At 36.0% G+C, this 72089-nt stretch overlaps 2 protein-coding genes across 5 annotated transcripts; one reads left to right on the top strand and one right to left on the bottom strand.

Moving 5' to 3' along the window:
* Window positions 1–13417: 13417 nt before the first annotated feature.
* On the top strand, window positions 13418–48542 carry LOC134840884 (centrosomal protein of 128 kDa-like). 4 transcript variants are annotated; one of them, XM_063856827.1, is made up of 25 exons: window positions 13418–13708; window positions 14083–14169; window positions 14245–14332; window positions 14544–14596; window positions 14676–14732; window positions 14816–15067; window positions 15431–15562; window positions 15845–16030; window positions 23325–23508; window positions 23687–24110; window positions 24338–24465; window positions 28170–28208; window positions 28453–28619; window positions 28974–29141; window positions 29665–29937; window positions 30372–30565; window positions 35351–35558; window positions 35944–36136; window positions 36327–36412; window positions 36718–37476; window positions 37692–37769; window positions 37943–38253; window positions 43787–44012; window positions 44104–44118; window positions 48341–48542. In XM_063856827.1, the coding sequence occupies exons 1-24, from the start codon at window positions 13556–13558 to the stop codon at window positions 44107–44109; spliced, it is 4452 nt and encodes a 1483-aa protein (XP_063712897.1). In that variant the 5' UTR covers window positions 13418–13555; the 3' UTR covers window positions 44110–44118; window positions 48341–48542. The 4 variants fall into 4 exon arrangements, with proteins under 4 accessions (XP_063712897.1, XP_063712896.1, XP_063712898.1 ...); XM_063856826.1 differs by lacking the exon at window positions 44104–44118; XM_063856828.1 differs by lacking the exons at window positions 14676–14732; window positions 44104–44118.
* Window positions 48475–52999, bottom strand: LOC134840930 (aquaporin AQPAn.G-like). Its single transcript, XM_063856831.1, has 3 exons — window positions 51936–52999; window positions 51249–51442; window positions 48475–50471 (listed from the first exon to the last, which is right to left on the bottom strand). Exons 1-3 carry the CDS (start codon window positions 52282–52284, stop codon window positions 50151–50153), a joined length of 864 nt encoding a protein of 287 aa, XP_063712901.1. The 5' UTR covers window positions 52285–52999; the 3' UTR covers window positions 48475–50150.
* Between the last annotated feature and the right edge of the window lie 19090 nt (window positions 53000–72089).

The raw sequence follows: 72089 nt of genomic DNA, 5'->3' as shown, positions 1-72089 counted from the left end.
CACCATGCCTATCCACCATTCTTCCTAGGTACTTAATCGAGTCCCTAAGGATTTCACATTTCGATGGTTTGCACTTTAATCCTGCTCTTTTCATGCATCCAAAGATCTCATCGAGCCTATCAATGTGGTCTTCCAGGGTCGGTGTCGCTATGACTACGTCATCCACGTAACACATCACGAGGTTCCAGTACTTCTTGGTCACTCCAGTCAAAGCCTGAGCCATCAGTCTTTGAAAAGTGGCCGTTGTATTGCACAAGCCAAAGGGCATCCTCTTCTACTGGTACAATCCCAACTCGCACGCGAATCCGGTCTTCTCTCTGTCCTTCTTTCGCAGAGGGACCTGCCAGAAGGCAGAACCTAAGTCCAATGTGGTGAAGAACTTGGCATCACCAAGCTTAGATAGGCTCTCGTCTATTCGCGGTATCGGGTACGCATCTTTTATCGTTACCGCGTTCAAGTAACGAAAGTCGCAACAAAATCCAAGCTGCCCCCTTTCTTTTTCGCCATTACTACTCCGCAAGCCCATGGCGATTTCGAGGGTTCTATCATGTCTTATTCAAGCAACATTTCTATTTCCGTTCGGCACGCTTCCGATTTGTGAGGCGTCATTCGTCTTGCTCCTTCCCTATGGGGAACGGCGCCTTCTTCTAGTTCGATTTCGTGTTCGACGAAATTACAGCAACCGATATCCGCCTTATGTTTTGAAAATACATCTGCGTTCCGATTTAGGAGGTCCCGTAATTTTTTGAAATCTCCCTAACCTATTTTCCCTTTTAAATGTTCTATCTCTGGCAAAACCGGTTTGTCAGATTCTAGTTCATATGACGAGGGGCGATCCGGAAAATTCGAGCAGCTTGATAAGCCGTCGTCTGTTTCGGATTTCATTGAAAACAATTTATGAATAGATTTTAATTCATTAATCCTCTTTAAAATTTTATCTTTATTGGCATGACAAGGACAGTCTTTCACACTATATTTCTTCAAGTTTTGTGTCTCCTCATAGTCGGTCCTCATCGGCAAAGCGTAGCCAAGCTTCTTTCCACGCTGAATTGAAACCGTGGTGTCCAGTGTGTTCAACAACACACTGACACACAGTCCGTTTCGCGTTACCGAGAAGCTCCGGCCTAAAATCACCGAACTCTGACTATTTGGATTCTGTACTAAGCAAACCTGTTTACTATGACTTAACGAATTCAAATTTCTCATTCTATAAATTGCTACCACAGCCTGTCCTGGTTGTAATTTTACTTTTCTATCCAAAAAAATTGGTACTTTGTTTTCGTCTGTTATTATCCTATTAATTGGTCTCTTAACATACTTCCGGTCCGGGTTTCTAATCCGTATCAGACCGTTGTTCAAGTCAATCATCACGTCAAATTTCCTGACAAAATCTCTGCCCAAGATGAATTGGTCGGCGTCGTCCAGATTCTCTACCACCAGGAAGCTCATCCAAAGATCCCGTCCTCCCATGTGGAGGACCGTTATTGGTGTTCTTCCGGCCACGTAGATAGCTCCTCGATTGGCGGCGGCCAGTCGGAGATTCGTTGGAATTAGATCTTCCCGCGTGAAGCCCATTCTTTCCCAAGTTTTTATCGGCATCACACTCACTACCGCTCCTGTGTCCAGAAGCCCTGTGACTCCGATTTTTGTTCCGTTGGTGTCGAGCAGATGTGCGGTCACATCTGCTTCATACCCAATGTGTACTGCGTCTTGTTCCATCATGGCGTCATGGCCTATCCTGCTGACTTTGAGTTCCTCCTCTCCCAAATAGATCTGCCCCATTTGGTCATCATCTGTTGTTACATAAGTCCTGGTGTAAATACTGATTCCATCCACATTCAGCATTACTTGATACGCCCATAGACCTCTAGGTAGCGTCCATGAAGTTTCTTCATGCGAGGGCCACACGTCGTTAGTAGTGCTCGCACAGCTCTCGACTCGGTGCGTGGCTCCACCTGCCTCAGATAATCTGCATATGTGTCCAAATGCATCAAAGTGAACTCGGATGGTTCATTCAGATTTCTGATCACCTGATGTCCAGCCACTGAGATTATCGACTGTATCTTGCTTCCTTGCGGCACCATGCCGAACCTCTGACCGGAGATCACATTAAGCTTCATGCTCAACCTGCTTGGTGCTTTAGTTTCCTCGAACTCCGTTGCTTGGAAGGTATTCAGTTGCTCCTGAAGTTTTTCATTCTCCAGTTCAAGTTTCACTTTTTGTTCGATCTCTTTCGTCACCAGTTCCTGCTGCACTCTATTTAGAGCATCCCTCGCGGCTGCCTTATAATCGACCTTGAAGTCGTGAGCCGCAGTTGCTGGTTCCGGCTCACGTGTCTCCTCTATTATCGCTTGCATTTTTTTTGCCGCCAGCTCTTGAGGTTTATCCTTTCTGCGTGCCTCTGCTTCACTCAAAAGTCGAGCCTTGCTGGCTTTCACTCCTGACAAAGCTTCTTCATGTCTTGGATGCTTAATGTCTGCCACTGCATCCCAGAATTGCGGACAATCTGATTTAAAATGACCTTCCAAGTTGCAAAAGAAACACCTCGGGCCGAATTTCGCAATTACTCCTCTCATGAAATCCTCGTGGTCCAACTCTGACGCATCTTCGTCCTCGAGGCTAAAGCCTATTGCTTTCATGCCTTGTTTGTAAGCTGGGCATGCTGACACATGATGGTCCGTTGAACTGCAATTAGCACAAGAGCGTCTCTTGTCCATATCATCCCTCGGTTTGTACCAATTGTTCCCTTGGTTTGCTGGTCCGTTGTTAAAATTGCCATAATAGTTCTTGTAATATCCAGATCTCGAAGGAGGTTTCAACAAAAGATACTCTTTTGATTTGAGCCTCAACTCCTCCGGTGTTGGCGCATTGGTTGATAGTGGTGTGTAATGCGTTGCTAGCATCGTACGAAGTTCATCATTCTTCACACCATCGATAAATTTTGAGGCTACAGCCAGGTTCGTACTTCGGTTTGACTCATCCGGTTGGCTGCGTCTTCTCAGCATTTCCAAATCATCGAGAAACTTGTCTATCGTTTCATCTTCTCGTTGCCTCCGTTTCTCGAAGCGCATCATCGCCTGGTGCCCCTGCACCCCTGATCCAAAACGGTTTAACAAGATTTCGAAGATTTTCTCAGCAGTGTCACGTTGATATTGCTTCTTGGCCATGACACAGTTCAGGGCTGTCCCTTCTAAGTTGCTGGTGAGCGCGCTGCATTCCTGTCTCTCCGACAAGTCCTCTTCCTCGAAATGCAGCTACCCTACCTCTATCCAGGTATCAATACAGCCATCAGATTCGTCTTTGTAGCATCTTGGTTTCTTAAAGACTCTTCTGGACTTCTCACTGTGTTCATTGGTTCTTGATAACCTTGTCAGGAATGTCTCCAAAGACCTGTTTAGGGGTTCAAATGCTGTGGCCATTGCCGTATCATCCCTTGAGTGTCCTGCTTGAGTGTCCTCACACCTCGTCGAAGGCTCTGTGTGCGGTGCATCCCTGCAAACCGAATCACCGTGAGTGTTTCCCGCTTGGCCCATATGACTCCTCCTCGGGCTTGCATGCCCCCTGTTGCCGGAATTACTTCTCCCAGTCGCATGTGTGCCTTGCGTTGGTCGTTCGTTAGAGTTCTGTCTGTTCCCCGTTGAACTTGCTCTACTGTTCGGGCCCCATGCTCCATTACCCCTTGTGGCATAGCCTGATGAACTGCCCCTGCCTCTAGTGGATCCATACGTCTTCCTCTTTTGATGTTCATTGAAGTTCACCCTCGGTTCCCTGCTGGGACCTCCCGAGTTCGGTTCTCCTTCTTTTGGTCCACTGCTTAGTAGCCCGTCCAACCTATCCATGATAGCCTGAGTTCGCCGCTCCATCATGGCGTCTATCTTTGTGTCAAGAGTCCCAAGAGACTGCTCTTGCTGAATTCTTAACCTCTCCATGTCGTCTCTTAAGCGTAACTCTCGCTGTTCCGCCTCTCTGGTCATTCGCGACAAGTTCTTCGCCATATGCTCGTCCGTTCTTTCTTTCAAGCGTTTTTCGCTCCTGCCAACTTCCTGTCTATTGCGGTTTATTTCTTCCCGCAGACTTTCTCTTTCAATGTGAACTGCTCTTTCTAGTTCACTCATCCTTATTGACATCTGCTCGTTTTGTTCTCCTAAACTGTCCACTATGTTGTTTAAAGCTTCTTCTAGTGCTGCCCCGTTATCCACGAGTGGCGTCACTAGTGGCGGTGTAACCCTGTCGGTCCCAGGTAGCTTCGTGCTGGTCGAGATCCGGGCCTTGACTCTCTGTCTCGACGTCTTCTCATTATCTATTTCAGGATCCGCTAACGCGTTGCCTAGCCCTCTGGTTCTACTCTCTCCAGTCTGTGGCTCTGAACTTGTCATAATCGCGAAGTCTTTTGACTGGCCCGGTGTGTTTGCCTCTTTGCTTATCGTTGTCACTACACCAAATTTGTCCATGGTTCCAGTCTCTCTTCCGACGTATGCCTCGTTCTCCTGGATCGAACTATTGAGGCTGACTTGAGATCCAAAGTCCCCTTGCTCCTCTTCATCCTCTTCCTCCTGGGATTCACCGTCGTTTCCTGCTCCTCCTCCCATGCTGAATGGAAAGATGTTTCCGAAGGTGTTCTTCATTCTTTCTGAGAATGATGATGACGTTGTTTGTTTCCCAGTTCCGCCTGCCATCATAGTGTTGTCTGTCGGAGATCTTCTAGTTGCCGTTACTTCAGTTGAGATGTCGGACAGTTCCAACATCTCCTCTCGATCCAATGTCCCGGTGGAAGTGGCAAAATCATGGCCTTGTTCTACCGGAGTAGATTCACTCGCCAGCCTTCTGCCTCTCCCTTCCAGTCCATTTACTTCCTGGTTGTCGTTCATGGTATGGTCCGTATTGACCTCCACTTCTAACAGTTCTTTTCGCTCTTCTGAGGTCTTCTGACTTCTCGTTTCAACCATTCTGCCTGAAACCGTCTCCCCTTTATCGGACCGGGATCGCTTGATCCAATCCACAAAAGGATCGGTCATCGTTTTTCTTTGCTTTTCATGTATGAATTTCCTAGAGCTATTACCTCGTTTTGGTATCCTTGACTTGTCTAGACTCATTCTCTATTTGTCACTGATTAATGCCTATACTTAACCCGATTGCTAGATACCTTATAGTTTTATTAACAATAATAATGACACAACACAATAATTTTCACAAGATTCTATTAAATAGTGACCACGAATCCCTGTATGTTATCAGAGTACAGTTTGTATAAAATTTATTCACACTAACCGATTATCGGTGGTAAGATTTGAAAACTAGCACAATATGATGTTATCAGTCAATTTAAAAGATAGTGTACTCACTACCCAATCAAGCACAGTTTATGTTGACTTAAAATCAAAAACAAAAATGTATATATTGACAGAATATGAATGTTTCTAAAAAAACGTATGTGTAATGTACTCTTAGTCGGTCGCAGTACAATAGTCGAACTTGTCTTTTAAAGAAAAAGCTTTCCCTGCTCGATGTTGCACCAAACAGACAAAATTTTGAAGGCAGTAATTTTCTCAAGTGGGCGGCTATTGCACCCACCGAGTACTGTGTTACCTATCTGCCTTCGGACTTCCCGAGCTAGACCTACTAAAATCCTCAGGGCAGTCACTTTTCCCAAAAACGTATTATGTTACAATCCACACCAATGAATCACGCTCTTTTTAATTTAGACTTAGTGTCGCGAATATCCGAGTTCGGATCTGTTTTGTTTTGGTCTGGTTCTTATTGAAAGGCAAGTTACCAGTGCAGTCACTGATAGCTAGCCTGTGTGCTAATAACCTAATACCTCTCACTTTTTAGTCTTTCTTTCGTCTACCTAAGTCCTTTAATAAAATAATACCCCTCCGGATTGGCACAAATAGGACCCTTCCGGACTGGCAGAATCTAGACCCCTCCGAATTGGGACCCCTCTGAGTTAGTTAATATAAGACCCCTCCGGATTTGGACCCCTCCGAATTAGCAACTATAAGACCCCTCCGGATTCGGAACCCTCCTAACTTGAAAGAAATTTTGACCCTTCCGGATTGGGAAAAGTAGCTTTTCGGAGATTTCCTTCTTTCAACCTATACCCCTCCGGATACGTTCTCCGATGCAATTTTGCTCTTTCAATTAACTAGGAAGGGTATGCACTACTTTCCTAGACCCTTCCGGATTGAAGTTAAGCCTCTTATTTGACAATTCACACTAACGGTGAAGGGTCTTATCGCTCGCCTAACTTCGGCTCGCTTAAGCTTTTGCTGTGCCTTTAGCCTTCCCTTTTCGTCTAGAACAGCCTAAAGTTACTTTATTCAACCGCTATTACCTTTTGTTAGGGGTAAAAGGGCTTTTCTAAAAAATTTTTGTAAAACGTGAAGGGTGTACCCTTCCAAATTGAGGAATTTGCTAAAAACAATCTCAAAAAATTTTCACGCTTATTTTTCCGAAAAACTTTTGTCCCTATCAGTAAGCTCAGCTAATTTCTGATCTATTGGTACCAAGATCAACTCGATATGCCCAATAGTTCCAAAGTTATTAACCAAAACGTCTTTTTTCTAAAGTCAAGAAATTTCTCTCTTATAGGTTCCGCCTAACTTTTTCCGCAAATCTGGTCCTTTCGACCTAAAAATTGTTGATCCGAGCTCAGAAGGCTTATACTCTTCTAGTTCAATGCAAAAGACCCGATCTAAAACGCTTTAGTTGAAAAAATTTGCAAAAAAACTATGCTACCTGTACCCCTCCGGATTGATGAATCCACCAAATCAAACACGTTAAGTTCGATTACTCTGCAACCGGGAAGGCTTTCGGGTAGCGGGTTTTAAAACTTGTAGTTTCACTAGTGGACGTTGTCCGAACAACTATTTTTACTGTTCTAACTCAAAAATTTCAAAAAATTTTCTGAATTTTTAGTGTTTCGGTTTCTCAAAAATCACGAAAATTCGGTTTTTTGGTTCCAAAATAGTTCCAACCACTTTCGAACTAAACTTAACCGGTTCTATCTATTATGGTAGTGCAATTACGATGTAACACACTACTTTAGCGCTTTTTTCCGTTTCAAAACTTATCGATATCTCAAAAATCGCGACTTGTGGGGGGATCAAAATATCGCTACTTTGACCCTAAAAACCGCTCTGTTTTCGTTGTTTTTCACTAAAAAACGATATAAGACTATTAATATAGGCTCAATAAGTAATAATAATAGTAATACTATACCCCTCCGGGTTTGTTTAATATCCGAATTAAGGGTCACAGTTCGGTGCAGCACTGTCGAGCCCCCCACAGATTACTATTTTAATTTTTGTACCAAAAGGGATACAAAACTTGTTAACGATACCCAACAGTCAATTGTTGTTGTCGTTGAGCCTCTTCTTGTTGCTCCTTGTACTGCTTGCCGGATCAGTCTTCTCCCAAGACCCTTCCGAATTGAGCGCAAATCAGCTGACCCTTCCGGATTGAGCGCAATTTATCATTAACGTGCTTAAATGCTCAAATAACCCTACAGTACAAGCCTCACAAACGGGCTAAAAAACTGATCGTAACGCTCTTGACTGATATAAATGCCTGTAACAACAATATATCTATCAACAACAAACGGGGGGGTCGGATCACATCTTGTCTGGGGTGATGAATTCTACTGATTTTTTACTTTTTTTTCTGTTTTTGGTTTTTTCGGTTTTTTTTAATGTTTTTTGTTTTTCTTGGGTACTATATTACTTTTTGTTTGGTTTTATATATATCTTTAAGTGTTTTTGGTCACGAACCTCTCAGGGAACGAGGGAATGGCCGATCCCCCACCCTTCCTGGTTCGTGAATTTTCGGTCTTAACTAAGTTAAAAAGCTATTCACGGTAATCCGGAGGGCTTCCGCGCTCCGAACCACCCCTCCGCCCCGGCGGTTTAGGCCTAATAAGGGCGTTAATGTGAGCATCCGCTCGGCGCGGAGTGCTCGTTAACGGTTCTGCCGGTCATGATGTTAAAAAGAATAACACCCAGGAGCGCCATAAAAACATCTATGTAACATTCGCCCGGAAGATACATATCGACGGAAGACAAAACTAAGTCTTAAGACGACTGGTTAACGTCTAAACAGAGCTTTGCATGCTTTTCACCGTCTCTACCAAGCCAGTACTTTTCGGTGGTCTTTCTAACATCGGGTCGACAAAAACGTTACTGCTTTCGGCTTCGGTCAAAACACTCAAATTAACTAGATTACATGCAGAAACAGTGAGCTCATGGCTGGGTCTCAGTATCCCCAGACCACGAGGTCACTCCTAAAAACAGGGCTACTACTTATTATATTACTATTGTTTTTGTTCAGTAGATAAAAATCATCATCTCCATCGAAGATGGATCAACCCTTTCCCCCAACTCCTAGCTTCTCATCCTTATTAAAATGAATCTAGATGTTAATTAAATTCAAGTCAGGACATGACAGGAAGCTAAAAGTTTATGTAACAAGATAAAAGTTTCAGTTCCTTTACCCCTCCGGATTGACAAATCTGCTGGATCAAGCTTGTTAATCCTGATTTCTTCTTAATCCGGAAGGCCGTCTTTCACCCTTCACCGTTGTTCGCAACGGCCTTGCAACTATTGTAGCGGCACAATAGTTGCAACTCGGAGTGTTCTCTGTTACTCTGTAACTCGTTGTCGTTTTCCAATCTCGATTTCGTAGTTGTTGTTAGCGCAGCTAATGTTGTTCTGTTTTTCTTTCTTGTTTTAGCCAAAATGGCCGTTTCTGACGTTTCTCAGAAATATGACGTCATAATTCGAATTTTTGAAATTTTAAAATACCAGAATATTCCAGCCTTCACCGTCTGGCCAATCGTTCCAATAACGTTCTTAGTTCTTAATAATCCCCAATCCGGAAGGCTCGCTGCTAAAAATTCGAATTCTGCAGAGATTGCATTTTTCACATTCTGGTCGAATGTCCCACTTTGATTTTTGTTTAGGATTTTTGACCCGAGAAGTACACTTTTGCTTTTATTGTTCCTATGTAGATAGAATTTTAAAAAAAGGTAAATTATAAAAAGGGGCCCTGCCGTTTAAGCACGGTCGTGCACAAGCTGGATAGGGCCAATACGAGCATTTTATAAATACATCAATAAAGAATCTTGCAGGAATTAACTCTACCAGCATTTAATGCTGTGACATTAAAAGAATTTACTGCAACCGTCCCTAGACTTCCCAACCATCCAAACCGATAGAATTTAACTAGAACTATCCTCAAATGTTGCAATCGCAATTTAAATGTAGAAGAACTCAGGAGCATCTTTGCTTTTTTTCTTAGCATCAATTATCTTTTTTTATCAATTGAGTGTTACGCGCTAATTATACTTGTTCCTGTAGTAGTAGTAGTAGTAGTAGTAGTAGTGTAGGCTTTAGGATTTCTCCATGGGTTTTGAACCCTCGTTTATAAGTTCATAATTTTTCCCGGTGGGTTGCAGTTTCCACACCAGCAAAGAATTCTCCACATACACAAGTTGTTTTCTGCAAAATTTCTGTTGAAGAATTTCCAAAACGTGTTTGTTATAGATATTTTCAGGCTGTCATAATCTTGATTTTCGAAGTCCACAATTTGGCTAAAGTAGTTGTATAGCGTATTAGAACGTATATAATAATTTTCATTTGACTTTTTCAGTCTTGTTGCATGAACAGCAATCTCACCACGTGTTGCTTGTCTCGTTCGTGATTCGTTTTTATGAATAATTGTATTCAAATCAATGTCATGTTTATTTTTTAGTAGTGAAACTAAGTACAATATGTCGTGTAATTCAAAGTACATTGAGAGTGGAAGGAGCTTTAAAAATTTCAGTCTTTCAGTATAACTCATTTTGAAGTTATTTGTAATCCAAGATGTCGCTCGTTTTTGTACTCTTTCTAGTTGTCTTAATTCTGCTTTGTTCGGATACCATGTTTGCGATGCATAGCTTATGATTGGTACGATGTATCCGCAGTATAAGTTTAATTTTGACTTTAATGATGTTTTTTTCGAGATATTTCGTTTGATTTTGTAAAAAGCTCCCATTGCTTTTGATATGCGATTTTCAGCATTTACTGACCACGAAAGGTTGTCACACATTAAAATACCTAAGTCTTTTTGGGTCTTTGCGGTATCAACATTTGTATTAAATAGTGTAACTTCCATTTTCCCTTTGAGGTTTAACAAATTACATTTATCTTCATTCAGCGGCATTTTATTTTCTTTGCACCATTTTTCAACATTTGCCGTGTCTTTTTGCAGATAAATTTCTTCAGTAGACAAGATCTTCATATCGTCACAATAGCCAAAACAATCTGAATTCTCAATGCATTTGGGAAAGTCGTTAATGAATATGATAAAAAGTAGAGGGCCAATAATTGAGCCCTGTGGTACACCGCTAGTTACTTCTTTCAGAGTTGATGAACTTTTATTGATTTTCACAAACTGCATTCTATCTGTTAGATAGTCTTGTATTATGTCTTGTATTTGAATGCTTAGACCTATGTTCCGTAGTTTGGCGACTAGGATACTATGAGGAACTTTATCAAAGGCTTTAGAAAAATCTAGATAAAGGACTGATAGTGTTTGAACATTTTTGTCTTCGTAGAGTTCATATACTTTGCTCAAAAATTGTACCATTTGTAGTACTGCTGACCTTTTTTGCCGGAAGCCGTATTGTGCGTTTTCCAGGAAAGGTTGAACTTTGGGGTATATATTATCAAAGATAATTTTTTCGAAGACCTTCGAGGCGGAGCATAAGAGGCTAATTGGGCGGTAGCACTCGACTGACGCCTTGTTCTTTTCTTTAAAAATTGGGGCCACTTGACTTGTTTTCCAGTAGGTCGGGAAGAGCCGCTGGTTAATGAATAGGCGGAAGAGAAGATAGAGCGATTTTGACAGAGTTTCAGAAAAATTTTTTAGGATTATATTACCTATACCATCAAAACCTGACGCTTTATTTGTTAAAAGATTTTTGAGAATGTATTGGATTTTGGTTTCTTCAATGTGTATTTGTGTACAGATTTCTTCTGTAGGAGAACAGTTTGTATTTCGTGCGAGAGGGTTAGGAATTGATTCCTTTTGATATACACTGATGAAAAATTCGTTAAAAAATGTAGCTTTTTGGGTGTCATCTCTTGTGGATTTTTCCTTGTAGAACATTTTTTGGGGATATTTCCTGGAACTACTTATTTTGTTCAAGTATTTTTGCAGGTCACTGAATCGTCTACTGCTTGTTACTGTTTCTTCGTAAATTGCTTGATCTTCAGTCAATGCTATTTGAAGATTTTTTTCCAGTTTTTTGTGTTTTAGGATAATGCTTAAATTAGGTTTGTTTTGCCGATCGATACGCCGTTTTAAGGTTTGTACTCTTTTTAGCATGTGAGACGTACTTGGCTTCACCCATGGGGGGAGAGTTGATCTGTGTGATGTAACCTTGGGTACATTGTTCTTTATTTTGTCCCATAACCATGCATACCTCTGACGAAGGAGCTCATTTACATTACTGTAACAATACGGTATGAAAGGTTTGTCTTTTATTTCTTGATTTATTATCTTCCAATCGGCTCTGTTAAACGCCAGACTTTCATCTTTGTTTATTTCTTTGATACTGGCTTCCATGTTAATTGTTGCAGAGTAAGCATAATGATCTGAGCAAGAAACTTTGTCGATGCTGTATGCGTTTGTTGCTGAATGGTCCGTGTGCCAGTTGAGTATTACTCCAGGGTTGTTTGTTAATAAAACATCAAGCTGCTTGTTTTTGGAGTCGAATAATTGTTCATAGTCAAGTTTAATGAGCTTTTTTAACACTGCATTTTCATATTTGTCCTTTGAGTGCATCATTTTCCAATGAGTGTATTCAAAATTTATATCTCCCGTAATCGACACTGAGTTACAGTTGTGTTGTATTTGTAATTTTGTTAGGTTTTCGAACAAACTGATGAAGTTTTGTTGTTTCCATTGGTATTTACTGTCTCTGCCATTCAGATTTTGGCAGAATTAGAATGTATTGGCAGAAATACATCAATAAAAATCTTGCAGATTTTGGCAGAATTAGAATGTATTGGCAGAAATACATCAATAAAGAATCTTGCAGTAATTAAATCTACCAGCATTTAATGCTGTGACATTAAAAGAATTTACTTCAACCGTCCCTAGACTTCCCAACCGTCCCAACCGATAGAATTTAAATAGAACTATCCTCAAATGTTGCAATCGCGCGCTAAAATGTCGAAGAACTCAGGAGCGTCTTTGCTTTTTTCTTAGCATCAATTATTTTTTTCATTATCAATTGTTTTTTACGCGCTTATTAGACTTGTTCAAGTCTCTGCCATTCAGATTTCAGCAGAATTAGAATTTGTGAATTCTCAATAAAAATCTCAAGTGCTAATTTAATTGAATCTACTGTGCAAGTTGTCCTGCTATGATTTCTGCCAGAGATGTTTCGGTAGTTCAGTTTTTCTGTGAAACTCAACATTTCTTTGTTACGTGAAGGGTGAAGAAGACTTGTTTTTCGGAGGATCACAACAGTTATTTTATTGTGTTTTGTCTGTTAATTCTGTAGTAGAATTTTACCACAAAACAGTTTTGGTGTTTACATTCTGTTTCGCTACTTAAGATTTTTGGGAGAGCAATATTCAGTTATTGAGTCAGAGGCGTAGTCTGTATGTTTTGTTCGCTCTGGCAATGAAGTTTGAGCAGCTGCAGATAGTCAGTTATATTTGTCAATAAATAAGTCAATAAAAAAAAATTTGTCAAAAAAAACTGATACGGCTTGGCCCAACGGCTTGGATGACACGCTAGTGGTAAAACCTCAATATCAGTAGCGGCATTCTTGAAGAAAGTTCTATCGGAAAAACAGTTTGCGCCATTTTTCAATTACTCAACACTGATCATTATGTCATCGTATTTCGTCATCGGTTTCTGTTTATTCAAGTCTTCTAGAGCCAGAAAGTCCAGAAAGACCGATTTTTATTGTAATGGGACAGAACTAAGCCCAAGGTAGCAGTCACCCACAAATGGAAGTAGTGAAATAATACTGCAAATTGGAAACCTTGAGCTTTGAAGACAAAACGTCCTCCCTCCCCATAAACTGCCCTTCTGACATAGTTTTTAACAATGAACCTATCGCAAACATAATTAAAGCAGCAATAGTTGAACTGCAGTTCAGGCTTCCGCGAAATTTCGTTTCGGGAAAACTGTTTAGATTCACATTTTGTCTATACACTGAAAAAAGTGATTCAAGATTGATTAGTTAAGGTCAGCTGAAGAAAAAAAATTAAACAAAATTTGCCGACGATTGCTGTTAGTTAAGTCTGAAAATAAATATACTTGTATGCAAGCAACTTGAGCATCAAAGTAAATTGAAGTTCTCTTTGTAATATAAATCGATCAAACATCAGACGCGTTAATTCATTTTTGTTTCAGATATAATATTGATTGTCGTGTGCATTAGATAATTCAGAGTTGTTCGTTAATTTTTATCGTTCTATCTTTGCACTGAGGTATATTGGTGACAAAGCCAAGAATATAAGAATATTGTTCATGCAGACTTGAGATTTGTGCCACTATGAGTGTTCGCAGCGGAAGACGCCGTGGTCTGCCTGACACGGATGAAGACACTCCTAGAAGCGCCGATTCGGGCGGCTCCTCGGCAATAGACGACGAAACAGAAGAGTCTCTGATTGCAAAACGCGTGGAAAGATTGGCTAGTTCTTTACAGGTTTGATAGTTTTTGAAGTTTTATTCGATAAGCAACAAATCGGGACATTGACTTGCTATGTCAAATGTAGATTTCAGATAAGTGTTACTTACAATCTATATAATAGCGTTTCTTGAAAAAAGGGGATTCAATTTGGCGAAAATAATTTTTCATTTTATGATATGATGTAGATCTCCAATTTTATCAAAAAGTTACTTCAAAGAATATAATATTTTGTTTAAAAAAGAAGCATAAGAGAACCTAGAAGTATAAACTTTACTTCGATGCAATGTTTTATTTGTACCTTTTGAGTGACTGAAGAAATAAAATTCTTTTTACTGTAAAAATAGAATAAGCGGAAAAATAGCTATAGTGATGTAATATTTTCCATTCAGGATACTGGGAAAAATCTGAGGAATGTGAGTGGCATGCTAGAGGAGTTCAAAGACAGAGACCAAGACAGAGGAGCTGCTATAGACCACGTCAGTTTCATTCAATAAAAACAAACATCAACTTCAAAACTCATTATTTCTAATTATCCTTTTTGGTTTCTGCAGCTAAGAGTTGAGCTTCAGCAGTCTACGGAACTTCTACGCGAGGAGCGGAGAAGATCAATCAAAGAGCGAGAGAGATTGAAAATACCCGGTAGATTAGATATTTTCCCTGTTTTATTTTAACATAACCACTGCGATGAACTGGATGAAAAGCATTTGCAGCTATGTCTCTCATCAGAGCAAATGTATCTAAAATTGCCCTTTTTAGCGTCCAAACCTTTTAGAGATCAATATTACTCATTTTACCGATTATTTGGCGTTATATAGCCACTCACTGTAATTGAATACCAGTCGTTTTCCAGGAGTGGCAAGAGGACGTTCGATGTCTCCTAGATTTGCTAGACGAGTCGAGATGGTAAGTACATCTAGTAATAATAAGAATGATTGTTGCTTGATCTCACAGCATGAAATTAACTGTATTCACGTTTTGCCAGCATGCCACTCACGGAGTAATGCCTGAGTCACATGTTCGCCCGCGCTCAAATAGATCTGTTAGCATAATTAACTGCATTCATACACAATTTTTGAAATCACTGTTTCTTTATGCTTACTGAAGTTTCGGTAATATGAGTAGGTTTCGCCAGGAATACTCGGCTCTCGTCGTTCGACGGGACAGCAGTATCGCCAGTATACGTCAGGTATCCCGCTGCATCTTCCGGGGGATCTGGGAGGCAACGGGAATATCTGGAATGATATGCCTGCTAGTGATAGGTCCGGCGGAGATGAGACCAAACAGTTGCTGCAAGAACTGGTCGAGAATCAGCGGAATCTTTTGCAAGTGCAAGCGCAGCCTCAATTGATGCAGCATCCGCATGGTTACAACAATGTTAGTTTGGTAATCATTAATTTCTTGGGTTCTGTAACGAGGACCGAATACTCGATGTTGACGCCAAAACTGAACTTTAAATTGCTAATGGCTTTTCCACATGACGGATAAAAATGTAGTGGCGGAGATGCTAGCCATGTAAACGTAGTTCAATATTTGGGAGAATATTTTGAATGTAAATAAGTCAGTCATAACACTGTGCTGCTGATTTCAGCTTTTCCGTAAGTCTTTTGATTTTAGTTAAATCTCTGGTGATTTTAGAGGACAGGACTCTGGTTCCCTTTCTTAGTCTGGAAATATCTATTCAGTTTGAACAATTGAGAGCTCAATTTTCCAAAAAAATGATTAGTTTTTTATTTTAAGGAGAACGATAGACTAGCACAGCTGGAAAGTATGTTGACCAAGTTGCAGAACGACATGAAAGTGTCGAAGAGCGGATCAAAGGTATCTGGGAGGCAGTTTGAGAATCCAGACATCTCCGAGGAGCTGAGAAAGGTAAATGCTGACTGTGCCTGATAATTTTAAGTTTTTCAATGTTAATTTTAGTCATGCAAAAAATTTAACTGAAAAAAAATTTATTTGTAGCGACAATCGATGTTATTTGATTACAGTAATAGATATGACAAGAAATGCTTTACTTTTGATTTTGTATTTTATTTGCAACTAGTAGCTACTAGGTAAATAAAAATAAAACCGGCTCCAAAGAGTTTACAAAAGATACATAGCTTTTTTAGCGTCTAATTGTAAATTTTTTAAAAATTTTAATGATTTGCCTAGGAAATGATGAACGGTCATGTCACCCCACAAATTAGGAGTCCCAGGGCTAACACAGGTGGCAGCCAAAGAGCCACCAAGTACTCCTCCTCCACATCAGCGCCCGAAGACGAGAGAGAAGCGAGCAGTGAGCAGAGCGAGAGGAATCTCAAAAGAAAACTCATCAGATCAGAGTCGGCTATTGCAGAGGTAATTTTTGCAATATTTATATTATTTGCTCGTAAGCAGCTTTTATCTATTCCATAACTTTGCTACCTTTTTTAAATCATAAATCTGTTTCAAATCAAAGCATATCGAAATTGGGATATTTTTGTTCCGACTATTGAAAATTGGGAGGAACTTTGAATTCGGGTCTGTTTTAGTTTTTTTTTTCGTTTTCCACGCAAAATCAGGTACCACAAATAATGATCGGACTGGGTTGAGTGATATATCATATTAAAGCCCTTACAGTCGAGATTCGAACCACGAACATTTCAAAAAAAGTTTACCTAGTGTCGAGAAAAACCGTTTCGAAATTTTTGATTTTTCATCTAATTTCGAGCGAATCAAGCGAGCAAGCAGTCTATTTTTAATTGCTTAAAACTTACAATAGCTTATTTTAAAACGTAAAATTTGGTTTTTCTTGGGTAATGTTAGTTCACTTTGGGTGTTTTAGCGCCTTTTTGGAATCAAAATTTTCAAAAAACTGCGAAAAACCTGAAAAAGTTTTCGAAAATTTATTTTTTGATTTTTTGTTCGTATTTCTAGTAATTTGTCTACAAAAATTGTTTTTCATTTTGCTTATTTTCGTATGGCTATCGAATATACCTAATCACCAGTTTCTTGTTCAGCTCCTTTTATCCCACCATGTCGAAAAAAACGTCTATAGTTTGAAAAAAAATGTTGTTTTGTAAGACTATGGTCGGAAATTCTGTGCTACTTGCACAGTAACCGGCTATCCTTGTTCAGTTAACGAATTGAAAATACTTATTATACAAGCTCAGTATAGTGTTACTATAAGGCCATTTTTTCCAACCTAAGTCGCAAATATTAGTGGCATTTTGCAGCAGGTTGCTTTCCAGTTCATTAGCATGTCCTTTGAGATTCGATTAGTAGTATGTTTACGCGTACGATTAGCAAACGTTATCAAATTGGAATAGACTTTTTTCGGGCTAACAACTAGTTAAACAAAATCAGTTGAGTCAATTGCTGCTGTCATGCTCAATTTCATGAACATTTAAATTTAACTACTGGGTGCAATGTTTGTGACTGGGAACTTTTTCAGAATTGAATGGATTTTTTTGGCTTTATGGATTTCGTCCCAGCTTTTGTCGGCTTACTTGCCGGATGTTTTAACTTTTTAATAATTTTAATTAATTGCTTGCATTAGATTAAACTCAAATACAATGTGAGGTTTTGGGTTCTATTGAAACAACAAGCTATGGAAGGCGCCCTGCAATAAAGTGGAAAAAACTTATAGTGCCGTTGTAGCTGCTGAAACCACCACCCGGATAAATCAAGCTCAAACCACTCAACATGCTGCCAGATCTAACTCTGATCACAACATAAATCAAAGTTTTAGGATACAAGGGGTCAAAGAGGACCCTGAGAAAACAAAAGGAGAAAACCTTGTCCCAACAAATGACGAAGTAAACGAAATACTAGACATAATTGGAGTGAAGCCGAAAATAATAGAACTAAAACGACTGGGAAAATTTGATCGTAATCGAATGAAGCCAAGAACACTGCTGGTAACTGTACCTAGCGAACATGAAGCACGACTAGTACTAGCAAAAAGCCGAGAAAAGCGAGAACAATTGGTCGAAAAAGAGGTCTACCTGCTACCAGCATTGACCAAAGAGAGTGCAGTTAAAGAGAACGAAATCCTTAAGAAACGAAGACAACTACTAGATGAAGGCGTTCCTCGCGAAAAGCTGAAAATAAGGAATCTAGAATTGTTCAATGATGGTGTGAAAGTAACTATTGACACTGAAGTTCAGGAACCCCAGCATTGACTAGGATTCCTCAACATTCTGCAACTAAATACTAGAAGCCTAATCAACATAGAGAGAAGAACTAAGCTAGCAAATGCAATTGCAGTTGGAAATTTTAATGTCATATGCTTAAGCGAAACTTGGCTTAACGAGAATATTCAATCATCAGAGCTTTTTCTAAGTGAATATAACATCTATAGATCTGATAGAGCTATTGTGAGTGGTAAAAACTGTCACGGAGGCAGCCTAATAGCTGTCAAGAATAGTCTAATTACCGAGGACTTATCCACCAAACATGACATTCCTGATTCATGTGTGCTATGTAGTATAAAACTTCATCAAACTGAAATGATAATTGGCTCATTCTACAATCCGCCAAAAAACAGTAATTACAGATACAAAGTGCATGAATTTGAACAACTGATCAAAGCCATTCCTAAAAACAAACCGTTTCTCTTATGTGGGGATTTAAATTTCCCAGAAACAAACTGGAACACCCTCACCAGTACTGACGAGGAAGAAAACCAAATACTGCAAATTTTTGAAAATGGACTCTTTAGGCAGGCGATAGATTTCCCAACATGTGTGAAGAACATACTAGACGTAGCCTTCTATCGGAATTGCTATACAAGTGCCGAACAAGATTTTAACGTTTCCAAGATTTATGACTGCTCAGATCACAATGCCATAATGTTGTCTATTGAATGCACGGTATCAGAGCCGAAACCATACTTGGAAAATTTTAGAAGTTTTGGAAATGCCGATTTTGAAGGAATAAACAATTTTATAAACGAGAACCCATTTGAACCAGTATGCCACACAAACATTAACAAAATGCATGAGGAGTACACCCAATATTTGGATGAAATCATTAAGAGTTTTGTGCCTCTCAGAACAAGACATAGGCAATCACTTCCACCTTGGATAACAAGTAGCACTTCAAATTTGATCAAAAAGTTACAAACAAAACGGCAATCATGTATACTCAAACCGACCAACTACAGAAGACAACAAGTTAAACTGTTTGAAAATTTAGTAACTGAATCATCGGAAGTGGACAGGAAAAACTACCAAGAGGAATTGTTTAGAACACGGAACACTAATGTAATTTTTAAACACCTAAAGAACTTGAATAAACATACAAGTCTTCCTAAGTTACTCATAAAAGATGAAGTTGAAAGCACAAATCCAAACGAACAAGTCAACATGCTAAACGACTTCTTTCATTCAGTTTTTAATCCTAAAGAAAGTTTTAGTATTAGAGATATTCAATTTGGAAATCCCTTGTTAACGAATTTTGATATATCGAAAAAGACAGTAAGTGAGATTTTATCAACTCTGGACGTAACAAAGTCACGCGGCCCAAATGGGTTGCCACCTAGCTTTTTTCAGAAAACGAACCGCAATATATGCAAACCGATGAACAAAATTTTGAGAAACGTAAAACGCCTACGAAAAATACCTGATTCATGGAAAACAGCTGCAGTTACTCCTGTTCACAAAAAAGGTGACCGAAAATTGGTGAACAACTATCGACCAGTATCGCTATTAAATATTGACAGCAAAGTCCTTGAAAAATGTATATACAAAGACCTGTACCCTTACTTTGCCTGGTATTTGACGAAACATCAACACGGTTTTACTAAAGGTAGATCAGTTTTGACAAACATGCTCTCCTTCCTGAAAGAAATATATGAAGCGCTTGACAATGACTCAAACGCAGAAATTGTAGCAGTCTACACTGACTTTGCAAAAGCCTTTGATAAAGTTCCGCATTTTGATCTACTCAAGAAAGTTGCACTTATAGGAATAGGAGGCTGCATGTTAGAGGTACTCTATGACTATTTGAAAAACAGGAAACAGTTTGTACGAGTAGACAATATCAGCTCAAAAGTTTTAGAAGTCACTAGTGGTGTTCCCCAAGGATCACTTTTAGGACCACTGCTCTTTTGCATTTTTATTAACGACCTACCTGAAGTACTCAAATTCTCTGAACCATATATTTTTGCGGATGATCTTAAACTACTTTCCATCAAAAAAACATCAATTGAAATTCAAGAAGATCTGGACAAAATTCAGCAGTGGGTAACTGAAAACAAAATGGAATTAGCACTAGATAAATGTGCAAAAGTAAGTTTTAGGGGCGGAGACGCCAACTCTATGCTTTTTGGTGTAGTGCTTGGAACATCGATGGTTGTGAAAGATCTGGGAATTTTTGTGTCGGGCGATTTAAGTTGGAAGGTACACATTGAAACAAGATTAAAGAAGGCAAACCAAGTACTGTACCTCCTGAGAAGAAACCTATCAGCAAAGATAAATACGTTTGTAAAGTTAGGCCTGTATAAGTCACTAATACTCCCAGTGTTATTATACGGACTCTCATGTACACATATATCGAGGGGGGATCAATTGCAGTTGGAGCGATTTCAAAAGAAAGCAATCCGGTGGATCACTGGAAATAAAACGGGAGTGTACATCAACGAACTACGCTTGCTAAACATTTTACCCCTGCCCATGTTCATCCAGCTAAATAACATCTTACTTCTTGCCAGTCTTGATTCTAATGAACGAAATGAAATAGTGTTAAACAGGCGAACCACACGGGCTAGAAATATAGAAATTTTTGAGATGCGAAAAGTGAGAACGGAAAAAGCGAGAAACGAATTTGTTTTCAGAACCAGTAGGATTGTAAATCGATTAGAACCATATATTCATTTTGATAAACGAATCGGCCTCAAGACGAGAATTTTAAACACGATGTGGAAATTTGTAAACGAGAGATTTTCAGAAATGACAACGTGCACGTGGCAATTATTCTGTGATTGTATCACGTGCAGAAACAAGTGGACATTGTTTTAGAGAAGACGCCGGGACCAAGACTCCCAACAGCAGTGCTGTGAATCCCCAACAACAACAACAACAACAACAAAAAATCACTTAAGCCTAATTGTTTTAACACAAAAGTTAGGGCCCTCGGGAAAGACAATAATTTTTGTTCATCGTGTTTGAAACTATTTGACTGTTCTCGAAAAAAACCTCAGTAGTCTGAGTTTTCGCGTTCAATCGAAATAACAGTTTGTGTAAATCTATGATTCTCGGTAAAGTAAGATTCATTGACCGTTTTCTGGATTTATTTTCTCAAAAACCTAGCCAATTCTTAGATGAACTGGGCAATCGAGAAACTCTATTTTGCAAATCTTCTCTGCTAACGCGGCTATGACTTTCTTTTTGCAGAAAAAGTTATTGTTTTCGGAAAATCAATTTTTTGAGCTTTTCACTAGATGTTTTTTGACTTTTCTTATACACTGCCCTGTCAAACCTGAGATGAAAGGTTCAATCGAGTGAACGGGTTGCGAGATTTTTTCATGTAGAAGCGGCGTCCCCTTAATTGTTTGTAAGAAATTTTCACCCTCCTCTTTTATTGTAGTGGAGAAACAACTAAGGTTTTAGCAAAGTTCAGTTTTTGAAATTACCCATGTCATCACACATCATTATAACGAAATTATCAAGACTCCTACTTCCAGCTTCAGCTGGGCTCATAGATATATTTTATCGAGACGTACGAAAATTTTGGTTCTTGTTTTTTTTCAACATTTTTTATTTTCTTGTGTTGTGTAGGGTATCTAAAGTGGTGCAAAGCTCCGCTCCGCCTCTGTGTTACACAGCTAATGCATTTTTATTTCATCAAGTGAACAGAGAACGTCGAGTTTATTTAATACATCAGCACAATTATTACACTTGCGAGCTTATGAGCTTTCTTTTTCCAATCTAACTCGCAAATACATGTGCTCATTTGGTAGCACTTCAGCTATAATGAATCACGATTTGTAGCATTGAAAATTTCATACCATCTATTTTGTTTGTAGCAATGTTTTGTCGATTGTTAAGCGTCCCAGGCTGTGGTTAGTGCGTGAGACTTATACTCTCTAGGTCGCACGATCGAATCCGACTTTTAGCCGAATTTTAACTAATTCGAGGCTTATTTCTACTTTTTCTTAATTCAGCTTAAAGAGATGCTTTTTTGTCAGCTTCGCCTCTGTGTAAAATCTCAATTTCCAATTTTTTTCATTCCCAGTTATAAAATAGTTGATGCTGAGGATCCCAATACAGACTTTTTCCACCAAGATTTTTTGAGGAATTTTTTATTCCAAGTAAAAACGGTGGTTGAGCTCGGAATCAAAAAAATATATCCACTGTGATCTTTTATAGCATTGTTTTTGGGATTTGAAGTTGGCAATTTTGAATAATTAATACGCGCTATTTACCACTTTTCTGTTAACGCGTTACGTAGTCGGCGAGTTAATGCGGCTCAGAAGTCTTTCCAAACTGAATTGAGGCAAGCAGTGGTCTTATCAAGTTGCTAAGTTTTTCCGTTTTGCCTCTGTATACGAAGTGAAACTTCGCCTCTGTGTAATTTATAGATTTCGTGCGGCATAAAAGTTAATGATCTTGATTTCTCAAACTTGGATAGTTTTATCAAAAAAATTCTTTTTAGAAGATTTTTGAAACTCATTAGATGAAGAATATCCAGATATTTTTGGGCGGCGAATTAATGCATTGCGTAGGCGGCGATTTAATGCGGCTCAGAAGTCATTCCAAACTGAATTGAGGCAAGCAGTGGTCTTACCAATTTGCTAAGTTTTTTCGTTTTTCTTCTGTATATGAAGTGCAACTTCGCCTCCTGTGTAAATTATAGAATTCATGCGGCATAAAAGTTTACTTAATGTTTCTCAAATTTGAATATGCATATTTTCGCATAAAGGCAAAGTTTCTCAAATTTGAATATTTTTTATCGAAAAAATTCTTCACAGAATATTTTTGAAACTCATTAGATGAAAATTATCCAAAAAGTTTTTTCGGGTTCCATTACATCATTGCAGGGGCAGATGTAGGATTCTCTCCAGGAGGAGGGGGGCGGCTTTTCAAAAAATTTTGTCGACTTTTCTTTGCAGATCGTTTTGGTCGACCAGATTTTCGAGCTGTCTTACAACACTATAAAGATCCGATTTTGAAATGCAAGTTTTCGAGAAAAAAAACAGGTCAAAATGCCGTTCTGGGGCTTTTTTTGGAACGGCAGAACAGGACAATTTTTTTTGGAAAATTTTGACCAAAAAAATCGGGTTTTATTGGCGCGCGCTCCCCTTCAGAGTTAGTAAATATTGGTGCCCTTAGAAAATTTTGGGGTTGGTTGGCCGAAAATAAAACAGTATCAAAGGGGGACCCTTGGTGAGGGGGTCAAATCTCTGAGGGAAGTTGTCCCACCTTAATAAATCCGCCCGGTTTTATTGAGATATTTCCAACTTTGTGTAGGCTTTGTGCTTTTTTGTGTTCTTGGCAAAGAAGCAATGCAAGAACTCAATTTTTGTCCAGAATGTTTGGTTCTCTTTTCCGGAAACATTCCGTGTTAAGGAAAGAAATTTAAATTAAAACGAATGATATGTAGGTATGAATGTGAAGTGATTGCGTATTTATTGTTTAGTTTCAATGCGCTAAGATATGACTTGTTTCAGTTGGAGAAACAACTGGATGATGCCCACAGGAGACTGGAGAACTCAGAGGTAGGGAGGGGTGAAGGACAGCGACAGGTGGTAGAGTTGAGAGAACAGCTGAACAGAAGTGAACAGGACAGAGAGCAGCTGCGGACCAGAGTGAATGACTACACGCACGACATACAACGGGAGGTGTCCAAGAGAGGTCAGTTCAGAAAAATAGAACTATTCTCTCAACTAAATATCTTGAATTATCTTCCAAAATCTATGGGACTACGAGTTGTAGATTTTTGAGTTGAAGTAAGGAAAGAAAGAAAGAAAGTATTTAGGATCCGTGGTATAATCAATTGAAGTTTAGGTATAACAGTGCTTGCGTATTTCAGAGGAGGCTTTTGCCTCTGAGAAGCGTATTCTGGAAGAGGAAATCAGGCGCCTCAAAGGTCAACTGAACGACCCCAGACGAAATACGGAATTCGAGACGATGAAAGCCGAAGTAGAAAAACTGGATAAGTTGAAAAGCACTTTGGGCAAAAGGGTAGAGGAGGTGCAGAAAAAGAATCAAGAGAAAGACATGGAGGCTACCGAGTTCACGTACAAAATGCGGGAGATGACTAATAAACTCGAGGACTCGGATCGCGTGAAGAAAAAGGCGATTAGCAGAGTAGATGATTTGACTAGGGAGTTGAATGTGCTGAAGATTGAGAGGGAGAAGATTGTGGAACAGCTGAGGAATGCGGAGACCCAATTGAACCAGAAGACTAAAGAGACGGAAGAGATCACTACTAAATCAAAGACCATCATCAATGCGTAAGTTTTGTTTCTGTACTACTGTTTGTTGCTTCGAAAGGTCGCCAAAATGAACATCCAGAATCTTTCGAGGCATGGCTCATTATGCAGTACAATAAATTGCTGTGGTTTGATTTCCTACAATTAATGCCTCATTGAAACGGATAAAAAATATTTATTAAAATTCAATTAATGGAGCCCCTCTGTATTGTATGTGCCTATAAACGACGACGATCGTTTCGTTTTAGGTTGAAGACCAAAACTCAGAAATTGACGAATGACCTTGACAAGGCCACTAATGCGCACCAGTCTCATGTGGACAGGATCAACCAATTGGAAAGAGAGGTTGAGGCAGGCAGATTGCAAGCCACTGCCGGTGAGTCATTTGTAATTAATCTTGGTCATTCTATTGAAAGTTACCTAAGTTTCAGATTTTTATAAATCTCGGCATCAGACATGGCCTTTTTCTATTGTTTGCATTTTTACGATTGCGATAAGGAAGGGTACTTTGCAATCGGCTACCAATATTTTTCCCATAAACAACTAGCCGAATTTTTACTAATTCGAGGCTCATTTCTACTTTTTATTGCACTTTGTAGAGCTGCTTTTGTGTTCTCGCTGGTGTTTGCGAAGCAAGCGCTATCAATTCGGAACATAGACTTATTCTTCTAAACAACTTGCTCAACAAGTTCACTTAATCTTTTTCGCAAATCAGCATTTTCGTCAGCGAGCAGACATATTTTGAACATGTTCGCTTTTCAAATGCCCATTCTATTCAAGACCCTGTTTTTTCAGAATTTATGCAACTCCGGTGGGTAAAAATTGATTTGTCAGACTTTCGTTTATCTGCTCTAGTTTTGTCTGCTCAGTTGGCTATATAAGTTTTGTCGGCTATATATATATATAATGACTCTTATAGATTTGTGACTCTTATATAAGTCTTGCTGATTTTTTTTTGTTTTCACATATATGTATATAAAACAAGAGAATATTTTTTGAAAAAGAAAAAAAATTCCAAAGCGTCAAAAAATGAAATACAAAACACAATCGCATACATTTTCATGATACATGTTTTTAGCAAAAAGGAAATCTAAGCAAACATGCCAAGCAAGACATTTGAATTTAAATTAGCAACGGAACAAAACTTGCCAAGCGGAACTTACGCCGACATTCTTTGAGGAGACACCAGCTGAGCCGAAAACAAAATAGATTTTAAAAAAGACTTTCGAAAGTTTCAAGTCCTCCTGAAACAACAATCAAGAACACTTGCAACTACCTCAATATTTGCTAACAGCACAAGAAAAATCTTTTTTTTTGTGCCAACTAAGCCGACAAAACTTGAGCAGATAAAGGAAAGTCTGATAAATCAATTTTTACCCACCAGAGTTGCATAAATTCTGAAAAAACAGGGTGCCTGCAAACTACTTTTGTCTATTTTTGAGTGTAATGAACTTAGAGAAGACTCTTAAATAGGTCTTGCTGATTTTTTTTTCTTTTTTTTTAGGAAAAAGTCTTAAAATATAGGTGCACTTAGGTATAATGCACTTTTTGAATTCAATTGAAATTCATCTGCTGAAAATGACGTAAATAGAACTTTCCAAATACAAACGTGGAAATCGCGCGAAAAAACGTGAACGGTTTTGTAGTGTCGAAAGTGGAATTAATTATTAAGTTTTCCTAGGGGAATAAAAACTCTGCCTATTGATCCAATTTTTTCAAGTTGGTTTCCAGGTTATCAAAAAAGCGCCAATACTTAATTGTTCTAGAAATTCAAAGAGCCTAAAGGGCATCTTTTTTTTTCTTTGAAATTCCAAAGTTGAGATTTTTTCAAGAAAGTCAGTGTTTTTTATGTTTACTTGCGTTCATTACTCTTTTCCAATCTTCGATTGACTATGCTTACTTTACTCCTCTGTCCCAAATTTGACCCATAGTTTTGATTTTTTTCTCGTTTTCTCAAAAAAAATCCTCCCAAATCTGAGATTTAGTTTCAATGGAAATAACGGTAGTAGGAAGCTAGCCTGAATTAGCGGGCAGTCACATTTTTTACACAAAAATTTTGTGCCCTCGGGCAAAACAATTATTTGATGTTTTGAACGTTTTTTGAAATTTTTCTCAAACTACCCGGTCATATTTTAAATTTTTGGTTCAATCCAAACATTGTGGCAAGCTCCGTTGCATACGCGGATTTTTTTTGGATTTTTGACCGTTTTGGAATTTTTCTCGAACTATTCTCCCAAATCTGTTTTTGGGTTCAACCTAAATTACAGATTGCGCTAATTTCTTCTTCATAATCGGCTACGTCCAAAACATAACAAAAAAACTATGAGAAAACAATTTTTGTTTTTGTCTTTACCGTTTTTTTGAAACTATTTGACCTTTCTCGAAAATTACACTCACAAATCTGAGTTTCTGGGTTCTATAGAAATTACGGTTGCTTGCATCTCGTCTGCATAAGCAATTGCGCCAAAATGTTTCTACAGAAAACGATTTGATTCTCGGAAAACTCAAGTTTTTGAGTTTTTTTTTAACCTTTCTCGATAAATATTCTGCCAAATCTGGTATCAATTGTTTAATTCGAACAACAGGCTGTTTACACAAGCAAAGTTATTACGAAATCACTTTTGTTCCAACCTAAGTCGCAAATATTAGTTCTCTTTATGAAAGTGCTCTTTTTTTGCAGTTTATGCATAAGATCAATAACCAGCGATTAAGTACAGCAAATGCTAAGGATATTAACACACACTATTGTATTACAAATAGCACTTTAGCTTCAAGGTGTTATGGATCTGTAGCGAAGAGGTTGGGAAGGAGACTAGCAGCAAAATAAGAGGATTCGAATTTCAGCAAGGTCGCATGTTTTTAATAAACTTTTTCGTATACCAGTTAAAATATGCGTCCGCTCTATAAATTGAGGCATGTTAGTTGGTAATTTGTTTTCAAATTGACTGGTACTGCTAATGCGTCATAATTGGCTTGCGTCACATAGCAATTATGTAGACTCATAATTGGCGTGCGTCATTTAAGAAATTTTGTAGACTCAAAGTTGTACTCATTCAGTTTTTCCCAGTAGCGTTGTCGGTCATGTTTTTGCTTGTGTATGCGAAGTGGGACTTCGCCTGTGTGAAAGCCCACTTTTATGAACAGCTACGCCAATTTTTTTCGCCCGGTTGGGAATATTTTCTGATTAAACTGCCACGAGCTACATTTCGCAGAAGGTTTATGGATTTCGGAAATTCAAGTTTTTCTTACTTTGACCGTTTGTTTGAAATTTTTTGACGTCTGTTAAAAACAACCCAATCAAACTGAAATGAAAGGTTTAATCGAAAGAAGCAGTTGCGAGAAGTTTCCCTAGAGAAGCGTTGACTCCTTAATTTTTTTATGGATTTGATGGAAGTTTTATGGATATCGGAAATTCCAGTTTTTCTTATTTTTGACCGTTTTTTGGATACTTTTTGACTTCGCTAAAAAACTATCCTATCAAATCTGAAATGAAGGGCTTAATCGAAGGAACCGGTTGCGAGAATTTTCCCTACTGAAGCGGCGACTCCTTAATTTTTTTTTAGCATAAATGTTACGTCCTTAGGAAAATTCCTATCTAAAAAATTTTTTGACTCATGTTTTTGTCATGTTTTGGTGTAAAAAAAACAAAGTGAAGTTTATTCGAGACAGAGGTATGAAATTTTGGCAGATCTAGTTGTTCTCGACTAATTCAAAACTTTTTTTTGACGTAGCTTTTACCGTCTTAGCGGCAATTTCTCTGCTAGTTTTCGACGTAGCGTCTTCCGTCTCAGCGGCAATTTTCGTCTGCTAGTTTTATCATACTATGTTTGTGTTGTATTGCAAGTGGTTGCTCTGCTTCGTCTCGGTGTGGATCCTTAGAGAGAAATCATCCGGTACTTCTGGCGTGTAACCGATTCGAAATGTGGCCCAGTTGATAATTAAAACATTTTTTTAGTAGGGCTGTGTATGTGCGTGTTTTTTTTTAAGCTGTGCTTAAATTTAGTTTTACAGCTAAAGGAATCCGTGAAATTTTTTTTTTGGATTTATGCTCTTGTGATTAATGACTCTGTGATGTTTTAGCTGCGGCATCAAAAGACCGTGGGCTCGTCACTGGTGCAGGTAAGGTTTTTTTATTTAAACCAAATCATTCAATTAGACGTCTCTAGGTCTAGTTAACTTTCTGCAACTAAGTACCAAAGGGAGGACGATTCGGGTCGGCAGGAGGTCGAATACCTGAGGAGGGAGGGGAGGGGAGGGGTAGCATTAGTATTAAATCAGCCCCTGCGCGTAAGCGTTTAAATGGAGTAGAACATCTGTTATGCCAATGCTAAGCATAACTGTTACTCCAGCATTAATATTGTAGACAGTGGTCAACTGGCGGCCATCCACAAGGAGATACACGACGTAATGGTGATGCGAGGGGAGCAGGAGGATTTGATGAGGCGCAAGAACGAAGAGATCCACGATCTGAGAGGAGAACTGGAGTCCCTCCAAAGAGCACACACATCCCTGAAGGACGACATGGACAAGGTGGGTGTAGCTCGACATCAGCTGTGGGACTGAAACGAATCAGAGATTTGTATATTGCCGATTGCGGTTTTCTGAACTAGTTATGTTTTCTCAGCAACACATTTTATTTGGCATGCCTTTGAAGCGTCTCATCTGTCTATTTGTCTTTAACAAACTTGATATGCTTTTGTCGCAATGATGACTTATTTACTCTACAACTAGGATAATTGAAGACATCCAAAGCATGTTTTTAAAGATCAGTAAAAAACCGTTATTGATACGAAACCGCGGTCGCTTTCTCAGTTTACAATGTTTGATGAAAGTAATTGCCAATGGTTGACGTAGAATTAAATTTGAACTGTGTCTGTTTTGCAGGTGGACGAGGAGATCACTCTGAACAGGAAGCGACTGATGGAGGCTGAGAGCACGAGAGATGAGCAGGAGGACGAGCTGATAAAACTAAGGACAGAAGGAGAGGTCACAAGGGATGAACTTAACAGGGCCAGTGCCAAAGCAGAAGAATTGGCTATTCAAGTAGAACAAGTGAGCAGCTATTTAAAAACAATAATGTCTTTAAGTTAATTTAAGGCCATTTATCCTCGAGCGAAAGGACCAAAGTACGAGCTGTACAGCTCATCACGGCGAACCGCGGTTGTGCCCTGTTTAAGAACTACATGCATTTTTTTGGTTATTGTTTTTGGGCCGGGTAATGTTGCCTCACCCTCAAGCAACGAGCACGGGTCATGGTGGCCCTTGAACATCCTACCTTTCAATTGAGAGGCGGAGACGTAACCACTTCACCGCCGCTCCCCACAAAATAGAATATGTGGGATATTTACTCACTAACTGCCCTTCGGTCGTTTGATTTTTCAATATGTTAATCATTTAATCGTGGACTTGATTGAAGTTATTTGTTTTCGTGGATTTCTTGAACGAGATCAAAAGTTATATTTTCGAGTTAGGTTAAAGATCATTGTTTTCAACAGTTTTGATTTTTGAAAATTGTGAACATATAAACCGGTTTAAGGGTAGAAAAAGGAAATTAATAATTATCTATTTTAACTAGCTGCAACGACGTATCAGCGAGGAAGTGAAGGAGAAAGAGGAGAATAAAATGGCCTTGATTCAGACAGAGAAGAAAGAGCGTCTAGCTAGAGAAGAGATATCCTCTCTGCTGATCAAACTGAGTGAGCAGGAGCAGATGCACAACAGGGTGGTGGGGGAACTGAAGAGAGACATCCAGGAGTTGGTGGATGTGGAGCAGAAGAATGTGCAGCAGATGGTGCAGGGCATGAAGGCGGAGAGGAACCAGCTGGAAACGGAGATAGCCAATCTGAGGGTCAGTTCGTAATCGCTCTTAATTGTTAGTGGTAAAGCCCGGGCCAACAATACTGATAAACAAAGTAAAGCATTTGAACGGATATTGTTATGTGAGTTTTCGATACCATTGTCTCGAGGTTTAAGCATGCGTTTCCCTGTGCTGGAACTAAAGATTTTAGAAGTGCGATTTAATTTTGTTAAATGATAAATGAAAAACCCTTCTGCCGTCCATTTTATCCGTGTTTAAGCATGGGAGTCCCTGTACTGGAAATAAAGGTACTAGGGAGGTTGATTTAAGTAATTAATTGGTAAACAGCGTTGTCGTTTCTAATAATCATGATAGCTGAGTTAGACGGTAAATGGTTTGAGTGCTCAGTTAATATTTTTCAGCCTTCAAATAGATAGGACTTCAGTTTAGTGTGAATGTAAGGATCAGCTGTGATTGTGTTTCAGCTGGAAGTTAGCAACGAAAAAGAGAGTGCACGTGACATGCGGGAGAACCTGGAGAAACTAGAACGAGAGTTGATTGAGGCAAGTGACAACAGCAAGAAACAGGCGGAGACTGAACTGGCCCTGAGCACTAAAGTGGAGGCCCTGCAGTTCGAAATCACCATCAAAGACAACCTCGCGCAGGAGCTCGAGTCTAGGTTGGAAATATAATACCCCTTGCGAAAAGCAAGGGTATTGCAATCTGATACTAGATTTTTTCCCGTAAATAACTTTGTTCATAGGAATCTTTCCTTCACCTATTTGTACTTGTTGCAAAACCTAATCCTATCGTTTGCAAATATGAAGCATGTTTTGCGTTTGTTAGTATTTTACCTAACCGTTCTTTTCGATGTTGGCTTTTTATGATGGTTGTAATTTTTCGAACTTGATTTGTTTACACTAGTCAGCGTTAGTGTGTTTGTACGAACCTACTTTTTTTCTAATCTAACTCGCAAATAAAAGTGTTCATTAAAAGTGTTCACTTATTTGGTGCCACTTTTGCTATAATCACGATCTATAGCATTGGCATTTTATAGCATATGTTTCTGCTTTGCTTGTTAGTATGTGAGACTCATAATCTCTAGGTCGCAGATCGAATCCGAGACGTAGCCAAACTTTTGGTACTTCGAGGCTTATTTCTACTTTCTCTTATTGCACTTTATGGAGCTGCCTTTTTTCATGTTCTCGCTAGCGTTTCCGAAGCACAGCTTCGCCTTTGTGGAAAAATTTTATTTTTTGTTTTTGTCCTTTTTTCGGCTTGGTGAAATTTCTTCCGATGCTAGTTAATTTTTTTTTCAAAACTTACATTTTCCATTTGCATGTATAGTTATAGATATAGGTGCATGTATGATTATGACGCTTGCGATCAGCAAGCTTTATCAAATCGGAATATAGACTTTTTCGGGTTAACAACTAGTTTAACGAAATCAGTTGAATCACTCATGATGCTGACATGTTCAGTTTCATGAAAATTCAAGTTTAACTACCGCTTTTTAGGGTACTAGTCACCACTGCATGCTATATTTTGGATCTAAACTCGACTTAAGCTCTGTCAGTTTAGTTTTCAATTTGTGTAGTCTTTTTGCATACGCTACTGATATGTCTATCGTGTATCCTATGTTGCTGTTCATGAAGTTTTTACCATATGTTCTATGATGAAAGATTTTGGCTGAGTTTCAGCTTATTGGATGTCGGCTTCGCCTCTGTGTACTATATTATTACTTTTTTGCTGATGGTTTTGCGGCTTTGTTGTTGTCGATTAAGCTCTCGTTCTAGTTTCTGAAATGTGTAGATCACCTCCCTTTAGTACATATATGACACTCGTGGATACTGTATGGGCATTACATGAAATTTTTTCCAGATGTTCTGTGACGAAAGGTTTTGTTCGAGTTTCAGTTTACTGGATGTCGGCTTCGCTTCTATGTACCTTTTCCGATAATATTACTTTTTTGCTGATGGTTTTGCGGCTTTGTTATTTTCAATTAAGCTCTCGCTCTAGTTTTTGAAATGTGTAGACCACCTTCCTTTAAGTATTTTTTGGCACTCGTGGATACTATATGGGCATTTCATGTTCTTTTATCAATTTTATTTTGCCAAAATATTTAGGTTGATTTTCAGCTTATTGGTTGCGGCTTTAATTCCGTCGGCTTTTTCATCATAATTAATGAAAAAGCCGACGGCATTAAAGCCGCAGCCATTAAGCTGAAAATCAACCTAAATATATTGGCAAAATAAAATTGATAAAAAAACATGTAATGCCGATATAGTATCCACGAGTGCCAAAAACTAATTAATGGAAGGTGGTCTACACAATTCAAAAACCGGAGCGAGAGCTTAATTGACAACAACAAAGCCGCAAAACCATCAGCAAAAAAAGTAATATTATCGGAAAAGGTACATAGAAGCGAAGCCGACATCCAATAAATTGATATTTTTACGTGTATGGTTATTACGGTTGCGATCAGCAAGCTTTATCAAATCGGAATAAAGACCTTCGGGTTAACAACTAGTTTAACAAAAACAATTGAATCACTCATGATGCTGGCATGTTAAGTTTCATAAAAATGCAAATTTAACTACCGCTTTTTAGGGTACTAGTTTTAACTGCATGCTATATCTTGAACCTGAACTATTGTATGTATGATTATAGGTTATTGATACTTATTTTCTGCTGATGATTTTTGTGGGGCCTAGGATTACGCATCGCGAAAGTAAGCCTTGAAAAAAATTGTACCATAATCGTACCGTCGACTTGTAAATTAGGATTCTTACATCCTTTTCTCCTTTCCTTTTTTCGAAGATCACTAGAGAATATGCAAGCACAAGCTACCAAAAAAGCAGAAAACAGATGCTATTAGTTTGCGATAGACTTAAATATATTCAAATTCCATTTTTCAGTGATAAAATGCCTGATGTTTTTTTATCAAAGATTTTGGCTGAGTTTCAGCTTATTGGATGTCGGCTTCGCTTCTGTACGTTTTCGATATTTTACATTTTTGCTGATGGTTTTGCGGCATAAATACGAACTCTGATTTAAATAATTTCGATTATTTTAGTTTTTTTCAATCAAATGTTTGCGTTTCTGTTATATCTGTTTGTCAACCTTTATTGCGTTTTCGAAATGCATTGAGACTTTTAATACCTTCTGTTTTTATCTGATTTGTTTTTTATTTGAGCAGTTTGTAATTACACAAGCAATGCTTGTGTTATAGTATGAACTATCTTTTTTCCAACCTAAGTCGCAAATATTGTTGCGACGCAAATATTGTTGCGATAAAATGTGTTCATTGTGAAAGTGTTCATTTTGATCAAAAACCAGCTATGAAGTAAAGCTAACGCTAAGGATTTTAACCCAGACTATTGTTGTTCCGACTTTCGTAACGAAATTAACGGACTATTTGTGCTCGGGTGATTTTTTTCGTCAGACAAATATGAACTTTTTAACTAGCCATTTCTGATCGGAAGTATTGTTGTCTTGAGCTTAAATTTGGAAAGATATTTCCCCTGTGATCTTTTTTTGTGAAGTTATGGGAATTTAAAAATTGCCATTTTGGCCAATTTGGGACAATTAACGCGCGACATATTTGGCGCTATTACCGCGTAAGAGGAGATTTAATCCATCATAGAAATCGTTCCGAATTGGTTGAAAGAAGCTTATTTGCCATAATTGAATGTACTAGGAGCGAAATTTACCCTTTTGTACATAATATAGCGTGTGGGCTGATTTGCACAAAAAATCTCAAATAAAAAAAATTCATTTTATCCTTATTACATTTAAATTTTTCATGTTATTACTGCTCCATAGACTGCTCTATAAATTGAGGCACGATAGTTGGTAATTTTTTTTTTCAAATTGACTGGTACTGCTAATGCGTCATAATTGGGGTGCGTCTTTTAAGAAAATTTGTAGACTCAAAGTTTTACTCATTCACTTTTTCCCAGTAGCGTTATTGGTCATATTTTTGCTTGTGTATGCGAAGCGCAATTTAGCCCGTATTTATAATGAAAGTTGTTCTGTACTTTGTAATTTTTTACACTCTGATTTCGAATAACTGCAATTAGTTTGTTTTTTCCTTACTTTTAGTTTTTCTTTGATCAAACGGTTTTGGTTTTTGTTATATTGATTTTGTCAACATATATTGTGTTTCCGTTGCTTTTGAGTGTTTCGATGCTGCTTGACTGTGTTTTCCAAAATTTAGTTTTTTTATTTGAACAGTTTGTAATAAAATTGAAAATTGTTCTGTACTTGTAATTTTACAATATTTGATTTGAATTATTTCGATTACTTTCTTTTTTTTTCAATCAAAGGTTTTGCGTTTCTGTTATTATGAGTAATGATCGTAGTGGAGACTCTTATATAGGTCTTGCTGATTTTTTTTGTTTTTTTTAGGAAAAAATCTTAAAATATAGGTGCACTTAGCTATAATGCACTTTTTGAGTTCAATTGAAATTCATCTGCTGAAAGTGATGCTAATAGCACTCTCCAAATAAGAACGTGAATCATTTCTAGTTTCGAAAGTGGAATTTATTTTTAAGACTTCCCAGCGGAATAAAAACTTTACCTATTGATCCAGTTTTCTCAAGTTGTGTTCCTGTTATCAAAAAAGCGCCAATCATAATTTGTTCTAGAAATTCAAAGAGCTTAAAAGCATCTATTTCTTTGAAATTCGAAAGTTGAGATTTTTCAAGAAATTCAGTGTTTTTTATGTTTACTTGCGTTCATTACTCTTTTCCAATCTTCGATTGGCTATGTTATCGGTTATATCAACATATATTGCGTTTTCGAAGCTTTTGAGTGTTTCGGAAAGAATGGGTCGTAAATAGCTTGGCATTTTTTTGTCTTTGGCTTAACGGTTTTCGTCGTCTCGTTCTATGATTTATAATGCTTTTTGAGGCTATTTATGAAGTAGATCCGAGACAAACATGCAAACATGACATTCTTAAGAGTCGATGAACGTTGTTCAGACTCTTATATATAGGTCGTGGTGACTTTTTTTGTTAGGTAAAGCCTTAAAATTTGTTTAGGCTCAAATTTACTTTTTGGGGGTTTGACTTTTGATCTGTTTTTAAGATCAATTCAATTCTTTTTTGAAAGGAAACCAACCTCCACTAACGAACAGCAAAAAGTTAAAAGTAACCAAAAACGTGATCGACTTCTAATGTCGAAAGTGGATTATAATTATCAGTTTTCCCATTGATGCAGTTTTCTCAAATTGGTTATTATTTTTTTAAATGTTTATCGTTAATTGTTACAGATTTAAGGTGATCATTTTTTTCTTCGAAAATGGATTTTTTTTTCGAAAAACAAGCCAGCATTTACTGTAACTTTCGTTCATTGATTCCTTTCCGATTGTCTGTTGGCTATGTTAAATGTAGTTTTTCGACTTTTTCAAGTTAAGTTTTCAACTTAATGACGATTTAAAATGCTATTGGGTATGTTTTAGAATAAAGAAACTGGAGCGTACGTTGAAGGCGGCCAAGGAGAAACTAAAGAAAGAAGAGCACGACAGACTGACTGTGATGAGTACAGTGTCGAAGGGAGTGAATGGACTGGTTGATGCAGCAGCAGGTGAGGGATCCCTGGGCAGGCACAAGTCCAACACTCCCATGGCCAGTGGAGCAGATGCGAATGCATGGCTAGCTGAAATCAAGGTCAGGGGTTTGCAAAGCACACAAGGCAACCAATAATATTAGTTATCATTCAATTTCAGCTGCAATCAACAACTCGTATCATTTAGCATTCAATTTCGACTGCAAATTGTGAAATAACTCAAACTCGGTGGAGTTGCCTGATAATTTGAACCATATCTCATAAATATAGAAGAGGTTGAATTTACATGGTAGGTTTTGTGAAAGTAGATTACTTCAAACCTTCTACTAATTCTAAATAAGTACTTTTAAAGGAGCATGTCATATTTCAAGCTTTGTATATTTTCGTGTTCTGTGTACAATGACTACTTTGGACCTCAAACTGTTTTTTGCTGCTTCTTAAAAACAAATAAAGCTGCAGTTTAAAAGAATCGTGCTGTTTCTGTAGGCTAAGATGTCGTGGCTGCTGACAGAAGTGACCTCTTGGTATTCCAAAGAGAAGGACGTGCAGCACCAACTGAAGAGAACACAGCAGGATATCCTCACTCTGCTGAATAATTCCAACCAGGACAAGTCCTTCTTCATAGAACAGCTGGAGAAGCAGGGATCACAGATTAAACACATCTCCACTGAGAAAGAAGGTTTGTCGTCCTCAAAGTTTTGTAAGCCTTTTCAGAACCAATTGAATTTTCTTGGTTTGAGAAGTCTTTTCTCGATAGTAGAGAAAACATGGCCTATAAACTATTCCTGCTGTCGGTATGTAACTGAAACTGTTTCAATCAAAAAAATGATTTGGCCGGTAAATGTACTAATAAAATGTTTTGGTTTTAGACGTTCGTCTTGGAAATATAGACCAAGAATCCAGGTTGATGACTTTACATCATAATGTGGAGGATCTCTCCAACAGGCTGCAGATGGTTTGTATTTAAATATTTGACTTATTCGACTAATGAAGTGGCTTAGTTTGATTCATTTCCAATCATGATTCTTTCTCTTTCAAGCTGCTTAACCGGACTCCGTACCTCAAATAACCGAATTGATGTAAATACATCTCATTACTGAAAATATTTCCTACTTTTTCCTCGGAAAATAATTTAATCTGTTTTGACAGTCTGTATAAATCAAAAAGATTATAATTAATTGAGCTGATTTTGTCCTCAATTTGTGTTGACCCTGTTTTGTTTCTTATGGTTAAAATATTGTCTTCTTTTTCTCCTCTTAGAGTAGCCAATTGCTGGAAGCGCGGCTGAACATGCTTCACCTGCATAAGAGTAACCCCAACACTAACCCAGACGACATTTCACTTTCTGTACCAGCTCTAAATAATCTCAGTGCCACAACCACCCCTGCTAGGAGTCGTCCCAACAGCTACTGCTCTTCAAGATTGTCACCAAACCCGCAATTAGTTACTACCTTTGTAGATAATTCTGCTTCTACATCTCTTGCGCAGCATCATGGAGCAACTAACAGATCGGAATTAGCCGACACGAAATTAGCAGAATCATTTAATGCGGCTACTGATTCCAATACTTGTCAATCAAAACCTCTATCGTCATCAAAAAACCTTCATGATTATAATTTGAACCATAAACTCATATTGACACCAGAAAACGAAGCTCCTGATGTAAAAGAGCAGATGTCGAATAAATGTCAAGATAGTGATTTTAATAACAATTTGTCTTCTAAGGTTGTCTCTTTCTTTAATGAGGAGTCAGAGAATCTTAATAAGTCTTCCGATCGTCATCTTATCCAAGCGTCATCCACATTTTACGTGCCTTTATCTAAACTGAAATCAACTCATGATAAACCTGCAGATGAGTTGAGTGAGCCTTCAAAATTTGACATAGAGCTCCTAAACTCAGGAACAAACCCATTTGATTTGGAACCGAAATCATCAGAACCTAAATCGGCTTCAAGTCCAAAACCTTCTTCCTCAATTCTATCTTTCTTCACTAACAAACTGTCTTCAAATACTGAAAAGGTACTCCACTTTCTCTTTGGCGATGACTTAATTGTAAGAGCTCACCTTTCAAATTGTAGGAATTTGAACCTGCACTCATATGATTACTGGGCGCTATTTCTATTGGAATAGACGATGAGATTCAATTAAGGCCATGATTTATCTTTTTGTCTTTGTCTAAACTAGATACATTAAAATAAGATGTGTTGATTAAGGCTTAATATTGTATCGTTTAGGAAGCAGAACGAGATGAATACGAGTTCTCCGTGAAAAACAGCAGATGTGAGACAATGACAAATGGTGACCTCTATTACGTAAGTTTAAAAGTTACAATGATGTAAAAAATGCAAAAATGATAAGTAGAAACAATTTACATATTAGTGAAATTGATAATTCTTCTTGGGTAAAAATTAAATTCTTGGGTAAACAAAAACTTTTTGTGCGATCATTTTTATCGACGGTTTTTGAGATTTTTTGTCTTAAACAGCCAAACAACAAATATTTCTCCTCTATGGCCGCGAGTGGGGCTCCCATGACAGTCTACTCGGCTGCGAGACTGGACTCGGACAGAATCGGCACGGACTCTACTGTCACTCCGGAGCAGTCTGTGCTGCACTACACCCAGCCATTCACTCTGGACTTCTCGGCCGTGCCTTTTCACTTAGTGGCAGCTGCTGATGGACTTGCAGTGCACCCTTCTCAACATCAGATGGTATATCCTCAGAGTAGCAGCACACCAGCTCCAGTACCAATGTCCAAAGTAGCAGCCGACAGACTGACGCATACACCGCCCACCAAGTATGTTTGCATACTATTGACCGAGGAGGTTTTATTTCAAAATTTATTCAGATTGTGAGCGTTTCTTTGGGTTGCTTTAAAATAGCTCTTTTGTAAGTATAATTGAACTCAGAGTTAACTTTTTTGTTTGATCTTTTGTCGTTTGTACTTTGATTTCTCTTTAAGCTCAATTCAAATCCATTTCCTAAAAGGAATTCAAATTGCGCTTTCCTATTACGAAAGCGAAAAAAAGGGAACGACTTCTAGTTCGAAAAAGGATTGTTTCGTAATCGGGTACAAGACTTTTTTCGCGTAAACAACTTTTTTTTACAAGTCTACAAGAAATCGAACTTGCTTTATTATTGAATCTAAACAACCTCCAGGATCCGTCCCTTTTGTTGCAGAGGTATTAATGAGATTGAATATTTTTCAGGGAATTGTCTGTCGGACTTCCGTTTGTCTGCTCATGTTTCTCGGCTTAATTTTTGAAGCATGGAGTTTTCTTCTGAATTAAACTGTTTTATGATAACTTACAGTCGTTCTGTTATTAGGAGTAATGAACGTAGTGAAGACTCTTCTATAGGTCTTGAGGATTTTTCTGAGTTTTTTCGTCAGGAAAATGTCTTAAAATGCTCTAATAACTACAGTTGTGCATTTATACATATTAGTGCATTTATGAATGCACTAAGGTCTATATACACTTTTTGAGTTCAATTGAAATCAATCTGCTGAAAGTTACGTTAAGAGCCTTCCCCAAATCCGATTGTGGAAATTGCGCGAAAAAAACGTGAACAATTTCTAGTTACGATTGGTCCAGTTTTTTCATGTTGGATTAATGTTATCAAAAAAACTCCGGTCATTAATTGTTCTAGAATTTCAAAGAGCTTAAAGAGCATCTATTTTTTTTTCTTTGAAACTCGAAAGTTGAGATTTTTTCAACAAAGTGTTTATTTTTTTCTATTTAATTGCGTTCATTACTCTTTTTCAATTGTCATTTGGCTATGTTTAAGTTCAGTTCACCTCTTTTTGTTTAAAAATGCAAACTCCACTTTCTTGCAGCGAAAAATTAAAAGTCACGCAAAACGTGATCGACTTAAATCTCGAAAATGAAATTTATTTATTAGTTTTCCGAACAAAATAAAGGTTTTAGCAATTTATCCAGTTTTCTCAACTTGAGCTATTTTTAAACAATTTTGTCAATCTTTATTTTTCAGAAATTTAAAGAGCTATAAAGCCATCTTTTTTTCGAAACTTGAGTCTGATTTTGTTTTTTGTTTACTTGCGTTTCTTTACTCTTGTCCAACTGTCTGTTGGCTATGTTTGGTATTTTCTAAGCGTCTGTGGCTGATAGGGAAAGACCTGAGGTTCCTAATCTTTTCGTCGCAAGTTTGAACCCAACAAAGCAAAAGTTTTTCTAATTCACTTTTTCGAGCTGCTTTTTGCCGTTATCTCGCTTGTGTTTGCGAAGCGCAGCTTTGACTCTCTGTCATGAATGTATATACCTATAAATGTTTTCTGAATGTAGTTCAAGTTCATTTGTAAGAAAGTCCGATGAGTTGTGCCTTCAAATCATGAAAAATTTTCAATCAGTGTTTCTCGGTTTTCTTGTTCTGTTTCATTCTTGGAATCTTCTGTTGCCTATGTTTTGATTTCAATATTAATTATAAGAGTTTGCGATCAAATAGCTTGCAATGTTATGGTTTCGTTGTATTGCAATTGCTGGGAAGCTCCGCTTCGCTTCTGTGTTGTTTACACCGAAGACTTTAGTCAAGGTGTTATGGTATCGTGTAACGGGTTTTTTTTTTAATGTTGTCTGTTGTCAAGTGTCGACAAATAACGTCCACAGTTATCAATTATCATGTGGGCTGGACTATATCGCGCTATGTCACGTGATTGCGTATGTTTGTTTCTTTATTTGTTCATCTTTATTTATTTAATTATCTGTTCTTCTATTTATTTAATTATCTGTTCTTCTATTTATTTAATTATGTTTAGTTTGCTTATATTTATTTATAATTTATGTATGTACATATTTATTTTTGTTTATTTTTATCACGTGTTTTGTTTATTTATTTAATTATTCTTTCTTTCATTTAGTTTTGCTTTTATTATTTCTGCGTGTGTATTTATTTAATTTATTTATTTTCATTTATTTATATTATGGGTCTGTTTGTTTGGTTATTTGTTCATATATATTTTTTCATGTCTATTTAATTATTTGTACATTTCACTTTTGCTTTTATTTATTTATTTATTTATGTATTTATTTAGTTATTTATTTATGTATTGATTTATTTTTTTATTGCTTATTTATTTATCAGGTGTGTTTTGTTTATTTGTTGATATTTATTTCTATATTTGTGGATCGTTTGAGAAATGGCATGGCGTCCGTTTAAATTTGACGTTCCGTAATCAGTTTGACGCTGAACGTTGAAGTTTTATGTCATTTTTATTACTTGCCGGTTTTTGAAGGTTGAATTTGAACTTGATTTCGTGGAATACTTAACTGATATCTTTACCTGATTGAAGTTTTGTTCATGAATACCAACATTGGTACATTTTTCAGATCTGTCTCATGTCTTTGCAAGTATTTTTTTTGTTTTTTGGATTTGTTTTTTGGATTGTTTTACTGCTACATACTGTCAATTCTGAGACTGCTTCACAATTTCTCAATATAATAAGACTAATAGCTTTTTTTCATTTTAGCTCTTTCTTGTAAGTATATGTTTAAGTACGATTTTTAGTTATTCCGGAGACCCATATGAGTCTACATGCCAATTTATACGATTGGCCGATTGAAACGACAGGAGGCGTTTTGCTACACATACAAACACAATCTTTTGTATTTGATTATAGCTATAGAAATTGATCTACAATGCGTAAGTACGACATTTAGTTCTACGATTGTTATTTCAGGTCCTTTGTCAATATTTCAGGCTCTTTGTCAATATAGCAAAATTTTGGTGTATATATGTGTTAGTAAGATTTTTAGTTCTACAACGTTTATTCAGGCTCTTTGTCGATATAGCAAAATATTGGTGTATACATGTGTTAGTACGATTTTAGCTCTAGAATTGTTATTTCAGGCTCTTCGTCAATATAGCAATATTTTAGCGTATACATGTGTTAGTACCATTTTTAGTTCTCGAACTGATATTTTATGATCTATGTCAATATATCAAAATTTTAGTGTATACATGTGTTATTACGATTTTTAGTTCTCGAACTGTTATTTCATGATCTTTGTCAATATATCAAAATTTTATTGTATACATGTGTTAGTACCATTTTTAGTTCTCGAACTGTTATTCCATGATCTTTGTCAATATAGCAAAATTTTGGTGTATACATGTGTTAGTACGATTTTTAGCTCTAGAACTGTTATTCCATGATCTTTGTCAATATAGCAAAAATTTGACGTATACATGTGTTAGTACGATTTTTAGCTCTCGAACTTTTATTTCATGATCTTTGCCAATATAGCAAAATTTTGGTGTATACATGTGTTCGTACGATTTTTAGCTCACGAACTGTTATTTCAGGCCCTTTGTCAATATAGTAAAATTTTGGTGTATACATGTGTTAGTACGATTTTGAGTTCTAGAAGTGTTATTTTATGATCTTCGTTGATATATCAAAAATTTAACCTATACATGTGTTAGTACGATTTTCAGTTCTAGAACTGTTATTTCAGGCTCTTTCTCGATATAGCAAAATTTTGGTGTATACATGTATTAGTACGATTTTTTGTTCTAGAACTGTTATTCTTCAATTATTAGTTGTTCAAGTTGTTTGTTTTTTGCTTCAGTTTCTATGCCTTCGGTGTATTGCGCGTAGCGCCTATGTTTTTTATTTTTCCAGCGGACTAAAATTGTACTAATGAACCAGTCATCTCAATCGTAAATTCTTCTTGAATTTCAAAAAGCTTTAAGGACATTTATTGTTTCTTTGAAATTTAAAATGTGACTTTTTTTTATAAAACAATTCAGTAATTTTCTTTGGTTTTCTTTCATTTCATTGGTACTTTTCAACGGTCTGTTGGCTTTTTGTTCAGTTTAACGAGGACAGTATTTACTTTTGCGATAAGCAAGGGTATTGCAATCGGGTACGAGACTTTTCCCCCGTAAATAACTTTAGGCACAAAATATCCATTTATAGAGGATCTCTTCTGACATGCTCTTTTTCTTAGAAGTTCAAATAAAAGTACTAATTAGTTACTAAAGAACTAATTAATACAAGCCCATTACAGTTGTAATTTTTTTTTCAAAAACTTCAAATCGCAATTTTTTCGGGTTCGTGGTTTTCGTCCTAGTTTCTGTCGGTTTATTTTCCGTTTTTGAAACGCCTTTTTTATGTGGTAGGGTTTCTATTAATTTAATTTTCAAAGCATGGATTTTGTTTCAACTTAAGCCGGTTTACTATTACTGAAGCTTCGCAACTTTGTAAATTTACCATGTCTGGTTTTGAGTTTTTTTCTGTCATTTTTTGTTTTATTAATTTAAACAATTTCAATATATTTTATATCGACATAGTCAACTTATTTTGCGTTCTAGGGAAAAATATATCCGTTTGGGATTATGTGTTTCAGTTTGGATTGGTCGTAAATACTTATGAATTTTTTTTTTGACAACAGTTTTGTTTGCGGCTCAACAGGTTTCGACGCAAAGTTTGGCGCCTTTCTTGTCGCTCGGTAATTCATTTCCATTTTTAAAGACTGTTTATGAACTTCATCCGATACAAAATGAAGTTTTTGTAGCTGCAATTTTTAAACTTTTGTGAAGTTTGTTTTTTCCAACATAGTTTTTCAGAATTTTTTTGACTTGTCTTTTTTTTTCATTCACTATTTTTTTAGCGTAATGTGTGTTTTGCATGGCAAGTGTTGCGAAGCTCCACTTCGCCTCTGCGTTATAGATAGACTTTTTTTAAGAGTAATGAACGTAGTACTGCGTAGTTATATAGGTCTTGCTGTTTTTTTGTTCCAGGAAAAAGTCTTAAATTTGTTCACGCTCAATTTTGATTTTTCGCGGTTTGAATTGTGGTTTTTTTCAAGTTTGGTGCATTTCCATTGTTAATAGGAAGGCAAACTCCACTATCGAACAGCAAAAGTGTAAAGGTCACGAAAAACGTGATCGAATTTAAATTTAGAAAATGGAAATTAATTATCAGATTTCCCAGCGAAATAAAAGATTTACTTATTGATTTAGTTTTCTCAAACTGGGTTAATTTTAACAAAAAAGTATCCATCATAAATTGCTCTGGAAATTTAAAGAGCTTCAAGGCCATCTAATTTTTTCTTCGGGATTCAAAAGTTGAAGGATCTTGAAAAAACAATTAAGTTTTTTTTTTTCAGTTTCCTTGCGTTCATTACTTTTTTCCAACTGTTAGTTGGCTATGTTTTAGTTCTAGAGGTTTTTCGATCGTTTTTTTTTCGCGGGCTGACTCTTGACTACGTTGATTCTGAAACGTATTCTGTTACTTCATTAGGCTATTGTTGCTGTATTACGCCAAATAAATCATCAATGGGTAATTCTGTTATTCTAATTAAATATTACAGACACAACGCAGGTGATTGGCATGCAGCAATGTCTAGCGCAGGCAGATCTATAAACACAGGTGGTGTACCAAATGGGATTTACGGGACAACCTCTTCAGCCTTCCAGCCTATGATGTCTTCGGTTAATTTGAATACAAAAGCACCCATGAGCATGACAGACGAAGAATTCAGGGCTCAATTCATACCCAATGCGCCGCCAGCAGAGCCGACGATGATACCCATGCAGGTACTATCGATACATTCAACAAAACAATTGAATGAAATAATCGAAATAAATTGACGTTAATTTTGAACTCAGTTTGTATTCTTTTTACTAGCACTAATCACAAAAGGCAAGCACCGGTTTTGGAAACACCCTTTGACTGTTGAGCAACTGTAACAATTAATATACGACTGAACGCTGTTTAAATGTCCAAATACTCTTGTACAAATGAACTACGCTTGACTGTTTAATTCCCAGCTTAATCAATTGTATAAAAATACTGCAGTAGGTTTTAGCCTATGTGAGTTAGTTTGACGTTTGTAAAAAAACGGGAAGCAGATATAGATTAGCTTGTTTGTTTTGGCAAGTGTAATAAAAGAGTTTTTTTTAGTACAACGTAGTGGAGGCTCTTAGATAGGTCGTGATGATTTTTTTTCTCAAGGAAAAGTTTTAAAGCTTGATGCTCAAATTTGCTTTTCCGCGGTTTGACTCATGATTTTTCTGATTGATCGAGCGGGGATTGATCGACTTCCAGCGGGGAAAAAAACTTTATCTTTCGATCCAGTTTTCTCAATCTTTTGTCAATCAACTGTCGGTTTTTTACTTTCCTGTTTTTACCCTTGCGAGCGTACAGATAGTGATTATCGCAAGTGCCAACAAATGATTACTTTTTTTAGCGAGTTAATGAGTACTTTTATTAGCGAGTTAGGAAAAAGTGAGGCATGCTAACTCGCTAATAAAAGTCCTCACTTGTTGGCACTTGTGATAATGAATATATGTAGCGTTGGAAAATACATAGCATCTGTTCTCTGCTTGATTTGAGGCTAGTGTTTGCTGATCGAGTTTGCTGATATTGTTTCGAGTTCTAAGTTTTTTTTGATGAACACATTCTTTTCGGGCTCAAATTTTTTCATTTAAGAATACTTTCTTTTCTAGCTCTATGATGGCTGCTCAAGTTTTGTCCGCTTTATGACCGCTTCGTTAATCTTTGTTGCCATGCTTATCAAGAGTCGATGAACGTAGTTCAGACTGTTATAAAGGTCGTGATGATTTTTTTTCGTTTTATTTTGAAAAAGTCACAATTCGGCCTGGCTCAAATTTATTTTTTCGCGGTTTGACTTCTGATTTTTTTAAATACGCTTGCGATTAGCAAGCGTTATCAAACCGGAATATAGATTTTTTTCGGGTTAAAAACTTGTTAAACAGAATAACTTGTATCTTACACAGGTAACCAATGTGCCTGAGAGGGCAAAGGTCCTGCCTGGGTTCGAACTGACCAAGACCTGTTTTTTTATACGGAAAATATTTTGTTTTTAATAAAATTGTCGGCTAAATATTTTTCTGCCTATCTGTTGTTGGCTTAGTTGTCACATCTTGGAATCATTTTTTTTTGCTGCGCGCATATTTCTTTAATGTTGCTTTTAGTGTTTGATGTACTATTACACTTGTAATCTCTTTTTTACCTTGATTGCGTAACTTCTTTGTTTTGTTTTTGTCTCGCTAAAAAAATTCCGCTACCCAAATTATTTCGGCATGTTTTTTATCGGCTAAATGCCCATTATTTTGAGTCATTTTAAGGGAGACACCATTTAAAGACTCCCCTGCGCACTTTCCAAGTTGGTTTTATATATCGATCGGTTGTTGAAGTTAATGATTTTTTTCTTTATAAGTTTTAGTTTTTCTCAGAAACTTTTACTGATTTAAAAAAAAAGGGTATCAGTTAAAAAAGCGCCCACTTCTCTGTGTACTTGCATACTCCCCTAGAGTCTCTTTTTACTTGACCCCTCCGTCTACAACCTTCCAAAAAGTCTTTGGGGGAATATTTGACACATGATATTGTTTTTTCTCGATTACTACCTTTCTCAAATCTGATTTTAGGGTTTCAATGAGTAGAACTGTTTTGAAAAGCTTCCTATATAAGTTGCTACGCCCCAATTTTTGTTACAGATAAAGTTATAGCCTTCAGATTAGTCAAATTTTTATTTTTGACCATTTTGTGAATCTTTTTGACTGTTCTCGAAAGCTAACCGCTCAAATCTGATTTTTTGGGTTCAGTGGAGATAAGGGGTAGTGAGAAGCGCTCCTGCATTAGGGGCCACTGATAAAGTTTTTCACACAAAAAGTTATCGCCCTCGGAAAAACCCTGCAATATCTGAGATTTTGAGTTCAAATCAAGGAACGGGTTGTGGGAAGCTCAATTGCTTATGCGACTACACCCACGTTTTTCTGACATCAAAAGTTATGGCCTTCGGAAAAGTCAAATTTTTGACCGTTTTTATAATTTTTCTCGGAAAATTTTTGATGTTTTAACTACCCTTCCAAATCTGAAATTTTGAGTTTAATCGAATTACAGGTTGTTTGAACCCCTTCTGCATAAGCAGCTGCGACCTATTTTTTCACAAAAAAAACCTTGTTTTTCGGAAATGTCAATTTTTTGATTTGCTGACCGTTTTTTGGACTTTTCTCGCTAACAATCCTGTCAAATCTGATATTATAGGTTTAATCGAAATAACAGATTGTTGAAAGCCTACCTTTATAATTGGCTATGCCAAGTTTGTTTAAGAAAAGAGTAATGGCCCTCAAATAAGTTGAAGTTTTGAAACTTTGACTGTTTTTGGGGAACTTTTTGACACAACGGGAAAATAAACTTTCCAATTCTCATGTTGGAAATTTAGGTAAGTCGTCGGACCGTTTTTTTCTAACTTTTGACCGTTTTTAGAAGCTTTTTTCGAGTTTTCTTATAATTACACAATCAAATCTGAGATGAGAAGTTCAATTGAAGGAACCGGTTGCGATAATTGTTCCTGCAGAAGCGGCCACTCCTTAATTTTTTGTAAGAGAAATGTAATCTCCTTGGTAAATTGATTATCTGAAAGTTTTTTACTCTTCTTGGTTATTCTAATAGAGAAATTACTGAGGTTTTGATCAAAGTCCAATTTTTTAAATCACATTTTTTGTGACGCATCAGCATAGCAAATGCATTCAATATCAAACACGTACCTCCAGCCGTAGCTGGGTCCCTAGTTGTTTTTTGTCGATACATACGATAATTTTAGTTCACCTAGTTTTTTAAAGTTTTTTTTCGATTTGAATTTTTTGCTAGTGTTGTATCGCAATTGGTGCGAAGCTCCGCTTTGCTCTGTGTATAAGTTCGATTACTGTGTTAAAAGGTAGGTAAACTCCACTATCGAACAGCGAAAGTGTAAAGGGCACGAGAAACGTCGACTTGTAGTATCGAAAGTGGACCTGCGTTCATTGAATCTTTTCCAACTCTCTGTTGGCTATGTTTTAACATTCGATTGTCCTAGTTAACACGTTTTTCTCAAATAGAATTTTTTTGACAAATTGCAACAATTTTGAAAATTATGGTAGATCTAATTTTTTCGGCCTGTTATTTTTCCTTTTTTTTCGACGGGTTTCATTTCATCTTATGACTACTAGTGTTTCATGCTACGTTTGTTTTGTATCGCGAGTAGTTTTATTTGTTAATTTGCTAAGCTGAAGGAGAATTAGCCTCTCCGGCTGCGAAAATGGAAATTGAGCGCAAAAAAAAACATAATTGAATGTCTCATGAGTGGATTTTAGTTTGAAGTTTTTTCAGCGGAAGAAAAATTATCTTTTGATACTGTTTTGTCAAAGTGAAAGGCTTCTTGAATTGCGTTTATTGATACTGTTTTGTCAAATTGAAAGTATTGAATTCCAAAGAGTTATACTATGATTGTTATACGAAAATTAAAAAAAAAATGAAAGAAAGTTGTTTTTATTCGGTCTGATTGAATTCATTGACATTTTCAACTGTCTCTTTGCTACATTTTGGAGTTGACATTTTTAAAAATTGGGTAGGCTTTGCTCTTTGTCAAAAATTGATAAAGTGTTTAAAAAATTGGGCCCTGGGATTTGCAAGAGAATCGAAACATTGAAAGTTTGGCTCACATAAGGAAAATATTCTGAACTTCTTGAAGGCCTGCTTTATTTTTTCTAGCAGCGTTGAAATGTTTTAATGGTTAATAACAAAATTTGCGTCAAATCTTGGGGAAAAAATTCAAGTTGTGCTTTATATACAGCTATATATGGCCGTAATTGAAATAAAATACCACGTTTGTTCGGAAACCTTTTCTCCAACAATTTTGAGTAGATTTGCTAGGGAAGATTTCGTACTCTCTCTCTCTCTCTCTCTCTCTCTCTCTCTATTTGACTATTTTGTTTTTAGAATGTTTTTGCTTGAAAAAATTAAAAAATTGAACAAAATCTTTTCTGAATTAGATTGGTGTAAATCAGTTCGGAAATGGGATCGGAACCATTAGGATTGATGATTTTTCCGAATTACTAGTTGAAAGTGTTTGTTGTTTCAGCCTGAAAAAGAGTTCTTCGCGGGAAGGAAGTGAAAAAACATCATATATTCGTGTCAAGTTGTTGAAAGAACTCAATTCAAATTTAGTTCAATAGCATTCTACCCTTAAATAACTGAAAAATTACAATGTAAAAATTTTGTAAATCGAAATGTGAATTACTAGTTTTTGCTGACTACAAACTAATTCATGATTTCATTGTTTAGTACTTTTTACATTGAGATAGTTGTAATTGACAGGTATAGCACAGATGTTCAACAATAAACAAAACACAGTAGTAATGTAATGGGTAGAAGAGCACACATAACATTATACACAAGGGGGATACATCAAAAGTAACTCAGCCTGGGGCGCAGAAGATAACCCCTCTTCAAGAAAGTTGCCAATAATTGCGATTTGAGAACGCATTGAGAAAATGTCTAGTCAAACTCACAGGGTTTTATCAGAAACAATTTAACTGCAAACATATATGATTTTTTTATACAAAATGCGATGTTCTTGAATTGCGGTTTTTAAGTATTGACATTAAGTTTATTATCAAAGTACAAGGAACAAATACAGAGTTTTGAAATGAACGCTGTTAATTAAAATCGATGTTGATTGGCCATTTTTTGGTTTTAAGAAGTTAAAGTTCGGTTACTGTTTTCTTGGCTAGTTCTTATTGAAACGGTATTCTTGAGTGGTGAAATTAACAGCATTATCAAAACCCTGAACATATGGCACTAAACATCTATAAGCGAGCGACCACATTTATTTCAAACATATGGCGTGATATTGTTTATGGTCTCAATAGGCTGGGGTAGATCTTTGATTTTCTCCGGGGGAGGAGGGCTGGTGGGTGGGATGATTGCTTTTGTTCTTCCAAAAAATATCATGTCTTTAAACTCGTAAATCCACTCTGCAATATTATATACAGGCTTTCTAAGCTCAATGATATAAAAATCGTTCAATACTGGGATAATTCTAAATAGATAATCTTTTTCTTGAAAAAATGCCTCCGTTTTGATAATCTTACTCTATTTGTTTTTCTCGAGGGTTCTCGTCTCTCAATACATTTTTGCCATATGTTACTACACGTTATTTTATACGTTATTTCATCTATTGACATAGTTTGAGACGTCAAGTCATACCATTTTTAGGCGAAGTAAAAGATCCAAGGTTTATTACGGTTGATCAACAATGAAATACAACGTTCGCGAGGGAATTACCTGGTCAGCTTTATTCCCTTGCTAAGTAAAGTACGTAAGCAAATGGGCTCAATACTAGACTGGGTATTTAACTTCGCCAATGTTTATAACAGGAATGCATGTAATGGCTATGTGCTAAATTTTGCGACAGTTCTAGCAACCCGCCTATCAAGTAACGCTCAATATTTTACGAGCAAAACTCGTCTAATTTACAGGACGGTGACGTCAATATGAAATGTTACTAGTGCGAAAAGAGTGCCTTTGATTAGTTGCGCAGTCTTGATTGACGGGTAGTATAGCAAGGTGCAATCGATGTGACGAAATAAATTAAATTAGATTGTCCTGAAAATGCGTTTTTCAGTAGTGATTACGAAGATAAAGTGTCGGTTGATTACGAAGATGAAGTGTCGCTAATGGTCGTTGTTAATATCAAATGTGGAGAAGAGAAGGTTATTATATTGTTATAAGCAGCACATGGACTTGCTTGTGGACCGCCTATTTTGCACTAGGAATGATTCTGTGGCTCTTTTTCACCCCCGCCCGCAAATGAATTTTGATTTTGAAAAACGATTTTAACAATTTAGGGGAGGGGAAGTGGAAAAGTGCCAATTCTTTTATATGAGGAATCAACACTCTTCTATGTCATTTTTCTTCTCGGGAAGAGTGATTGCCTCTTTCGCTTCTTCCTCTTTGTTCTCGTCAGATGGGACTGGCTCCGGATCATCGAACTTGTGGATACCCTGGACAAGCGCGGCAAAATAGACTGCGACTGCCAGGAGTCCACCGAGAATGGGTCCGACCCAGTAGATCCAGTGGTAGTCTGCGAACGAGCCCATGACCAACGCCGGTCCGAAGGATCGGGCAGGGTTCAAACTGCAACCTGTGTAAGGAGCCATGAAGAACACGCATGCCAGAACCATGAAGCCGGCAGAAGTGGCGGGGAACCCCTGAAAAGGGTGAAATTGAGTGTTCATGAACGTAGTCTAGACTTTTATATAGATCGTTAAAATTTAAGCTCGTTAAATAAAAAAATATAAATCAATATATGAAAATTTATATGCCATTTGAAAGTTAAAATTTGTTCAGTCTCCAATTTGATTTTTTTTTGCAGTTTGACTTTTGATTTTTTAAGCTTCGAACCTTTCCTTTGTTGAATAGAAAGCAAACTCTGCTATCGAAGCGCCAAATTGTAAAGGTCACTAACGTGATCAACTTTTAGTTTCAAAAGTGGATTTTAGATTTCCCAGAAGGAAAAATTAGTTTTTTCAAATTGAATTTATTTTACCAAAAGAGTGTCAATCTTGAAATGATCGTTATAATTGACGAGCTTTAAGGGCATATGTTTTGATGAGTTTTAAAAACGTATATTTTTTCTTTGAAATTTAAAAGTTTTCAAAAAAAACAAGTCAGTATTTAACGTTCATTGACTTTTCTAACTGCCTGTTGGCTATTTTTTTTGTCGAGCTATCGGAACGTTGACCCAAAGATCTTAGATTGTCAAGCGCTAAGCGAAAGGGTTTGCGGCAAATGAATTCACGAATTAGCCAATAAAATTATTTAATCTACTTGAAAATTACCATACATAGCTATTGTAAAAAAAAAAGGTTTATTTCTACAATCAAATATCCGATTGCCTGTAAATGCTGGGGAGTTCTCACTTAACTAAAATATTAATTAACTATTTGCTTCAGAGTATTCTTGAGATACAGTTTTTGTTATCTTACCTCGAAATCCTTTTTGGGGTCGGGGTCAGAAATGACTAAGACCAGCAGCACCAAAATCATGGTGCCGATGATCTCCACCACTACACCCTTGAACATGCTCACTTCGGGGCGCAGTCTGTTCATGCCCAAGTGAGTGGCCTCGATCCACTCCTCGGGTGCAATCCAGTACAGCAGACCTGCACCAGCAACAGCGCCTGGAAAGAAAAAAAAACATTAAAACAACATGCTACTGTTGAAGCTGAAAATGAAATTTGATAAATATGATTATCTCAATTTGCGTTTGGGAGAATAGATATATTCAAACTATATCACGTTCATTGCATCAAAAAATTGCATGTCTGAGTGCAAACTAATTAAAAAGGCTTAAAATGGTCGAAGTTAATTCGATGGGACCACTAACTATAGCAAAGCTTCGCAGTACAGGGACAAAAAAGGAGCGGCGGTGAAATGGTTACGTGGTTACGTCTCCTACTCTCAATCGAAAGGTCGGATGTTCGAGGCCCAACATTATCCGAACCCAACATGATTCGAAAAATAACCAAAAAATTGTAAGTAGATCTTAAACAGCGGTTCTCCGTGATGAGCTGAACAGCTCGTATATTAATCATTTCCCTTGTGGATAAACCGTCTTAAAGTATAGACGAGACAGGAAAATGATAGTAAATAATTGTGGGCTTTTTGACTTACCGAGCAGCTGCACTGGAATATACAGCAGGCCCTTCAGAATGTGGCATCTCCTGGCCACTACGAGAGAAATAGTCACGGCTGGGTTGATGTGGCACCCCGAAGTGGGTCCGATGATGTGAATCAGCGTCATGATGATGGCCGCGAATGTCAGACCTGGTGTGACCAAATTGTCGATGCCAGCCCCCACTCCCTCGTCGTACTCACTGCCGACGATATTCGACAAACCGACGTACACCATGATGAAAGTTCCGAAGAACTCGGCAAATACTGCTCGCCATAGTTTCATGTCAGTCAATTGGTTGGCATGGTGAAGTCTGCCTTCGACTGCATGTCTTCTGTGAAGTCCCATTTTGACGTGCGGTTTTGAAAGATGATATTCGTATTCCTTTTGCGTGTATTATATTCACTAGACTATACCACCAACTGCACCGCGCGTATAAGGACTGAAAAAGGTAAATTTTACGGAGGGAAGCTTGCTGTTTGTCTGCTCGTGTATAATCCACGTACTATCTTTATTCTATCTTCATTTCCCTCGCTAATATTTCTGCTTGCGCAGTTACATAAACGGGATTCACGTGTAATTTTCTGTGAACGTAAAGCTAATTCAGCTTTGTTTCCTGTCTGTAGAATCTATGTGGGAGGGTCAGGGAATAATTCTGAGTGTTGTCTGTTATTAAATGGATTACGTATTTTGTGGTGAATTTAACGGAAAACTGACAGCTGATGATTATGTTTCAATGTAATTGATTAAATATGTTTTTACTCTCAAAATTGACGTTTAAATCTATGGTGTGGTTTACCAATTAAATTGCAACTCATTTTATTCATTGCAATTACTTATGAAAGACTATCAAAATAATCAAGTTTAACAGAGTTACGGAGATGCAGATTATTTAATGATTATTAAAATAGATTATAAAATCAGACCACTTTTTTTTAAAAAAAAACAGCTCGAATTAGACCTCTATAGTACCAAATATGGCAACAATTCTTGTACAGCAAGTTAACGAAAAACGTGAACAACCTTTCTCCTAAAGTGAATGACTCAAATTTGTTCACGCCGGTCTGAAAACAGGAGGGGACATTCACCCGTTAGCCAGCGCGCTTTGTTGTTGCATTATTCAATAGACAATTCATTTCTCTCTCTTGTCTTCAGACTGAGAAGGCTTCAAACGGCGCCTGTTAGCTAATGCTGGAAATCGTGGCCAGTCAAATCAATAAGCAAAATGGTCAAAGAGCAGAATGGGTCCAAGAGCAGAAAAGTATAAAAAATATCAACTTTTATGAGCTGATCGGTAAATGAACTAAAATAATAGTCAATACTAACAAAGAAACTAATATTTTAAGCATAATTTGACTAATTTAATCAAGATTGTAAAAAAAAAATCAATGAAAAAAAAGTTGAGGAAATTATTCAATTCATGAGTAAATCATTCATTCTCTTGGTATTATAGACGATTCTGATAATTGTTTTATCAACTTGCCCGTATTAATCAGTAAAAGTTGATATTTTACTGTTTTTCTGCTATTGGACTTATTCTGCTCTTAGACCATTCTGCTTATTGCTCCTCCTCCGCTGGAAATCAAAAGCAAGAAATGACTAAAAGATTAATAGTGCGGATTGAGTTCAAATGGCAAATTGAAAACATTAGGATTGATATAAAATTTGACCATTTGTCCTTCTGAAAATTAGTTACCACAAAATAACGCCATGTATAATGTTCTCAAGTGTCAGTAAAAGTAGTGATAATTTTGGTTTTCTTTTACAGGAATTTATTCAAGCTCATTTTTAATTTTTCGCTGTTTGAAATTTGGTTTTTTAAGCTCAAGTCAAATTCATTTGCTAAAAACTAGACAAATTGCGCTCTCCCATTATGAAAGTGCAAATAACGCTAAGAAATGTAAAATAATTTTAGTTTCGGAAGTTGATCTCAATTAATCGTAATCGGGAACTAAGTTTTTTTTTCTGTAAACACTTTTTGCAAATCTTGTTAGAAATTTAAAATACGTGCAGTTATTTTCGCGCACTGTCAAGGCCAATTTCGTGAAATTTCAAATATTATTACCTAGTCATGATTAGTTTTTGATTTTTTTCAAATAGCGTATAGAAAAATTCGTATTAGTTTTTGTCTTAATTTTTGTCGATTCAATTTCCGTTTTTTTTTCTATATGCATTTATTTCTATATGAGTTTTTTTTAGTTTCTTCTTCAAAACATTGGTTTTTCCGATGTTAAGAGTTTTCATTATAACTGAAGTTTGTTCTGTAATTTCTAAATTAATAAATTCTGATTTCGAACATTTTTTTATTTAACGGTATCGACTGATGTTATATCCGTTTCCGAACATTATAGATCAATTTTTGTATGACTATAATTTTGTTTTCCTCTTAAAGGGAGTCGGCCCAATTTTTGTCGGCTTAGATGCCCCTCATTAAAAAATTCCCAATGTTTTCTCTGGCTGTCTATATAAAATATAGGATACGAAAGTTTGAAGTTTTTCAAATGAACTTGAGTATCGATTTCTTCCAAGAAAAATTTGACTCCTCACCTATTCACTACTTTGTAATGGAATGTTTTTGCTATATCGGAAATTGAACTGGCTTTATCATTGATCATTACAAACCAGGCTCGTTCCCACTTGGTCTAAAGGTAACGCGGCTGCCTTTGCACCTTAAATTCTGGAGTTGGATTCCCGACCGCAACTTGATTTTTTTAGTATTCATGAAATTGAATTTTTTCTACAGCAACAATGAGTTTCCGAACTCGCATGTCAGCTTGTTCTGTTTGTTTGATTGCGGATTTTAGTGCACTAAGCACAATTTTTATTGTGCTTGCGAGTGCTCTTCATATTGTGTATTTGTAAGTTTACTAACCCAGATTCGTATATATTTTTTTTCACCCAAAATGTTTTTCCGCTTAAACGGTTACAGCTTATGTTTTGGCTTAATTTGTTTTATACTATTTGGAGAGCAAGAAATGCCTTTTGTTGATTTGAATAATTCAGGTCAGTTGTGGCGGAAAAAAATAAAGAATGATGACCAACTTTTGTTTCGGATTTTCAAATCCGCGTTTTTTGTCGGCTTACTGGCTGCTCGGTAAGTACTGGAAATTTATTAATGGTTTTAGCTGTTTTTCTCTACTGTTTTTCTAAAATCGAATTTACCTTTTTTTCCAGAGTTTCTTTTATTAGAGTTTGTTCTTTTATTCGTTTCCATCCGCTATCTTGCAGTGCTACACCTTCGGTATATCGCAAGTGCTGCGAAGCTCTGCTTCGCTTTTCTGTAAATTTTCTAGCGGAAATCTTATTCATCCAGTTCTCATTTTTGATTAAAGCTGCAAGAAATTGAAAGAGCTTTAACTTATTTTTTTCTCCGAATTTTGACATTTGAAAAGTGTTCAAAATGTTTGAACATTTTTTTTATTTCCTTTAATTCATTGCTTTTTTCCAACTGCCTGTTGGCTATATTTGTCATCAGGTTTTGATAAATTTACTTTCTTGTCAAAACTAGATATAATCCGCGGAAGCCTAGCCTTTCACTATCAATTAGCTGTGCGAAAGTATTGAGTTTTAACCGAAGTGGGTAGCTCATAGATTAATTTCGGATAGGGTACACCGTCTGCTCGTCACGCTATCTTATTTTCGGCCGGATAGATTCGTGCAACTTCTTAGTCTAATACTGATCCTAATCTAACTCTTATACCTACTAGTCTCAGGGTGTTTAACTAGTCTCTGCTAGGCTCAATAGATCTAGAGTATACTGGTTTATTGCGGCAGCTAAAGTTCTCTTGGAGAGGCAACTAATCTCTAAGTTAAATTCAAATCTCTCTGGTGCTGAAATTACAAGTGAAATTAAAATAACAGCATGACTAAGAAAAGAAAACCAACGGTAGGCTGAAATTATATCCAATTTACCCAATTATAAAATGTAGTTTAGATCAGGTTCCACCCATCCGGGTTTTACAGAGTTTTTTAGAATTATCTTTCTGCAATTTGAAGGATGGATGTTGAACGTTGGTATTTGGAGAACATCATATTCTTGTCCGGTTCCTCTTGGAGAAGAAGTTCCAGGACGCTGGAATTAGGGACATAAAATCGTTGTGTCTTCTTTTGACAACGACTGTGATCCCCAATGAAATCAATCTGATTTCCAAATGATTTGCTATGACGGGTTTTTCTGTATTATGTAGAGAACTTGTTTTGTGTTCAACCTCGTCTGGGAATGGCGTGGAGATTGTGCGTGGAAGGGATGCCTTGTAACTCGGATCTGTACGTATACTTGAATATCGAGGTGGTCATTGGTCTAGTTCAATGAAGTCCTTTTCTGCGAAGTCAAGTCGTAATCTAAATCCTTTGAGTTGTGATTGTGGACGGCATGTCGGTTTTGCTTAGCCATTCTTTTGTTCGAGTGTGATGGGGTTATCTAGTCTTTGGATGTTCGTCTTTGTTGTTGTGTATTGATCTATATACTGCAAAGTATGATTAACATTTTATAAAATTTTGTTAATCCAATTTTTTAATCATGATTTTAGTTAATCGTTTTCACAAAAGCGTTTTGTTTTAGTTTGGTTATTTTGAAGAGTTACTCACTCTTGAGTACCTCATATTAAAAATAGAAGTGTGGCCACAAAGCGTGGATGTAGCACGGTGGGTTAGGCCGGCTATAGAGCATGCACAGGACGTCCTCTCTGGTGAGGTAGGCCTGGAGTGGGAGTATGATTTCGTGCTGTTTCTTTGAGAGGTCCTGTTATGTGATAACGTTTTATGTTGGGTTTATGTTGGTCTTTCTTATGTTAGTTTGGTCGTGTCCTTTTTTCAAAAATCAAATTGTTTTTGGTATGGGTTTGTCTTGCGACTTTTTTGTGTTTTATGATTTCCTTTTTAGACTTTATAATAGTCTTCAAAAGAACAAATTATCCAGTTTTAAACTGCGTGAATCCGGTTTGGGTACCGTTGGTTTTCTTTTCTTAGTCATGCTGTTATTTTATGATTTGTGGTGTTTAGTAAGCTGCGTTGGTTAGTTTGGTTTAGAATATAATTCGTTTCCAACCGGGTTAAAGGAAAGTTTAGAACTTGTTATCGTGTGTTAGAGTTGTTGAGTGTGAAAACTTGAAACTTAAAATCATTATTTAATCTATTCTTCGTGGGCGAGCTGTGCGAGTTTGGATAGAATTCTTGTGCGATTGAATGAAAATATCAAAAGATTAGTACTGCTTTCTCATTTTATCAATTTATTGCATAGAATTTGAATTTTACTGCGTTTGGGGGAAATTTAAAATTATAAATTTTCATCGTAATTAATTTTACTGCTTCATGGGGAAATAATTTATAGATTAATTTACTACATTTGGTATAATTTTTATTACATTATTTAGTGCAAGAAATAAATGAATTTTAAGAGAATTTAACAAGTTTGTATTTTTATTTTTGTTTTCTGTTTTGTAGGTAATCGTGGTGTGAAGACTAGAAATATAAATGAAACATTAATAAAAAAATGTTTAGTACTAATTTAAATTTATTAGTGAAGAGTATTTAAAATTATACTTACCTGTTAATCGTCTGGGAAAAAGCCGTGGGGGAAGATGTCGTGTATCATATCTGATGTTGTTAGTAATTTGGCTAGTATGCGAATGATGTTTTTAGTTTGGAGCAGTGGCCAAAGCAATTGAAGTGCTTTAATGGTTTTTAGTTCTTCGGTGCCTACTGCAAACTCGTAAGGTGTGTTATGAATGAGGTTATATATTTTATGATTATATTTAGTATTGTGAATGAATTCTAAAATTGGTATTTCTATAGGCTGGATAAATTCATGCGGGATAAGGAAGGGTCTGGATTCTTCGGCATTAAAGGTCTTCGTGATGGGGCAAAATATATACATTTGGGTTACTGGTTCATAGTTGCGAAGGATGCCGTGGAGGTTAGTATCTTTGATGCAATACCTAAAATTAGGGAAAAATGGTGATGTGTATTCTGAGTTAAGAAACTGAAAACGATGGTGTGGTTGTCTTGATGGGGTATGCAAATCAAAATGATTTTGCATGAAACGATAGTATGTATATGTATGGGTTTGTTTAGTGCGTAACATAATATTGTGGGAACAGTGCAAATCGTGTTCATGTGGTGAAAGAAAGTGAAAAGTTAGTGCAAATAACTGAAATTTGTCATGGAAACTTTCGTAAGCTTGAATATCAGTTGGTGATTCGGAAATGATGTGATCATACTTTCTATCAAAAATATTAAGTGTGAATACGTATGACGTTTTGATGAAAAATTTTTCTGTTAGTTGTGGGTTAGCGAAGCGGTCTTCATCTAAAAATTGGTCTTGATTAGTTCGGATGATATTATGGTCGTAATATTCTATTGTGAATTCGTTAGCTCGGGGTGCAGTGAATGTTTTTAGTAATTTTTTATATCCTACGTAAGTAAATTGTCTAGGTGTTAGTGTTGTTGTGAGTCTATATAACATGTCTTTGTTCTTTTCTATGTCGTCATGAGTATTAGTTAGTGCTAGGCAAAGGGGGTTAGTAAAATGATAACAAGCTGTCCAATGAAGTGTTGGCATTAAAACATAATCATCTACAAAACTACGTGTGTCATTAGTATCGTTAGGTGTGTTTAATGTATATTGTGGAAATGCGGGTAAGGTGATTGCTACAAAAATTTTCGTGTTGGTGTGTTGCGGGTGATTAATATATTCGCAGGTTGTTCCGGGTTTGGTCGGGAATGGGTGATTCGGGAATTTTCGTTTAAAAGTGCGATAAGCTCGGTTAGTGCTACTAGGTGTTTCGGTGGATGTGGATGATTGTGTGAATGATGCAGTGTAAGCTGAGGAGGGTGTAGGAGTAGGTGGGTTTGAGGATTCTGTTGTGGATGACAGTTGATGTATTGTGAGGGTGTTAGGGTGTAATAACTGTTGTTGTAAGGTAAAAAAATTATCGAGTTCCTGGGAAATTTGGGGGATATCTGGAGAATTATTATATGATCTGTCGGAGTGAAGTAAAGAGTAGGTTGGGGTCACTTGCGAAGCATGAGAAGGAGTGGAAACGGATGGGAGTGAATTACTTGATGGGATTGGTTGAAAAGAGGGTTTTGAAAAAACTGAGGATTTGGTCTGAATATTATTTGATGGAGATAGTTCGGAGTCTGCAAATTCGTCAGGGGTTTCTTTATTAGGGTTATTAAGTTGTGAGGTAGAGTATAGAACTGAAATATCTGAGTTAGTATCCGATTTCGTGCTCGATGATATATTAATAATCGGAACATTGGGTGGTGGGAAAGCAAAAAGTGGGATTATTGGGATTTGAGTTTGGAGGTTGGCTGGGTGGGAATTTGAGCGATGTAATGATCCAAGTTGTCGCTCATCGTGGGCTAAAAAAAATGATTATTTTGAGACTGAAAAGTGGTGGTGTGGGGTTGTTCTATAATTTGTTCGTATGTATTATCATTTTGTGAATGATGTGTCATTAAATGTTGGATGGGACTTTGTGGTATATTTGGTCTAGAATTTGGATTATTTGTGATTGCTAGGTTTCGGAAAATGCGTGGGACTAATGATAATGGATGGTTTTGTGGTAGGGGTGGCAACTGTGGTGCGGTAGGTGTTATCTCTATATTATAATGTTCTTCGTCCTAAGTGTTGTCTTGTGGATATTTTCGTGTTATATTCTTTTATTTGTGCGTCTAGAAGTATTTTGTTTATTGATGATGAAAAAATTCCACAAAATCCTGCAAATAGTATGCGTGCTACACCTGCTTGTCTGTTTACTTGTGTGTGTGTAGCGCATGTGTTATAGATTCCTTTTAAAAGTGAGAAGAGAAATCCTATAAAGTTAAACATTGCGTATAAGATTTTTTTAAGATGTAATAGGGCCATCCTAGAAAAGCTAGAATTTCATTTTTTTAGGGTGAAAAAACTGAAAATATTTATAGGTGAAATATCCTGTGGCCTGTATTTTTCACCGTTTAAATATATATAGTCTTTAATGTCTTTAAAATATCCGCTATAATCTTATGTATAAATATCTGCAAATCCTGCGGTTTCGGCAAGTTTTCTTAAATTTTGGTCAATTGACTGTCTTTGTATAGTGTCCATTTGTGTTAATAAATCGTGAAATTGTTGTCTTCTAATGTGATGTTGGATATCTGATTTAGAATATCTTCCAATTGATTGTAAATCAATATTTGGATTACGAGCAATAGCTCTAATGCTTTCTTGTGAAAATTTTTGAGTGATTGCATTAACGTAGGGTATGGAGTAAGGAGATAGTATTTATCTTCATCAGGATTCAATTGTACTACCTTGTGGCTATTTTTTGATCCACATGGGACTGCGGTATCCCAGAAATGTGTTCGTCTTGAAAGTGTGTCGACAAAATGTACTTTAATTTTATAGAATATAGGGATTCTTTTAAAACAACGTTTATCTTCAAAAACATATAGTGGTGATACTTTTTTGGTACAAGTATAAAACCATAAAATATTTCCTTCGTAGTCTAGAAAATTTGATCTATTTCCTGACAATAAGTATTCTACGTAGGGTATTTTTAATACTGCTAGTGCGAGTGATTGTAGGATTTGTGTCCTTTCCAATTCGCATAATTGGTGAAGTGTTTCTAATTCGGAGAGTGACATTTCTTGAAAAATTCGACTAATCGTGTAGTCTAACTTCATATCTAAGTGAATATCATAATGGATATTACCGAAGTAGGTGTTATTCATTAGTGATAGTTCTTGTAAACGTGTACTTTTACTGTCATGTGGCTTTAATTTTCCACCAGGTTGACCTGTGCTTTTTTGAAAGTTAACTGGTATGTATGATGTTCCTTGATTTAGAAGATGACTTGTAGCATAAGGGTCAAATTTTATTTTTCCAGTGGTCATGTCGAAACCTTTTTCGTATTCGACAAGTATTTCAGAATATTGTGTTTTATAAAGTGGGTTTCTGTATTTGAATGCAATTTCTGTTTCTTGATATATTTGGAAACGTGTTAATTTATTTTCTTTTTCATGAATATTTCTAAAATCATTACTTTGTTTTCGGGATGGATTTACTTGTTCGTATGGAATTGATTCTATAAAATATTTTTCATGAAATTTTATCATTCGAGCGTGTATTTATGCTACTTGAAATGTTGTGCATGTATCTTCGGGAAACCAAACAATTGTTGCTTGTGTCCGTGTTGTAGGGTCACAATAACCTTGATCATTTTTGCAAGGTAATCTAATTCCTTGATAGATCATTGTGTTATCTGATAAATCTCGTGTGAGTTGTACTTTTTCGAGTTGTATTTTCCAATCGAAAAACATAATTTCTTGATATCCTTTGTTTTTTGTGTCTGCTTCGCAGTTTGAGGGATCATTTATTCCAATGTGTGGTATCCAGTGTTTATCGTGTATGTCATAAGTTATTCTTCCGTATGCGTCGTTGTATGGGTATTTTTCGTCTAGCTTTTCGTCTAGTCCAAGTTTTATCGGCAAAGACTTGGAAATTTACTAGTTTCCTGTCTGTGTTTTTATTTCTAGTGATGTTTAGTCTGAGTAGTTCGTTTTTACAATCATCGGGATTTAAATGTAGAAGTCGTTCTATATTACTTTGATAGAATGATTCGTGATCAAGTCGGTTTTTATTTCCGTTTAAAACTTGTGAACTATGTACTTTCTTTTCGGAAAATGTTGCTGTAAACTTATATCCTGTGACTGTTGTTGCTCGGGCTTTTGAATACAGTGTTGCTATTACATTTGTAGTTTCTATAGCTTGTGGTTCTGTTTCGCATTGTGATACTTGATTTATTGCATATTTGTGTAGTGTTTTTTGTTCGTTTTCTTCACAATCGTACTGTGTTACTAATAAATCCTGGGGTCCTGTGCGAGGAAGGAGAAGGATTTGTGTTCTGATCGGAAAATATTAGAAAAAAGATGTGTTGAAATGTTAATTTTTTTAGAATATACATGTGTATGATAATCCTGAGTATGGGTTATAAAAATGATGTAACCAATTGTGTTTTTGGTATAACTATCGTAATTATATATTACTTCAGTTGTTATAAATGGTTAGCGATTGAGCTGTTATATTTGGTGGATTTATTGAGTAAGGATGTTGAACAATATTGTTAAGTTTGATCGTGATTTCGAATTTCAATTGGAGACTATTTTGTTGGAGTATTTGAATATTATGTTCACGAATATCTTCGTGGACATCTTGTCTATATTGTAGTCTATTGAGTGCCCAACTGTGGAGTCGGTTACTATCTTGATGTTGTCCAAATAATGGTGGGGGTGCTACGAATGTATTCCAGTCTAATCGTAAATGGATATTTGTTGATGATTGTTCTCGATATCTAGCGTCGAGGTTATTTGGGAAATTTAAAGGGAAAAGCGTCGGTGAAATCTGGCTTAATGATGGTGTTGACGGTAGTGATAACGTTTCTGGTAGTGATGATGATGTTGTTGTATCCGTAGAAACAACAACTGGGTCGTTTACTAAGTTTGGTTCACCTTGTCCAATATGGTAGTCGTGCTGTGGGATTGGGGGGGGGGGGTTAAAGGGATTTTCACGTATTTGTTCGGATGTTGGTGTTGAACCTAAGTAATCTGAGGGTATACTTGAGGTGCTACGTTGTGAAAGGAGTGGGGGAGTTTCTGGTAATGTACTATTTGGGTTTTCTGAAGTAGTTGGTGTTGGTGATTGGGGTATATCAAAATGAACTATAGGGGTTTGAAAACTTCTGTTTCGTCGTGGATGTATAATTTGTCTATTTATTTTGACTGTATTTTGGTTTTGACTAATGTTTCTTATTCTACTTAATTCCTGTGGTAATGTAGGGAACAATTTATATGTTGGTTCACTTAGGGGTGCCTGTCGCTGAACTGGTTCTAATGGTTCGGATAAGCGTGTCGTTCTTCGAAAGTGTATGGATTATTTTGGAAAGAAATTCGTTTGGAATTTTGGGGGTTTTGGGTAGTTGTAGGTATTGTCGGGTTTTCTTGGGATGATGTCGGTGAAGACTGATTTTGTGATTATTGGTTAGCAATTTTTGAATGTGTTCTGATTGGTTTTTTCTAGTGGAAAAATTTATGTTTTTTATAGTATTCTTCAATGAAAAGAATTAAAAGAATTGTTGCTAAGGCGATTGTGATTTTTGCCTTTTTTTATACATTTGCACATTGTCAATATTAGGGATGATAAAAATGTTATGAAAATTACAAATAGTAAAAAAATATCTAATCTACTAAAAATTGTTCGTATCATTTAAATAGACTTTGGATTATCGTACCTGTGAATATGATCAATGATTTGGGAAAGTTGGAGATATATTTCAAATAGGGAGTAGAAAATTTTAAAAAATGTTGCAAAAAATTATTAAAATGATTATAAAAGCTTCAAAAAAATCAAATAGAAATATAAATAAAAGTTTGAGTAGTATGAAAAAGTTTATTATAATGTTTAAAATTGTATTTTTAAAGATATTGACTGATCGAGAGAAGAGCATCTAAGAAATGATTCCTTTGTCGAATATTTTTTGTTGTTTGAGGCGAGATTCAAGTGTGGTCGAGTTATTTATTGATTATTTGACAGGTGGGTTGAGTTTTGTGAAAAATTGCTGGGGGCTAATTAATGGTGTTCGGGAGGTCTTCTTTGCTTTATTTTTGTTTGTCGGGTGATCTGGGGTGTTTTTGAGATATTTGTACTTTAGGCCAAATGAATATGGTCGTTTTTTACTTTAGGCCAATTTACCATTTATGGTTGGAGGGTTTTTGAGGTCTGAGTTGGGAAAATATTGTTGATCTTTGCGTTATTAGATAGGGGAGGGTTGTGTTATTATGGTGGTATTTATTTTAGTTGTCAAGTTTTATCGGGTTGCTTATTTTTGACCTGGAGGTTGTAAAGTTATAGTTATAGATATGCCTGGTGTTTTAATATTATTCGGCTAATAGGTTGGTGTTAGAGATATAGAAGGTGACGGAATTAAGTGAATCCTATTGGCTGAATTTGAACTAGAATTGTTGCGTGTTTTTCAGCATGTTATTTTGAAAAAGGAAAGTTCAAATTGATCCTGAGGTGCAAAGATTATTAATTTTAAAATTAAAGTTGTTTTTGAAATTCAACTTTCTTTAATATTTTAGATTGTGGGATGAATAATTTGTAGTTTTTACGTGGTTGATTTCTAAGTCATGATAATTCTCTATGTTTTGATTTTTCTACTTGTTCTTGTGGTAGAATTTTTTCTATCATTTTCCTATTTTTTTTCTTTTTGAGGTATTTTTGGGTCTGGCGTTTTTGTATTGTTTTGAATTGTGGTTTGTTTTTGATTTTGTTTTTCATGATGAATGTTGTGTTGTTCATCTATTTCTTTTTCTGTATGTGAATGATTTTGAATAATTTTAAACCTGTGAAACAATATAATTGAGTTAATTCGCGTAGCGCGTACTCTTTTGGGTAGTAGGGCAATAGATTGTTACGATGTTGAACAATTTCCTTTTGATTCGAGTCTGTGAGTTTATACGTTACGTCAGTGGGTTTGGCAATTATTTGGTATGTTCCTTTTTGAAAGGGTTGTAATTTTTTAGAAATGCCTTTTTGTGTACTAAAGTTAGGTATTAAGACAAATGTTCCAATTTTTAAATCTGTGGCTGGTGTAAAAGTGAATTAATGGTCGTTAATATTTTGCCTTTGTAACAATTTTTTTGTTACTTTTTGGTAAATTTCATTGTGTTTTCTATCCTTATTTAAAATCCATTCGGTGTGTGTGTGCCGGAGGCTAATTTAAGAATTTGTGGGTGATGAAAATGATCTTCATCATGTGTGTGTAAAAGTAGGTTATAACAAATTGAGTCTTTATTTGGTTGGCAATAACCTTGTGCATTTTTATGGGAATTTGCTGTAAACATAATTGGTTTACGTGGCTTTTGATTAAAAACCATTTCGTATGGTGACATTTCTAGAGTTGTCGTGATTTGTGAATTATATGCTAAGGGAAATAATTTTACATCTGCTGACCATTCTGTGTATTTTGTATCATTTCCCTTTATGATACATCTGAGATATTCTTGTAGTGAACGGTTCATACCTTCGACTAAACCGTTTGTCCAAGGTGCATGAGATGTACGTGGTTTTTGTTTGATGTTAAATAAGTGGCATAGTGTGATGATTTAATCATTTATGAATTCTGTACCGTTGTCTGTAACTAAGATTTCGGGTAATCCGAATTTAGCTATCCAATGTTCATAACGCGTCGTGTAGGCATAATAAGCGTTACAATGTGGTACTGGGTTGAGCGCTTCATAATGTGTAAAGGCATCAACAATTACCATAATGTAGGAGTTTCCTTCAGAGGATGGTGAAATTGGTCCTTTTGTATCGAATGAAATGCGATGGCTAAAATATAAACTTTGTCCTTTAAAATCTTGTTTTTGTGCTATTTGTTTTTGATTTGGGTAAGGTTTGTTTAATTGACATACTATACAATCATTGCATAATACTTGTATCCAAAATGGTGCATTTGGGAAATAAAAATTTTGTGTAAAGTTTGAGTATGTTTTCTCTGATCCGGAGTGTCCTTTAGTATTTTGTGTATGTGAGATGTTAAAAGCTATTAATATCATACTTAAAGGAAGACAGGGAACTTTAGAATCATTTAATTGATATTCTAAGAAATCTGTATTTTCATTAATTGCTGTGTTATTAAATTTTCGGAAATATCGGAGGAGTGTTTTATTTCCTAAAATTGATGTATCTGCTTTTACGGGCTTAGTTTTGTATTTGTGCCATGATTTTAATTGTTTAATTACTGGGTCGAGGTTTTGATATTGTTTTAAGAGTTCAAGTGTACTTTTATCTGTTGGGGGGAGAAAAATATTTTCAATTTCTAGTTTTGATAGGGGAATTGTGTCAAGTGGGTCATGGAGGTCAAAAACTTGATTTATTGTGTATTTTGAATCATTTGTTTGTGGTCCTGATAAATTTATTTAATCGGTTAAATTTTCTTTTTCAATTAATGGAAAAAGGTATTTTTTATGCGAGTGGTGTTTTATTCTTTTTTGTTGAGTGTTATGTTTTATCCATTGTGAGTATGGAATTGGTTTGAAAGTTGATGTTCCTAGTAAATCAACTTCGTAGTGATTATTTTGGCAATCTAAGTAAAAAGGAAAATGTTGTAGGTTATTTATCTGTGATTGATCAATGTCAGTTTTTACTGCATATTTGCTTTCTAGTCGGGGTGATGTTTCATCTTTAGCGAGATAAAAATTAATATTTTTTGGTATTTCACCTGTAGTTTTTCGTGTGAGTAATTCAGGTGGCGTATTTCGACTTAATGTATCAAGTAACGCAAGATTTTTCCTGCTATCCAAACTATATGTTAGTTTGGAAATTTTATTAGAATTAGTTGAAATCTATAAACTCTATGATTTGGATTTGACTTTTATGTAAAAAGAAAAATAATTGGTTTATGATCTGTGAACAGAACTGTTGGGTGTTTTGATCCAAGTATCAGAAATTCATATTCTGTAAATGTATAAATTATAGCTGTACATTCTCTCATTAGAGTTGAGAGTCGTAGCTCTGCTTGAGTGAATAATCGTGAATTTGCTGATATAAGGTTCATTTTATTTGTACCACTATGTGATTGTAGCAATGCTGCGCCGATGCCAAAATTTGAAGCATCGCACATTGCATAGAATGGGTGATTTGGATCTGGAATTGTATTTGAAATTTGTTCAGTTAAAAGTTTTTCAATTTCTTCAAATCGTGTTTGATGTTCAGTGGTCCATTCAAAGTTATTTTGCTGTCTGAGGATATTATAGAAGGGTCTTAAGTATAGTTGCTTTTTATAAACATATTTACATAAGAAATTTAACATTCCAAGGAATTCTTGGATTTTCTTTTTGTTTGTGAAGTTTTTGAATAGCATCAATGCGTGATTTTAATGGAGTGATAGTGTTTCTTTCAATATTATGTCCATAAAACTTAACTCGTGTTAGAAAGAAGTGTGATTTATCGGGAGCGGCCTTCAGATTTTCGTTCTGAAGTATTTTATGATACTGTTCTAAAACTGTAAACATTTCTTCTTTGGTTTGTGATTGCATAAAAACATCGTCTAAATAGGTGATTGCATTTTTTTGAGTATGAGTGGTCTAAAAAATTTTTTTTCATAAAAGCTGAAAAAGCTGCTGGTCCTATGGATATTCCATAGAATAAGCGATTAAATTCATATTGTTGATTTCCAATAAGAAATTGTGTTAAACGTTGTGATTGTTCATCTAGTGGCATTTGACTGTATGCACTATTCATATCTGCGGTTGTAAAGTATTTTCCATTTATCTTTGTTAAGATAACTTGTATTGGTTCAATAGGCCAATTGCATTTTGATTCATCAATTAGTGAATTGAGATATCTAGCGTCTAAAACTATTTTTAGTGATTCGCCTTTTGCTAGAATGATAACAGGGTTGATAAAAGTGTTAACTTTTGGTTGTTCTTCCTTTTTTACTGGTGAGATAATTTTGTATGGTTTTAAGATGTCAAGTAATCTATTTACTTTGTCGTGTAAGTGAATTGGTACTTTACTGGCTCTTTGTTTTTTGAAAACTGCGTCGGGTTTTAACGGGAGATGTAGTGATGAACTGATTTTTCCAACGTCAAATTTTGATGTTGCGTAGACTGTTGAATATTTTAACAGTTGCTTTGCTAATTTATCAAATTCGGTTTGTGTAATTTGTGAATGTTCAAAATTAAACATTGTTAAAAATTTTTGTTGTTCTTTTGTGTAATTTGTTATATTGAATGTTGGTTTAAAATATGGTGTTTTTGTGAAGTAATCTGTGTTTCTTTTTTCATTACTTATTATATTATTTATGCATAATTCTTCGTCAAGAATTGTGGATTGGCAAATATCTAATAATTGGAGTACATTATTAACGCGGTAGGCTACTTCATTTATAGGTGAAATTGTAGCATTTGTTTCACAATATCCTAAAAGTCCTAAGGGTAATGTTACTTGATATGGTGCATTGTTATACACGTGTAACAAAATGATGTCGGAATTCGTGTTTTTCAAATATTTTATGGATGAGATTGTAATTTTGAAAAATTTGTGAATAGATTTGAATTCGAAGTCTGACATAAAAAGTTGTTGTTTATTTTGACTTTTATCATACTGGTGAACTTGTTTATTGAAAAATTTTATTTTTTTCCTGACAGTGGTTTCAGGTGTTTCCGTTGTTGATTGTAAATTGGGTAAAATTTTGAGAAAAATGGTGGTTGTTTGTTAATTCTTTGGAAAAATGTTAGGGCTGTATTTTTTGTTTTTGTGTACTTATCTTTGATTAGTATTTTACTATTTAAGATGTTGATTGTTGGGATATATTTAGATACAAATGGTATGCCAATGATATTGTGCTTAATATCAGTGTTATGAAATTTTGGTTTAAACGGTTTGTATAAAATTTTGTTTTGTTCCATTGTTCTCGTGGGGAGAAGGAATAATTGGATTTTTCCATAATTTACTAAGGTTGGTCCTTGTGCTGTTGCTAGTTTACTAGAGGTTGCAAGAGGCGTTAGTTTTGGATGTAATGTTTTGATTTCATTCCAAGTGGGAATATTAATTATGTTTGATTCTGCTCCTGAATCAATTAAAAAATCAATATCAAGATCTGGTGGTTAAAATTTTTTGTTTCTTGGGCTTTCTAAGAGAAATGGAATTGTCCAAATATTTTCTCTGGGTTGTTCTTTTTGAATATTTTGATAAATATGTTTTGTGTTTGAGCATTGTGTTTCATCTTTTTCATCGGGTTTAGTTACCGTGGTAATTTCGTTTACTTCTTGTGTAGTTTGTGTAGTATCACTGGGTCCAATATAGTAATTGTGATGGAGTTCCAATTGATTTTCATATATATGTGAAGTAAAAGGTTGTTCATATATGATAGGTTCATAGTCGTTTTCGACTGTTATCATATTTACAGAGATGGTCTTATCTGTATCACTTTCTGTATCTGACGATTCACAATTTATATGATTCAGTGGTAATTCGTTACTTCCTGTGTCATCAATACCTGGGGGGTCTGATGTTGTTTCTTCATTTGTCTGCACTTGATTAATGTGTCTTTGATGTTTTGGTGTGCTACTTCTGTATCGATGTTTAGAATCTTGGTAATGGTTATTATTCCTGTGTGGTGACTGGGAAAAATTTCTGTATTGATTATTGTAACTTGAGTTTCGATTTTGTGAATTATTTTGTGATCTGTTTTGATAATTGTCGTTTGATTTGTGATAGTTTGATCTATTATATGAATTATTTCTTGATCGATTGTTCGGGTAATTCTGATTTCGATTGTTTGAATAACTTCTATGTGAATAGTTTCTACTTCTGTTGTATGATGAGTTTCGTGATTGATTATTGGAATAGTGTCTATTCCTTGGGTTTGATTGGGAACTGGATCCAGAAATAAATTGTGTTGTATTGGAATTTGATCGTGAATAGTTATTTTGTTTATTTTTGCTATTCGATCGATTATATCTATTTTGTGAGGACTTTCATGTATTTCTTCGTTCGGGTGATCTTCCTCTATAACTTGAGTTATATGGTGATTGATTCCTTGTGTAATTTGTGTTGTTCGGAAGTGGTTTTCCTGAACTGTTATTACTAAATATATTTTTGTTTGGTAGATTTTGTATTTAGTTTTTTATGCTTTTGAGGTTTATTCTGATTGTCTTGTTGTTTTTGTCTACATTCGGAAATACTGTGTCCGTATCGTCGGCAATAATTACACCATTTTTGGAAGATGGTTTACCTTTAAAGTTTGGATGTTTTTCGTAGATATTTAGTATTTCGGTGATTTTTTCAATCAGGTCTGTGTCTGATTCTTGTATGTTATTTATATGTGTAGTGTTTGTTTCAATTCGATTAACATATTGTAGTTTTAGATTTTCTGTTTCATTGAGTTTCATTGTGATTTCTGCTTGTTCTAGTTTATCTACTAATTTTCGAAAATCTAAGTCTGGTTCTCGAATTGAAGAAGGATGAGATGCTCTCTTTTTTATCGCTATTTTCCTTAATTGAGGTGTTAAGGTCATCATTAAAGTGTCTGTCTTTTTTGTGTTTTTATAGTCATGGGTATTAAGTGAGTATGCTTTTCGAACTAGTGTTTCTATACGTACTGCTAATTAATTAATTGTTTCATTTGGTAATCTGCGAATTTCATTACATAAAACTCTTTGGTGTTGTTTGTTTCTTTCAGAGTCAAACATTTTTGAAAATTCTTGTGTGAATCTTTTCCAGTCTGATTTTATTTCTATGGGTAATACTGAAAATCATTTTTGAGCTGCGCCATCTAGGGTTGTTTGTATTAATGCTGTACGTCTATGTATCCAATTTTGATGTAGTGGCGTATTAATTGGTTCGGGTCCTATATTTAAAATTAAATTTGCTGTTACTGCATTCAGATAATCTTCTACAGAATATTCAGGGTCTGTTCCTGTGAATACCATCAGTGGTTTATTGGATGTTATTGATGATCCACCCATGAGGTATGGATTCATTGTCATCTGTAGTGATTCTGCTGCATTTGGCATTTGTGAAAAATTTGAAAGTTGATTTTTTGTTATTTCGTGTTGCTGAAGGTAATATGGAAGCGTTATTTCATTTTGCATTTGAGTTGGTTGATAAGAATGCATTAACATTGGTTTTTGTGGTTGTATTGGTTGAAAAGATTGTGTATTAAATGTGTTTGGTATAAGCATTTGTCGTGGGTTTTGTATATCTGTTGGGTTTTGTGGGTAAGTTTTCATATTTTGAGATGGTTGAGATTGTCGCGGTCGTGTGCGATATTCTTTAGTAAATGGTGCAAAAATATCTGGTTGGTTATAATCATCTTCATCAGATGATAAATAGTTTGTATTATATGGTGTATGTTTTCTTTTTATTTTGTTGAAAGAATGCCTAATTTTCACTATAATCCTGTGTAGGTTGTGGATTATCTGGAAAATTTACTGAATTGGTCGATGTTTTTGGGACATTCCAATAATGGGAACATACGTGATTTAATTTTTGTGTGTTTTTTCGGGGAGGTTGGTTTGTGCTTGGTTTGTGAGCATAATTATAATTGATTTCTGCAAAGGTATTTCTTGTGAATGGTTTTCGTGTTTTTGACGGTATTGTCATTGGTCTATACGTTTGACAGTCCATCTGTGAATATTTTGGAGCAACCGATAGTTTAACGGTTGATTGTAAGGTTACTTGTGTTAGTGATGTATTTGTATTTCTTGGTATTGTCAGATTGCGGTGTATAGGTGAAATATTTTGTTGTGTAGTTGTTGTTGTTGTTTGGACGATTTCTTCATTTATGAAGTGTGATGGTGTTTGAATATCTTGCTGTGTAAGATTTCTGGTTCCATTAAGGTGTTCATTATGTATGATGGTCGAATTTAAACTGTTATATTTGTATCAGGTAAAAATGTATTATAATTCAATGGTGTTGCATCAATGGTTAATGGTATTACTTTTACATAATCTCTGTGATAAGATATTGTACTTATTGCATGACTTGAGATAGCTTGTGGGATATTTAGAAATGCATGATGAGACCATTCAGGATCCCAAACGTAGTCTGATTGTTCTGAAAGAACAGTGTCGTCATTTGTATTTTGAGGTCTAAAATTTTTTCTTGCTTGTGAAATTAAATCTAAATTGTGTCTGAATCTATTATAAATAATGCTAAAATCTTTTGTAAATCATGTTTAGTGTGTTGTGAAACATCTTCTTTACTGAAATTTTTGCGAATTATTTGGAGAAATGTTGAAAATACTGTGATTTCTTTTCGTACTTTCGTATGTCTAGATGTTTCAGTTGGTGATATATTTTGAACTTCTGTTTTTTCTAATATAGATATATAACTGTATATTATTGCAAAAACTTCGTTAGTGAATATGGAGTTTGCTCTTTGTGATTTATGATATTGTATGCTTTTGATATATTCTATGAATACTTTTAAAAATTCTAATTCAATATCGTCTGTTTGAATTTTATATTTACGATGGGCTGTATTTGGTGTGCTGAATTCTATGGTGTAGATTCCATATTGTTGTGTTAGATTACATATGTCTTTCAAATAATGTTCAATAATTTGTCTTTTGATTTTACATCTGGGAATTCTTGTTTGCAT

This window comes from Symsagittifera roscoffensis, chromosome 1 (genome assembly GCF_963678635.1).
Source record: "Symsagittifera roscoffensis chromosome 1, txSymRosc1.1, whole genome shotgun sequence".
Classification (NCBI taxonomy): Eukaryota; Metazoa; Xenacoelomorpha; order Acoela; family Convolutidae; genus Symsagittifera; species Symsagittifera roscoffensis.
Note: the sequence above shows the minus strand (reverse complement) of the source record. Positions and strands in the feature narration are given on the sequence as shown.

Bases quoted from the DNA above. Each gene is read 5' to 3' on its own strand.
- LOC134840884 (XM_063856826.1), top strand. From the start codon at position 13,556: ATGAGTGTTCGCAGCGGAAGACGCCGTGGTCTGCCTGACACGGATGAA. The intron at 29,142-29,664 runs GTGAGCAGCTAT...TATTTTAACTAG, and splicing joins TGGCTATTCAAGTAGAACAA to CTGCAACGACGTATCAGCGA. The intron at 44,013-48,340 runs GTACTATCGATA...TTGTTGTTTCAG, and splicing joins CGACGATGATACCCATGCAG to CCTGAAAAAGAGTTCTTCGC.
- LOC134840930 (XM_063856831.1), bottom strand. From the start codon at position 52,284: ATGGGACTTCACAGAAGACATGCAGTCGAAGGCAGACTTCACCATGCC. The intron at 51,443-51,935 runs GTAAGTCAAAAA...TTTTCTTTCCAG, and splicing joins TATTCCAGTGCAGCTGCTCG to GCGCTGTTGCTGGTGCAGGT. The intron at 50,472-51,248 runs GTAAGATAACAA...CACCCTTTTCAG, and splicing joins ACCCCAAAAAGGATTTCGAG to GGGTTCCCCGCCACTTCTGC.